We start from the raw sequence: 72,089 nt of genomic DNA, 5'->3' as shown, positions 1-72,089 counted from the left end.
TTAATGTGGAATGGGATGCAATGGAATGTGTAATGGAATGGAATGGAATGTGTAATATAATGGAAAGGCATGTGGAATGCAATGCTGAATGGTATGGAATGGAATGTAGAATGGAATGGAATGAAATGTGCAATGCAATGTGGAATGGAAAGGAATGTGGAGTGGAATGTGGAAGGAAATGGAATGGAACCTGGAATGCAATGGAAAATAATGGAATGTGGAATGGAATGGAATGGACGAAATTTAGAATAGAATGGAATGGATTGAAATGTGGAATGGAATGGAATGGAATGTGGATTGGAACGGAATGGAATGTGGAAAGGAATGGAATGCGGAATGGAATGTGGAATGAAACGCACTCTCAAATGGAATGGAATGGAATGTGGAGTTCAATGGCATGTGAAATGGAATGGAATGGAAAGTGAAATGGAATGGAATGAAATGAAATGTGGAATGGAATGGAATGGAATGTGGAAAGGAATGGGGAATTGAATGGAAAGGAATGTGGAATGCTATGGAATGGAATGTGGAATGAAATGGAATGGAATATGGAATGGAATGGAATGTAATGGAATGGAATAGAATGGGAAAATAAAGGAATGGAATGTGGAATGGAATGTGGAAAGCAATATGGAATGGAATGTGGAATGGAATGCAATCGAACAGAAAGGATTGTGGAATGCAATGGAATGGAATGTGGAATGGAATGGAATGGAATGGAATGTGAAATGCAATGGAAAAGAATGGAATGGAAGGTGGAAAATAATGGAATGGAATGCGGAGTGGAATGTGGAATGGAATGTGGAAAGCAATGTGGAATGGAATGTGGAATGGAATGCAATCAAACAGAAAAGATTCTGGAATGGAATGGAATGGAATTTGGAATGCAATGGAATTGAAAGGAATGTGAGATGGATTGGAAAGGAATGTGGAATGGAATGGAATGGAATGTGTAATGGAATGGAATGGAATGTGTAATGGAATTTATCGGAATGTGTAATGGAATGTCTAATTCCATTTGCAATGGAATGAGATGGAATGTGGAATGCAATAGAATGGAAGGTGGAATGGAATGGAATGGAATGGAATGGAATGTGAAAAGAAAAGGAATGGAATGGAATGGAATGTGGAATGGAATGGAATGTGGAATGCAAAGTGGAATAGTATGGAATTTAGTGTGGAATGGAATGGAATGGAAAGTGCAATGCAATTGTGGAATGGAAAGGAATGGGGAGTGGAAAGTGGAAGGGAAATGAATGGAATCTGAAATACAATACAATGGAATGGAATGTGGAATGGAATGGAACGGAATGGAGTGGAATGGAACGGAATAGTATGGAATGGAATGGAATGGAATGGAATGTGGAATGCAATGGAATGGAATGTGGAAAGAAATGGATTAGAATTTGGAACGCAATGTGGAACGGAATGTGGAATGGAATGCAATGTGGAATGGAATGGAATGGAATGGAACATAATGTGTAATGAAAAGGAATGGGATGGAATCTGAAATGGAAAAAGAATGGAATGTTTTATGGAATGGTATGGAATGTGGAATGAAATGAAATGGAATGTGGAATGGAATGTGGAATGGAATGGAATGGAAAGTGAAATGGAATGGAATGGAAAGTGGGATGCAATCTGAAATGGAATGTAACGGAATGGAGTTTAATGTGGAATCGAATGGAATGGAAAGGAATGTGAAATGGAAATAGAATCGAATGTTTAATGGAATGGAATGGAATGTGGAATTTAATTGAACGGAATGTGGAATGGAATGTAATGGAACGTGGAAAGGCATTTGCAATGGAAAGAGATGGAATGTGGAATGCAATAGAATGGAAGGTGGAATGGAATGGAATGGAATGGAATGTGAAAAGCAAAGGAATGGAATGGAATGGAATGTGGAATGGAATGGAATGTGGAATGGAAAGGAATATAATGGAAAGAAATGTGGAATTGAATGGAATGGAGTGGAATGTGTCATAGAATTTAATGGAACGGAATTGAATTTGGAATGCAATGGAATTGAATGGAATGGAATGAGGAATACAAAGGAATGGAATGTGGAATGGAATGAAATGGAATGTTGAATGTAATAGCATGGAATGTGGAATGGAACGTGGAATGGAATATAATGGAATGTGGAATGGATTGTGGAATGGAACGTGGAATGGACCGGAATGGAATGGAATGGAATGGAATGTGGAATAGAATGGAAAGTAATTGAATATGGAATAGAATGGAATGGAATGGAATGTGGAAGGAAATGTGGAATGGAATGGAACAGAATGTGGAATGGAATGGACTAGAACGTGGAATGGAATGGAATGGAATGGAATAGAATATAAAGTGGAATGGAAGGGAATGGAATGTGGAATGGAATGGAATGGAAGGTGGAATGGAATGGAATGTGGAATGAAATGGTATCTAATTTGGAACGGAAGGTGGAATATAATGGAATGGGATGTGGATTGGAATGTGCAATGGAATGGAACGGAAGGTGGAATATAATGGAATGGGATGTGGATTGGAATGTGCAATGGAAAGGAAAGGAATGTGGAATGGAATGGAATGGAATGTGGAATGGAATACAATGGAAATTGGAATGGAATGGAATGTGAAATGGAATGAAGTGGAATGTGAATGTGATTTGGAATGGAATGTGGAATGGAATGGAATGGAATAGAATATGGAATGGAATAGAATGGAATGTGGAATGGAATGGAATGGAAAAGAATGTGAAGTTTAATGGAATGGAATGTGGAATGGAATCTGTAATGGAAAGTGGAATGGAATGGAATGGAATGTGGATGGAATGGAATGGAATCTGGAATGGAATGGAAGGGAATGTGGAATGGAATGGAATGGAAAGTGGAATGGAATGGAATGGAATGTGGAATGGGATGTGGAATGGAGTGGAATAGACGGTGGAATGGAATGTAGAAGGCAAAGAATTGGAATTGAATGGAATGTGGAATTGAAAGGAATGGAATTTGGAATGGTATTTCATGGAATGGAATGGAATGTGGAATGGAATGTGGAAAGGAATGCGCAATGTAATTTGGAATGGAATGGAATGGAATGTGGAGTGGAATGAGGAATTTAACGTGGAATGGAATAGAATGAAAAGTGAAATGGAAAGTGGATTAGAATGTGGAATGGAACGTGGAATGGAAGTGAATACTACGCGGAGTTTAATGGAACGTGCAATGGAGTGGAAAGGAGCGTGGAATGGATTGTTTAATGGAATGGAATGGAATGTGGAATGGAATGGAAAGGAATGTGGAATACAATGTGGAATGGAACGTGGAATGGAATGAGGAATGGAATGGAATGAAATGTGGAATGGAAAGGAATGGAAGGTGGAAAGGAATGTGTAATCGAATGTGGAATTGAACGTGGAATGGAATGGAATGGCATGGAATATGGAATTAAATGTGGAATGGAATGGAATGGAAGCTGTACTGGAATGGAATGGAATGGAATGTGGAACGCAATGGAATGGAATGGTATATGGAAAGCAACGGAATGGAATGTGGAATGGAATGGAATGGAATGTGGAATAGAATGGAAAGTAATTGAATATGGAATAGAATGGAATGGAATGGAATGTGGAATGAAATGTGGAATGGAATGGAATAGAATGTGGAATGGAATGGAATAGAATGTGGAATGGAATGGAATGGAATAGAATAGAATGTGGAATTTAAGGGAATGGAATGTGGAATGGAATGGAATGGAAGGTGGAATGGAATGGAATGGAATGTGGAATGAAATGGTATCTTATGTGGAACGGAATGTGGAATAGAATGGAATGGGTTGTGGATTGGAATGTGCAATGGAAAGGAATGGAATGTGGAATGGAATGGAATGGAATGTGGAATGGAATAGAATGGAAATTGGAATGGAATGGAATGTGAAATGGAAAGAAGTGGAATGTGAATGTGATGTGGAATGGAATGTGGAATGGAATGGAATGGAACAGAATGTGGAATGGAATAGAATGGAAAGTGGAATGGAATGGAATGGAAAGGAATGCGAAGTTTAATGGAATGGAATGTGGAATGGAATCTGTAATGGAAAGTGGAATGGAATGGAATGGAATGCGGTTGGAATGGAATGGAATCTGGAATGGAATGGAAGGGAATGTGTAATTGAATGGAATGGAAAGTGGAATGGAATGGAATGGAATGTGGAATGGGATGTGGAATGGAATGGAATTGACTGTGGAATGGAATGTGGAAGGCAAAGAACTGGAATTGAATGGAATGTGGAATTGAAAGGAATGGAATTTGGAATGGTATTTAATGGAATGGAGTGGAATGTGGAATGGAATGTGGAATGGAATGTGGAAAGGAATGCGGAATGGAATTTGGAATGGAATGGAATGGAATGTGGAGTGGAATGAGGAATTTAACGTGGAATATAATGGAATGGAAAGTTGAATAGAATGTGGAATGGAACGTGGAATGGAATTGAATTCTACACGGAGTTTAATGGAAAGTGCAATGGAGTGGAAAGGAGCGTGGAATGGATTGTGGAATGGAACGGAATGGAATGTGGAATGGAATGGAAAGGAATGTGGAATACAATGTGGAATGGAAAGTGGAATGGAATGAGGAATGGAATGCAACGAAATGTGGAACGGAATGGAATAGAAGGTGGAAAGGAATGTGTAATCGAATGTGGAATTGAACGTGGAATGAAATGGAATGGCATGGAATATGGAAAGAAATGTAGAATGGAATGGAATGGAAGCAGTACTGGAATGGAATGGAATGCAATGTGGAATGCAATGGAATGGAATGGTATGTGGAAAGTAACGGAATGGAATGTGGAATGGAATGGAATGGAATGGAATGTGGAAAGGAATGTGGAATGGAAAGGAATGGAATGTGGAATGGAATGGAATGGAATGTGGAAAGGAATGGTATGCAATGGATTGGATTGTGGTATGGAAAGGAATGTGGAATGGAATGGAATGGAATGGAATGTAGACTGGAACGGAATTAGAATGGAATGGAATGGAATGTGGAATGGAATGGAATAAAATGTGGAAAGTAACGGAATGTGTAATGGAATGGAATGGAATGTGGAATGGAAAGGACTGGAATGTGGAATGGAATGGAATTAAATTTCGAATGGACCGGAATGTAATGTGGAATGGAAAGTGGAATGGAATGTGTAATGGAATCGAATGGAATGTGGAATGGAATGGAATGGAGGGTGGAATGGAATGTTAAATGGAATGCAATCAAATGTGGAATGGAATGGAATGGAAAGGAACAATGAATGGAATGGAAGGGGATGTGGAATATAATGGAATGGAATGGAGCAATGAATGGAATGGAAGGGGATGTGGAACATAATGGAATGGAATGTGGAATGGAATGTTGAATGGAATGGAAAGGCATGTGTAATGGAATGTGGATTGAAATGCAATGTGGATTGAAATTAAATGGAATTGAATGGAATGTGGAATATAATGGAATGCAATATGGAATAGAATGAAATGGAATCTGGAATGGAATAGAATGAAATGGAAAGGAATGTGGAATGCAATGCAATGGAATGTGGAATGGAATGGTATGGAATGTGGAATGGATTGTGGAATGGAATGGGATGAAATGTTGTATGAAATGGAATGGAATGGAATGTGAAATGGATTGTAATGCAATGTAGAATGGCATGGAATAGGATGTGGAATGGATTGGAATGTAATGGAAAGAAATGTGGAGTGGAAGTGAGTGTTGAATGGATTTGAATTTGGAATGGATTGGAATGGAATGTGGAGTGTAATGGAATGGAATGTGGAATGGAATGGAAAGTAATGTGGAAGGGATCGTGGAATGTAATGGATTGGAACGTGGAATGTAATGTGGAATGGAAAGTGGAATGTAATGTGGAGTGGAATGGAGTGTGGAATGGAAGCTGGAATGGAATGGAATGGAATGTGGAATGGAACGTGGAATGGAATGTAATGGAACGTTTAATGGAACGTAGAATGGAAAGTGGAATGGAACGTGGAGTAGAACTTGGAATGAACGAGTAATGGAACGTGGAATGGAAAGTGGAACGGAAAGTGGAATAGAAGGGAATGGAAAGTGGAATGGAATGGAATGGAATGCGGAATGGAATGGAATGTTGTATGGAAAGGAATGGAATGTGGTATGGTAGGGAATGAAATGTGGAATGGAATGGAATAGAAAGTGGAATTGAATGTAGAATAGACTGAGGAATGGAAAGTCGAATGGAAAGTTGAATGAAACGTGGAAAGGAACGTGGAATGGAATGTGGAATGGAACGTGGAATGGAACGTGGAATGCAATGGAATGGAATGCGGAATGGAATGGAATGGAATGGAATGGAATGGAATGGAATGCAATGGAAAGAGAAATGGAGTGGAAAGGAAGGTGGATTAGAATGGAATGGAATGTGGAAAGGAATGGAATGGAATGTGGAATGGAATGTGGAAAGGAAGGGAATGGAATGTGGAAAGGAAGGGAATGGAATGTGGAATGGAATGGAATGGAATGTGGAATGGAATGTGGAAAGGAAGGGAATGGAATGTGGAAAGGAAGGGAATGGAATGTGGAATGGAATGGAATGGAATGTGGAATGGAATGTTGTATGAATCGAATGGAATGTTAAATGGAAGGGAATGGAAAGTGTAATGGAATGGAATGGAATGTGGAATGGAATGGAATGGAATTTGGAATGGAATAGAATGCAGTGTGGGATGGAATGGAATGGAATTTGGAATGGAATGCAAAGGAATGTGGAATGGAATGGAATTGAATGTGGAATGGAATGCGGAATGGAATTGAATGGAATGTGGAATGGAATGGAAGGGAATGAAATGTGGAATGGAATGGAACGGAATATGTAATGGAAAGTGGAATGCAATGGAATGGAATGGAATGGAATGTGGAATGGAATGGAATGGAATGTGGAATGGCATGAAATGCAATGTGGAATGGAACGTGGAATGAAACGTGGAATGGAATGTGGAAAAGAATGAAATGAAATGTGTAATGGAAGGTAATGCAATGGAATTGAATGGTATGTGAAAAGGAATGGAATGGAATGTGGATTGGAATGGAATGGAATGTGTAATCGAATGCAATGAAATGTGGAATGGAATGTGGAACGGAATGTGGAATGGAATGGAATGAGGAATGGATTGGAATGGAAAGTGGAATTGAATGGAATCCAAAGGAATATGGAATGGAATGTGGAATGGAATATAATATGGAATGGAATACAATGTGGAATGGAAAGGAATGGAATCTGCAAAGGAATGGAATAGAATGTGGAATGGAATGGAATGGAATGTCGAATGGAATGGAATGGAATTTGGAATGGAATGGAATGGAATGTGGAATGGAACGTGGAATGGAACGCGGAATGTAACGTAGAATGGAATGTGGAACGTAATTTGGAATGCAAGGGTATGGAAAGTGAAATGGAATGGAAGGTAAAGTGTAATGGAATGTAATGGAATGGAATGGAATGTGGAATGGAACGGAATGAAATGAAATTGAATGGACTGGAATGTGGAATGTAATGAGGAATGGAACGTGGAATGGAATGGAATGGACTGTGGAATGGAAAGGAATGGAATGGAATGGAATGGAATGCGGAATGGTATGTGGAATGGAATGGAATGTGGAATGGAATGGAAGGAAATGAGGAATGGAACCTGGAATGGAATGTGGAATGGAAATGAATATGGAATGGAATTGAATGCAATGTGAAATGAAATGTTGAATGGAATGTGGAATGAAATGGAATGGAATGTGGAATGGAATGTGGAAAGCAAAGTGGAATGTAGTGTATTGTGGAATGGGAGGGAATGGAATGTGCAATGGAATCTAGAAAGGAATGTGGAATGGAATGGAATGGAAGGTGGAATGGAATCTGGAATGGAATGTGGAATGCAATGTGGAATGGAATGGAATGTGGAATGGAATCTGGAATGGGATGTGGAATGCAATGTGGAATGGAATGGAATGTGGAATGGAATTGAATGGAATGTGGAATGAAATCGGGAATGGAATGTGGAATGGAATGGAATGTGGAATCGAATGCAATGGAATGGAATCTGGAATGGACTGGAATCGAACGTGGAATGGTAAGTGGAATGGAACGTGGAATGGAATGGAAAGGAATGCAGAATGGAATGTGGAATGGAATGGAATGGAATGTTGAATGGTAAGAGGAATGGAACATGGAATGGAATACAACAGAATGTGGAATGGAATGGAATGGAAAGTTGAATGGAATGTGGAAAGGAATGGAATGGAATGCAAAGTGGAGGTGAATGGAATGCAAAGCGGAAAGGAGTGGAATGGAATGGAATGGAATGTGGAATTTATTGGAATGGAATGCGAAATGGAACGTGGAATGGAATGGAATGGAACATGGAGTGGAATGGAATGGAACGGGAAATGGAAGGGATTGCAACTTGGAATGGAATGGAACGGAACGTGGAATGCAATGGAATGGAATGTGGAATGTAATGGAATTGAAATTGGAATTCAATGGAATTGAATGTGGAATGGAATGGAATGGAATGTGGAATGGAATGGAATGGAATGTGAAATGGAATGGAATGGAATGTGAAATGGAATTTGGAATGTAAGAGAATGCAGAGTGGGATGGAATGGAATGGAATATGGAATGGAATGCAATGGAAGGTGGAATGGAATTTAATTGAATGTGGAATGGAATGGAATGTGGAATGGAATGAGGAATGAAATGTAATGGAAGGTGGAATGGAATGGAAGGTAACGGAATGTGGAGTGGAATGGAACGGAATCTGTAATGGAAAGTGGAATGCAATGGACTGGAATGGAATGAATTGTGGAATAGAATGCAACATGGAATGGAATGGAATGGAACGGAATGTGCAATGTCTTGAAATGCAATGTGGAATGGACTGGAATGGAATGTGTAAAGGAATGGAATGGAATGTGGTATGGAATGTTGAATGGAATGGAATGGTATGGGTAACGGTATTGAACGGAAAGTGGAATGGAAATTGGAATGGAATAGAATGGATGGTCTAATTGAATGGAATGGAATGTGGTATGGAATCTGGAATGGAATGGAATGGAATGTGGTATGGAAGGTGGAATGGAATGTGGAATGGACTGTGTAATGTAATTGAATGGTATGTGGGAAGGAATGTGGAACTGAACGTGGAATGGAATGTGGAATGGAATTGAATGGAATCTGGAATGGTATGAGAATGGAATGGAATGGTATGTAGAATGGAACATGGAATGCAATGTCGAATGGAATGTGGAATGGAATGGAATGGAACGTGGAATGGAATGGAAAGGAATGGAATGTGGAATGGAATGGAATGGAACGTGGAATGGAATTGAATAGTATGTGCAATGGAATGGAATATAATGTGGAATGGAATCTGGAATGGAAAGGTATGGAAAGTGGAATGGAATATGGAATGGAATAGAGTGGAATGGAATATAGAATGGAATAGAGTGGAATGGAATGGAATGTGAAATGGACTTTAGTGGAATGGAATGGAAAGTTGAATGGAATTTGGAATGGAAAGGAGTGGAATGGAAAGGAATGCGGAACGGAATGTGGAATGGAATGGAATGGAATGTGAATGGAATGTGGAATGGAATGTGGAATGGAACGTGGAATGCAATGTGGAATGGAATGGGGAATGGAATGTGGACAGGAATGGAATGGGATTAGGAATGGAACGCAATGGAATGTGGAATGAAAAGGAATGGAATGTGGAATGTAAATGAATTGAATGGAGTGGAATGTGGAATGTAATGTAACGGAATGAGTAATGAAACTTAGAATGGAATGAAATGGAATGCGGAATTGAATGGAATGGAGTGTGGAATAGAACGTGGATTGGAATGGAATGGAATGTGGAATTTAACGTGTAATGGAATGTGGAATGGAACGTTTAATGTGTTGGAATGTCAAAAGGAATGTGAAACGGAACGTGGAATGAAATGGAATGGAATGTGGAATGGAACATGCAATGGAAACACGAATGGACCATGGAATGGAATGGAATGTGGAATTCAAAGGAATGGTATATGCAATGGATTGTATTTCAATGTGGAATGGAATGGAATGGAATGGAATGTGGAACGAAATGTAGAATGCAATGGATTGGAATATGGAATGGAATGTGGAGTGGAAAGTGGAATGGAATGTTTAATGGAACATGTTATGGTATGTGGAATGGAATGTGGAATGAAATGTGGAAAGGAATGGAATGTGGAAAGGAATATGTAATGGAATTGAATGAAATGCTATGTGGAATGGAATGGAATTGAATGTGGAATGGAATGCAATGGAATCTGGAACGGAAAAAAGTGGAATGGAATGTGAAACAGAATGTAATGGAATGTGAAATGGAACGTGGAATGAAATGTAATGGAATGTAGAATGGAATGTGGAATGGAATGGAATGGAATGGAATGTGGAAAGGAAAGTGGAATGGAGTGGAATTGAATGTGGAATGCAGTGGAATGCAATGTGGAATGGAATGGAATGGAATGAAGAATGGAGTGCGGAATGGAATGGAAAGGAATGTGGAATTGAATGCGGAATGCAATGGAATGGAAAGTGGAATGGAATGAATGGAATGTGGAATGGAATGGGCAATGGAATGGAATGGAATTTGGAATGCAATGCGGAATGGAATGGAAAGGAAAGTGGAAAGGAATGTGGAATGGAATGGAATGGAAAGTATAATAGAATGTGGAATGAAATGGAAAGGAATGTGGAACGGAATGCGGAATGGAACGGAATGGAATGTGGAATGGAATGGGGAATGGAATGGAATGGAACTTGGAATAGAATGGAATGGAATGTGGAATGGAATGCGAAATGGAAAGGAATTGAATTCCTAATGAAATGTGGAATGAAATGGAATGGATTGTGGAATGGATTGGAATGGAATGTGGAATTCAACGTGGAATTGAATGGATTGGAATGTGAAATGGAACGTGGAATGGAATATGGAATAGAATATTCAATGGAACATGGAATGGAATGGAAAGTGGAATGGAATGGAATGGAATGGAATATAGAATGGAAAGTGCAGTGCAAAGTGGAATGAAACGTGGAATGGAGTGGAATGTGGAATGGATTGTGGAATGTAACTTGGAATGGAAAGTGGAATGGAATGGAATGGAAGGTGGAAAGGAAGGTGGAAAGGAAGGTGGAACGGGATTGAAAGGAATGTGGAATGGAATGGATAGCAATGTGGAATGGAACGTGGAATCGCATGGAGTGGAATGTGGAATGGAATGTAGAATGGAATGTGGAAGGGAAAGTGGAATGGAATGAAATGTGGAACGGAAAGTGCAATGGATTGTGGAATGGAATGGATTGTGGCATGGATTGTGGAATGGAATGTGGTATGGAATGTGGAATGGAATGCAATGGAATGCGGAATGGAATGTGGAAAGAAATAGAACGGAATGTGGAATGGAATGTGGAATGAAGTGGAATGGAATGTGGAATAAAGTGGAATGGAATGTGGAATGGAATGGAATGGAATCTTGAATTCAACTTTAAATGGAATGGAATGGAATGTGAAATGGAAGGTGGAATGGATTGTGGAATGGAACTTGTAATGGAACGGAAAGTGGAATGGAATGTGGAATGGAACATGGAATGGAATGTATTGTGGAATGGAATGGAATGGAATGTGGAATGGAACGTGCAATGGAATGTGGAATGGAACGTGTAATGGAGTGGAATGTGGAATGGATCGTGGAATGGAACTTGGAATGGAATTGAATGTGGAATGGATTGTGGAATGTAATTTGGATTGCAACGTGAAATGGAATGGAATGGAATGTGGAATGGAATGTGGAATGAGATGGAATGAAATGTGGAATGGAATGCACTGGAATGTGGAATGGAACGTGAAATCGAACGGAATGGAATGCAGTATACAACGTGGAATGCAATGTGGAAAGGAACGTGGAATGGAATGGAATGCAGAATGGAAAGTGGAATGGATCGTGGAATGAAATGGAATTTGGAAAGGATTGTGGAATGCAGAGTGATATGGAATGTGGAATGGAAAGGAAAGGAATGTGGGAAGGAATGTGGAATGGAACGTGGAGATGAATGGAATGGAATGGAATGTGGAATGGAAAGTGGAATGGAACGGAATGGAATGTGGAATGGAATGGAAAGGAATGTGGAATGGAATGTGGAATGGAATGTGGAATGTAATAGAGTGGAATGTGGAATGGGATGCAATGAATGGAATGGAATGGAAAGGGAAGTGAAATGGAATAGTATGGAAGCTGGAATGGAACGGAATGTAGTGGAAATTGGAATGGAATGGAATGGAATGTGAAATGGAATGTAGAATGGAATGTGGAGTGGAATCTGGAATGGAAAGTGGAATGGAATGTGGAACGTAATGTGCAATGGAATGTGGAATGCAATGGAATGAAACTGGAATGGAAAGTGGAATGGATGGTGGAATGGAACGTGGAATGGAAGATGGAATGGAACGTGTAATGGAGTGGAATAGAATGTTAAATGGAACATGGAATGGAATGGAATGGAACGTGAAGTGGAATGCAATGGAAATTGGAATGGAATCTAATGGAATGTGTAATGCAATGGAGTAGAAAGTAGTATGGAATGCAAAGGAAAGTGGAATGGAACGTGGAATGGAATGGAATTGAATGTGGAAAGGAATGGAATGGAATGCGGAATGGAATGGATTGGAATGTGGAATGGAATGTGGAATGGAAAGGAATGCAATGTGGAATGGAAAGGAATGGAGTGGAATGTGGAATGGAATGTAGAATGGAATGTGGAATGCAATGTGGAACGGAATGAGGAATGGAATGGAAAGGAATGTGGAATGTAGTGGAATAGAAAGTTAATTGGATTGGAATGGAAAGGAATGGAACGAGAAATGCAATGAAACGTGGAATGGAATTCAATTCAATTTTGGAATGGAATGGAAAGGAATGTGGAAAGGAATGGAAAGGAAACTGGAATGGAAAGTGGAATGGAAAGTGGAATGGAAAGGAATGGATTGTGGAATGGAATGGAATTGAATGGAATGTGGAATGGAATGGAATGGAAACGAATGGAATGGAATGTGGAATGGAATGTAATGGAAAGTGGAATGGAATGTAATAGAAAGTGCAATGGAATGGAAAGAAAAGTAGAATGTAACGCAATGGAAAGTGGAATGAAATGGAATGGAACGTGGAATGGGATGGAATGGAATGGAACAGGGAATGGAATGAAATGGAAAAGAATGAAATGTGGAATGGAATGTGGACTGGAATAAAATGGAATGTGGAATGGAATGGAATGTGCATTGGAATGTGGACTGCAAAGGAATGGAATGTGTAATGCAATGGAATGGAACGGAATGGAATGTGGAATGGAATGTTTAATGGAATGTGGAATGGAATGTTTAATGGAATGTGGCATGGAATGTGGAATGGGAAGTAATGCATTGTGGAATGGAATGGAGTGGAATATTGAATGGTACCAGGACTGGAAAGGAATGGAATGTCGAATGGTATGCAATGGGATGTGGAATGGAATTGAATGGAATTTATAATGGAAAGTGGAATGAAATGGAATGGAATGTGGCATGGAATGAGGAATGGAATGTGGATTGGGAAGGAATGGAATGTGGAATGGAGTGGAATGGAATGTGGAATGGAATGGAATGGAATGTGGAATTGAATGTGGAATGGAATGGAATGGATTCTGGATTGGAATGAAATGAAATGTTGAATGAAATGGGAAGTGGAAAGGAATGGAATTTAGAATGCAGTGGAATGGAATGTAGATTGCAGTGGAATGAAATGTAGAATGGAATGTCGAATGGAATGGAATGGAATAGAATGTGGAAAGGAATGGAATGGAATGGAATGCGGAATGGAAAGGAATAGAATGTGGATTGGAATGTGGAATGGAACGGAACGGAATGTGGAATGGAATATGGAATGGAATGGAACTGAATGTGGAATGGAATGGAACTGAATGTGGAATGGAATGGAACGGAATGTGGAATGGAATGGAATGGAATGTGGAATGGAATGGGTAATGGAATGGAATGCAATGTGGAATGGAATGGAAAGGAATGTACAATGGAATGTTGAATGGAATGGAATGGAATGTGGTTTGCAATGGAATGCAATGAAATGTGTAATGCAACGTGGAATGGAAAGTGGAATGGAAAGTCGAGTGGAATGTGTAATGGGACGTGGAATGGAATGGAATGTGGAATGGAATGGAATGGTATGTAGAATGGAATGCGACATGGAATGGACTGGAAAGTGGGGTGGATCGTAGAATGGAATCTGTGATATAACGTGGAACGTAATCAAATGTGGAATGGAATGGAATGGAATGTGGAATGGAATGGAAAGGAATATGGAATGGAATGGAATGGAATGGAATATGGAAAGGAATGGAATGGAATGTGGATTGGAATGGAATGGAATGTGGAATGGAATGGAACGGAAAGGAATGTGGAAAGGAATGTAATGGAATGTGGAATGAAAAGGAAGGCAATGTGTAATGTAATGGAAAGAAATGTAATGTGGCCGGGAATGGAAAGTGGAATAGAATGGAATGCAATGTGGAATGGAATGGAATGGAATGCGGAATGGAATGGAATGGAATGTGGAATGGAATGTGGACTGGAAAGGAAAGGAATATGGAATGGAATGGATTTAAATGGAAAGTGGAATGGAATGTGGAATGGAAAGTGGAGGGGGAAGGAATGGATTGTTTAATGGAATGGATTGGAATGTGGAACGGAATGCGGACTGGAAAGGAGTGGAATGTGGAATGGAATGGAAAGAAATGTAGAATGCAATGGAATGGAAAGAGGAAAGGAACTTGGAATGAAATGGAAATGAATGTGAAATGGAACGTGGAATGGAATGTGGAACAGGAAGGAATGGAATGTGGAGCAGAATGGAATGAAATGTGGAAAGGAATGGAATGGAAACTGGAATGGAATGGAATGGAATGTGGAAAGCATTGGAATGGAATGGAATGTGGAATGGAATGCAATGGAATTGAATGTGGAATGAAATGTGGAATGGAAAGAATGGAATGTGGAATGGAATGGAATGGAATTCGGAATAGAATGGAATGGAATGGAATGGACTGTGGAATGGAATGGAATGGAATTTGGAATGGCATGGAATGGAATGTGGAATGGATAGTCGAATTTAATGGAATGGAAAGGAATGTGGAATGGAATGGAATGGAATGGAATATGGAAGGGAATGGAACGTGGAATGGAATTGAAAGTAATGCGTAATGGAATGTTGAATGGAATGAAAGGGAAAGTGGAATGGTATGGAATGGAATGTGGAAAGGAATGTGGAAGGAAATGGCATGGAATGTTGAATGGAATTTGGAATGGAATGTGGAATGGAATGGAATGTGAAAAGAATTTGGAATGAAACGGAATGGAAAGTGGAATGGAGAGGAATGGAAAGTGGAATGGAATGGAATGGAGTGGAATGTGGAATGGAATGGAATGGAATGTGAAATGCATTGTAAAATGGAATGTGGAAGGGAACGTGGAATGGAATGGAATTGAATGTGGAATGCATTGTAAAATGGAATTTGGAATGGAACGTGGAATGGAATGTGGAATGGAATGGATAGAAATTTGGAATATAATAGATTGGAATGTGGACTGGAATTGAATGGAATGGAACGTGAAATGGAATGCAATGGAATTTGGAAAGGAATTCAATCTAGTTTGGAATGGAATGGAATGGAATGTGTTCTGGAATAGAAAGGAATGTGGAATGGAAAGTAGAATGGAATGGAATGAAATGTGGAATGGAATTGAATGGATTACAGAATGGAATGGAATGGAATGGGATTTGGAATTTGATGCAATGGAAATAAATGGAATGGAATGTGGAATGGAATGCAATGGAAAGTGGAATGGAATGGAATGGAATGGAATGTGGAACGGAATGGAATGGAATATGGAATGGAATGGAATGGAATGGAATGTAGAATGGAATGCAATGTGGAATGGAATGGAATGGAACGTGTAATGGAATGCGGAATGGAATGTGGAGTGGAATGGAATGGAATGTGGAATGAATGAGGAATGGACTGCGAAGGAATGTGAAATCAAATGTAGAATGGAATGGAATGGAAAGTGGAATAGAACGTGGAACGGAATCTGGATTGGAACGTGGAATGGAACGTTTAACGGAAAATGAAATGGAATGTGGGATGGAATATGGAATGGAATGGAATGGAACGTGGAATGGAATGTGGAATGGTATGTGGAATGGAATATTGAATGGAATGGAATGGATTGCAATGTGGAATGGAATGGAATGGAGTGGATTGTGGAATGTCATGAAATGGTATGAGGAACAGAATGTGGAATGGAAAATGGAATGGAATGTGGAATGGAATGAAGTGGATTGTGGATTGGAATGTGCAATGGAATGGAGTGGAATGTGGAATCGAATGTAACGGAATGTGGAATGTAATGTGGAAGGGAATGTAATGGAATGTGGAACGGAAAGGAATGCAAAGTGGAATGGAATTTGGCATGGAATGTGGAATGCAGCGTTTAAAGGAATGGAATGCAACGTGGAATGGAATGGAATGAAATATGGAATTGAATGCAACCGAATGTGGAATGGAATGGCATAGAATGAAATGGAAATTGAAATGGAATGGAATGGAATGTGGAATGGAATGGAAAGTAATGTGGAAAAGAAACGGGAATGGAATGGAACTGAATGGAATGTGGAATGGAATGGAATGGATTGCGGAATCGAATGGAATGGAATGGAATGTGGAATGCAATGGAATGTAAACGAAAGGAATGAAATGTGGAATGATATGCAACAGAATGTGGAATGGAATGGAATGGAATGTGGAATGGCATGGAATGGAATTGAACGTGGAATGGAAAGGAATGGAATGTAATGGAATGTGGAATGGGATAGAATGGAAAGTGGAGTGAAATAGAATGGAATATCGACAGGAATGGAAAGGAATGGAATGGATTGTGCAATGGAATGGAAGGTGGAATGGAATTTTAAAAAATGTGGAATCGAATGGAATGGAATGTAGAGCGGAAAGTCAAATGGAACGTAGAGTGGAATTGAAAGGAATGTGGAATGGAATGGACTGGAATGTGGAACGAAATGCGGAATGGAATGGAATGGAATGTGGAATGGAATGTGGTATGGATTGGAATGGAAAGTGGAATGAAACGCAATGGATTGTGTAATGGAATGGAATGGAATATGTAATGGAATGGAATGGAATAGAATGAATGTGGAATGGAATGGAATGGAATGGAATATGGATTCTAATGGAATGGATTCTTGACTGGAATTTAATGGAATGGAATGGAACGAGAAATGGAATGGAATGGAATGTGAACTGGAATTGAATGGAACTTGGAATGGAATGGAACAGAATGTGGAATGGAATGGAAAGCAATGTGTAATGGAAACAGGAATGGCATGGAATGGCATGGAAGGTGGAATGGAAAGGAATAAAGCGGATGGTGGAATGGATTGGAATGCAATGAGGACTGGAATATGTGAATGAATGAGGAATGGAATGCGTAATATAATGGAATGGAACGGAATGGAATGCGGAATGAAATGTGCAATGGAATGGAAAGGAATGTGAAAAGGAATGCAATGTAATGTGGAGTGGAATGGAATGATGCGGATAGTGGAATGGATTGGAATGGAATGTGGACTGGAATATGGAATGGAATGTGGAATGGAATGCGGAATGTAATGGAGTGGAATGTGGAATAGGATGGAATGCAATGGAATGGAATGTGGAATGGAATGGAATGGGAAGTGAAATGGAATACTATGGAAGTTGGCATGGAATGGAATGGAGTGGAAATTGGAATGGAATGGAATGGAATGTGGAATGGAATGTAGAATGGAACGTGGAATGACATGTGGAATGGAATGTGGAATGGAATGTGGAATGTAATGTGCAATGGAAGGTGGAATGCAATGGAATGAAACTGGAATGGAATGTGGACTGGATGGTGGAATGGAAAGTGGAATGGAAGATGGAATGGAATGTGGATGGAATGGAATGGAATGTGAAACAGAACACGGAATGGAATCTAATGGAACGTGGAATGTAGTGGAATGGAAAGTGGAATGGAATCTAATGGAATGTGGAATACAATGGAGTGGAATGTAGTATGGAATGGAATGGAAAGTGGAATGGAGTGGAATGGAATGTGGAAAGGAATGGAATGGAATGCAGAATGGAATGGAGTGGAATGTGGAATTGAATGTGGAATGGAATGGAATGGAATATGGAATACAATGGAAAGGAGTGGAATGTGGAATGGAATGGAATGGGATGTGGAATGGAATGTTGAATGGAATGTGGAATGGAATGCGGAATGGAATGTGGAATGGAATGCTATGTGGAATGTAGTGGAATAAAAAGTGAACTGGAATGGAATGGAATGGAATGGAATGGGACGTGAAATACAATGGAAGGTGGAATGGAATTCAATGCAATTTTGGAATGGAATGGAAAGGATTGTGGAATGGAATGGAAAGGAAAGTGAAATGGAATGGAATGGAATGTGGAGTGGAATGGAATGGATTGTGGTATGGGATGGAATTGAATGAAATGGAATGTGGAATGGAATGTAATGGAAATGAATGGAATGGAATGGAATGTGGAATGGAATGTAACGGAAAGAAGAATGGAATGAAATGGATTGTGCAATGCAATGGAAAGAAAAGTAGAATGTAATGCAATGGAAAGTGGAATGCAATGGAATGGAACTTGGATTGGGAAGGAATGGAATGGAATGTGGAATGGAATGAAATGGAAAGCAATCGAATGTGGAATGGAATGTTGAATGCAATGAAATGGAAAGCAATCGAATGTGGAATGGAATATGGAATGGAAATGAGTGGAAAGTGGAATGTAATGTGGAATGGAATGGAATGGAATGTGGAATGCAAGGGAATGGAATGTGAAATGGAATTTAATGGAATGTGCAATGAAATGGAATGGAATGGACTGTGGAAAGAATGCAATGGAAGGGAATGGATTGGAATGGAATGTGGAATGGAATGGAATGCAATGTATAATGGAAGAGGAATATGAATGGAATTTAGTGGAATGTGAAATGGAATTTAACGGAGTGAAATGTGCAATGGAATGGAATGGAATGGAATGTGGAATGGAATGGAATGGAATGTGGAATGGAACGTGAAATGCAACGTGGAATGGAATGGAATGGAACGCGGAGTGGAACGTGGAATGGAACGCGGAATGGAACGTGGAATGCAATGGAATGCAATGTGGAATGGTATCTAATGGAAGGTGGAATGGAGTGCAAAGGAAGGCGGAATGTAATGGTATAGAATGTGGAAATGAATTGTGTGGAATTTGGAATGGAATATGCAATGTAATGGAATGGAAAGTGGAATGAAACGTGGAATGGAATGGAATGGAATGTGGAATGGAATGTGGAATGGAAAGGAATGGAATGCAAAAAGGATTGGCATGGAATGTGGAATTGAATGGAATGGAATGTGGAATGGAATGTGGAATGGAATGGAATGGAATGTGGAATGCAATGGAATGGAATGTGGAATGGAATGTGGAATGGAATGGAATGGAACGTGGAACGGATCGTGAAATCCAACGTGGAATGGAGAGTGGAAAGGAAAGTGGAATGTAAAGTTTAATGGACCGTGGAATGGAATGTTTAATTAAATGGAATAGAATCAAATGGAATGTGGAATGGAATGGAAAGCAATTTGTAATGGAATATGGAAGGGAATGGAATGCAATGTGAAAGGGAATGGAATGCAATGTGAAAAGGAATGGAATGGAATGTGGAATGCATTGTGAAATGGAATGGAATGGAATGTGGAATGGAATGGAATGATATATGAAATGTAAAGTGGAATGGAATGGAATGTGAAATGGAATGGAATCGAATGGAATGGAATGTGGATTGGAATGGAATGGGATGTGAAATGTAATGGAATGGAAGGTGGAATGGGATGGAATGGAGTGGAAAGTGGAATTGAATGGAATGGAATGTGGAATGGAATGCAGAATAGAACGTGGAATGGAATGTGGAATGCAATGTGGAATGGAATGGAATGGAATGTGTATTCTAATGGAATGGATTCTGCGCAGGAATTTAATGGAATGGAATGGAATGTGAAATGGAATGGAATGGAATGTGGACAGGAATGGAACAGAATGTGGAATGGAATGTGGAATGGAAAGGAATGGAACATGGAATGAAATATGGAATGGAATGTGGAAAGTAAAGTGGATTGGAATTTGCAATGGGAAGGAAAGGAATGTGGAATAGAATGGAATGTAGTGTGCAATGGAAAGGAATGGAGTGCAATGTAAAATGGCATGGAAAGGAATGTTTATCGGAATGTGGAATACAATGTGGAATGGAATGAAGTGGAATGTGGCGTGGAAAGTGGGATGGAATGAGGAAAGGAATGGAGTGGAATGTGGAATGGAATCGAAATGAGTGGAAAATGGAATGGAGTGGAATGTGGAATGGAATGCAATGTAGAATGGAATGTGGAATGGAATGAAATTTAATGTGGAATGGAATGTGGAATGGAATGGAATGGAATATGGTATGGAAAGTGGAATTGAATGTGGAATGGAACGTGGAAAGGAATGCAATGGAACGTGGAATGGAATGTAAGGCAATGTGGAATGCAATACAACAGAATGTGAAATGGAATGGAATGGAATGAAATGGAAATTGAAATGGCATGGAATTGAATGGGGTATGGAATGAAATGGAATGGACTGTGGAAAGGAATGTAATGCAATGGAATGGATTGGAATGGAATGTGGAATGGAATGGAATGGAATGTGGAATGGAAGAAGAAATGGAATGGAATGGAGTGGAATGTGAAATGGAATTTAATGGAGTGAAATGTGAAATGCAATGGAATGGAATGGAATGTGGAATGGAATGGAATGTAAAGTGGAATGTAATGTGAAATGGAACGTGGAATGGAATGGAATGGAACGTTGAGTGAAAAGTGTAATGGAACGTGGAATGGAACGTGGAATGCAATGGAATGCAATGTGGAATGGAATGGAATGGAAGGTGGAATGGAGTGGAATGGAATGCGGAATGTAATGGAATGGAATGTGGAAATGAATGGTACAGAATTTGGAATGGAATGTGGAATGTAGTGGAATGGAAAGTGGAATGGAATGTGGAATGGAATGGAATGGAATGTGGAATGGAAAGGAATGGAATGTGAAAAGGAATGGAATGGAAAGTCAAATGGAATGGAATGTGGAAATGTATAGAATGGAATGTGGAAAAGAATGGAATGGAATGTGGAATGCAAGGGAATGGAATGTGGAATGGAATGTGGAATGGAATGGAATGGAACGTTGAATGGATCGTGGAATCTAACGTGGAATGGAGAGTGGAAAGGAACGTGGAACGTAACGCGGAATGGTCCATGGAGTGGAATGGAATATTTAATTCAATGGAATGGAATCGAACGGAATGTGGAATGGAACGAAATGGAATCTGGAATGGAATGAACTGCAATTTGTAATGGAATGTGGAAGGGAATGGAATGCAATGTGAAATGGAATGGAATGGAATGTGGAATGCATTGTGAAATAGAATGGAATGGAATGTGGAATGGAAAGGAATGTGAAATGGCATGGAAAGGAATGGAATGGAATGTGGAATGGAATGGAATGGGATGTTAAATGGAACACTATGGAAGGTGGAATGGAATGGAATGGAGTGGAAATTGGAATGAAAAGGAATGGAATGTGGAATGGAATGTAGAATGGAATGTGGAATGCAATGTAGAATGCAATGTGGAATGTAATGTAGAATTGAATGTGGAATGCAATGGAATGGATCTGGAATGGAACGTGGAATGGATGGTGGAATGGAAGGTGGAAAGGAATGGAATGGACTGTGGAATGGAATGGAATGGGATGTGAAATGGAACACAATGGAAGGTGGAATGGAATGGAATGGAGTAGAAATTGAAATAGAATGGAATGGAATGTGGAATGGAATGTAGAATGGAATGTGGAATGCAACGTAGAATGCAATGTGGAATGTAATGTAGAATTGAATGTGGAATGCAATGGAATGTATCTGGAATGGAACGTGGAATGGATGGTGGAATGGAAGGAGGAAAGGAATGGAATGGAATGTGGAATGGAATGTGGAATGGAATGGAATGGAACATGGATTGGAACGTGAAATACAACTTGGAAAGAAAAGTTGAATGGAACGTGGAATGGAACGTGGAAAGGAATGGAAAGCAATGTTGAATGGAATGGAATGGAAAGTGGAATGGAATGGAATGTGAAATGGAATGGAAAGGAATGGAATGGACTGTGGAATGGAATGGAATGGGATGTGAAATGGAACACTATGGAAGGTGGAATGGAATGGAATGGAGTAGAAATTGGAATAGAATGGAATGGAATGTGGAATGGAATGTAGAATGGAATGTGCAATGGAATGTAGAATGGTATGTGGAATGTAATGTAGAATGGAATGTGGAATGCAATGGAATCAATCTGGAATGGAACGTGGAATGGATGGTGGAATGGAAGGTGGAAAGCAATGGAATGGAATGTGGAATGGAATGTGGAATGGAATGGAATGGAACTTGGAATGCAACGTCAAATGCAACGTGGAAAGAAAAGTTGAATGGGACGTGGAATGCAACGTGGAGAGGAATGAAAAGCAATGTGGAATGGAATGGAAAGGAAGGTGGAATGGAATGGAATGTGAAATGGAATGGAATGTGGAATGCATTGTGAAATTAAATGGAATGGAAAGTGGAATGGAATGGAATAATACATGGAATGGAAGGTGGAATAGAATGGAATGGAATGTGAAATGGAATGGAATGGAAGGGAATGGAAGGGAATGTGGAATGGAATGGAATGGGATGTGAAATGGAATGGAAAGGAAGGTGGAATGGAATATAAGAGCGGAAAGTGGAGTGGAATGGAATGTGGAATGGAATGCGGAATGGAACGTGGAATGGAATGGAATGGAACCTGGAATGGATACTGGAATGGAATGTAATGGAACGTGTAATGGAATGTGGAATTGGTCATGGAATGGAACATAGAATGGAACGGAATGGAATGTGGAATTCAATGTGGAATGGAATGGAATGGAATGTTTAATCGATGTGCAATGGAATCGAATGGAATGTGGAATGGAATGTGGATTGGAATGGAGTGGAATGTGGAATGAAATGTAATGGAAAAATGGAATGGAATGTGGACAGGAATGCAAAGCAATTTTTAATAGAATGTGGAATGGAATGGAATGTGGAATGGAATGTGGAATCAAAAGTGGAATGGAATGGAAAGGAACGTGGAATGTAATGTGGAATGGAACGAAATGGTATGTGGAATGGAACGTAATGGTATGTGGAATGGAATGTGGAATTGAAGTGGAATTGAAACTGGAATGGAATGGAATGCTGAAAGCAATGAGGAAGGGAATGTGGAATGGAATGTGGAATGGAATGTTGAATGGAATGGAAGGGAATGTGGATTGGAATGTGGAATGGAATGTGGAATGGAAAGTGCAATGGAATGGAATGGAATGTGGAATTGAACATGGAATGTACCATGGAATGTAACGTGGAAAGAAACGTGGAATGGAAAGTGGAATGGAACCTGGAATGGAATGAGAAAAGGAATCTGTAATGCAATGGAATGAAATGGAAGATGGAATGGAACGTGGAATGGAATGGAGTGGAATGGAAACTGGAATACAACGCGGAATGGAATGTGGAATGGAACGTGGATTGGAATGGAATGGAACGTGGAATGGAATGGAACGGAACATTTAATGGAATGTGCAATGAAATATGGAATGGAATTTTAAATGGAATGTGCAATGGAATGTGGAATGGAAAGGAATGGAATGTGGAATGGAAAGGAATGGAATGTGGAATGGAATTGAATGGAATGTGGAATGCAATGGAATGGAATGGAATGGTATGGAAAGTGAAATGGAATGGAATGGAACGTGAAATGAAACGTGGAATGGAAAGTGCAATGAAATTTGGACAGGAACGTGGAATTGAATGTGGAGTGGAATGGAATGGAATGTGGAAAGAAATGGAATGCAATGTGGAATGGAAAGGAAAGGAATGTGGAATGGAATGGAATGGTATGGAATGTAGGTTAGAAATAAAATGAATTGAATGGAATGTGGAACGAAATTGAATGGATTGTGGAATGGAATGAAATGGAATGTGGAATGGAAAGGAATGAACTGTGGAATGGAATGAAATTGAATGTGAAATGGAAAGGAATGAACTGTGGAATGGAATGGAACTGAACGGAATTGGAATGGAATGGAATGAAATGGAGTGGAATGCAGAATGGAATGGAATGGAATGCTAAATGGAATGGAATGGAAGGGAATGGAATGTGGAATTCAATGGAATGGAATGTGGAATGGAATGGAATGGAATGCGGAATGCAATGGAGAGGAACGGAAAGGATTTGAATAATGAATGGAATGGAATTCAATGCAGAATGGAATGGAATGCAATGCGGAATGGAATGGAATGCGGAATGGAATGGAATGGAATTGAATGGAATGGAATGTGGAATGGAATGGAATGGAATGTGGAATGGAATGGAGTGGAATATGGAATGAAATGGAATGGAACGTGGAAAGGAAAGTGGAATGGAATTCGGAATGAAATGGAAAGGAATCGCATGTGGAATTGTATACAACAGAATGTGGAATTGAATGGAATGAAATGTAGAATGGAATGGAAAGGGAAGTGGAATGGAATGTGAAAAGGAATGTGGACTGGAATGTGGAATAGAATGGAATGGAAAGTGGAATGGAAAGGAATGCAATGTGGTATAGTATGGAATGGAATGCAATGTGGAATGGAATGTGAAAAGTAATGGAATGGAATATGAAATGTAAGGTGAAGTGGAATGGAATGGAATGTGGAATGGAATGTGCAATGGAATGGAATGGAATGTGGAATGAAATGGAATGGAACATGGAATGGAACGTGGAATGCAATGTGGAAGGGAAAGGAATGGAATGTGGAATGAAATGAAATGGAATGGAATGTGGAATGGAATGTGGAATGCAATGTGGAACGGAATGTGGAAAGGACTGTGGAATGGAATGTGGAATGGAATGTGCAATGGCAGGTGGAATTGAAAGTGGAATGGAATGTGGAATGAAACGTGGAATGGAATGTGCTATGGAATGTAATTGAATGTGGAATGGAATGTGGAATGCAATGTGGAATGGAATGGAAAGGAATGTGGAATGGAATGTGGAATGGAATGTGGAATAGTATGTGGAATGGAATGGAATGGAATGTGGAAGGAAATGTGGAATGTAATGTGGAATGGAAGGTAGAAGAGAACATTCAATTGAATGGAATGGAATGTGGAATGCACTGTGGAATAGAATCTGGAATGTAAAGTGGAATGGAACGGAATGGAATGTGGAAAGAAATGGAATGAGGAATGGAATGGACTGGAATGTGGAAAGGAATGTGGAATGGAATGTGGAACGAAACGGAATGTAATGTGGAATGGAATATGGAATGGAATGTGGAGGGCATCGGAATGCCAAGTGGAAAGGAATTTGTAATGGAATTGTGGAATGGAACGTGAAATGGAATGGAATGGAATGTAGAGAGGAACGTGGAATGGAATGGAATGGAACATGGAATGTAACGTGGAATGAAAAGTGGAATGGAGTGGAATGGAAAGTGGAATGGAATGTTGAATAGAATGGAATGGAATGGAATGGAATGTAGAATGGAACGGAATGGAATGTGTAATGGAAAGGAATGAAATGTGGAATGCCATGGAATGGTATGGAATGTTGAATGGAATGGAATGTAATTTAATGAAATGTGCAATGGAATGGAATGGAATGTGGAATGGAATAGAATGAAATGTGGAAAAGAATGGAATGGAATGTGTAGTGGAATGGAATGCAATGGAATGTGGAATGGAATGCAGTGGAATAGAATGAAATGTAATGGAATGTGGAATGTACCGTGGAAGGCAAGGTGGAATGGAATGGAATGAATTGTGGAATAGAATGGAATGGAACGTGCAATTTAAATGAAGTGAATGTGTAATGCAATGGAATTGTATGGAAAGTGAAATGAAATGGAATGCAATGGAATGGAATGTGCAATGGAATGGATTGGAATGTGGAATGGAATAGAATAGAATGTGGAAAGGAATATTTTGGAATGTGGAGAGGATTGTAATAGAATGGAATGTGGAATGGAATGCAATGGAATAGAATGAAATGGAAGGGAATGTGGAATGGAATGTGAAATGCAATGGAATGCAATGCAATGTGGAATGGAATGGAACGTGGAATGTAACGTGGAATGGAACGTGGAATGGAATGTGGAATGGAATGTGAATGGAATTTGGAATGGAACGTGGAATGGAACCTGCAATGAAATGGAATGGAATGTCAAATGGAACGTGGAATGGAAACACGAATGAAATGGAATGTATTGTGGAATGGAATGTGCAATGGAATGGAATGGAATGTGGAATGGAATGTGGAATAAAATGTGGAATACAATGGAATGGAATACGGAATGGAAAGTGGATTGGAATGGAAAGGAATGTGGAATAGAATGGAATGGAATGTGGAATCGAAAGTGGAATGAAATGCAATGGGATGTGGAATGGAATCTGGACTAAAATGGAATGGAATGTGGAATGGAATGTGGTATGGAATGTGGAAACTATTGTGGAATGAAATGGAATATAATGTGGAATGGAATCTGGAATGGAATGGAATGTGGAATGGAAAGTGGAATGGAATGTGGAATGGTATGTGGAATGTAACGTGGAATGGAATATAATGTAATGTGGAATGGAATCTGTAATGGAATCTGGCATGGAAAGTGGAATGGAATGAAACGGAGAGTGGAATGGAATGTGGAATACCTTGGAATGGAACGTGGAATGGAATGAGGAATGGAATGCAAAGGAATGTGGAAAGGAATGTGCAATGGAATGTCGAATAGAATGGAATGGAATGTGGAATGGTATGTGGAGTGGAATGGAATGGAAGGTGGAATGGAATTGAATGGTATCTAGAATGGAATGTTGAGTGGAATGTGGAATGGAATGTGGAATCCAATGGAATGGAATGTGGAATACAATATGGAATGGAATGTGGAATACAATATGGAAAAGAATGTGAAATGGAATGGAATGGAATGTGGAATGGAATGTGGAATGGAGTGTGGAATAGAATGTGGAATGGAAAGGAATAGAATGTGGAACTAAATGTGGAATGGAGAGTGGAATGGAATGTGGAATGGAACGGAATGGAATGTGGAACAGAAGGTGGAATGAAATATGGGATGGAAGGGAATGGATTGTGGAATGGAATGGAATGGAATGGTATGGAATATGGAATGGAATGGAATGGAATGTGGAATGGATCATGGAAACGATCATGGAATGGAACGTTTAATGGAACGTGGAATGTAAAGTGGAATGCAATTGAATGGAACGTGGAATGCAATGTGGAATAGAATGGAAAGGAACGTGGAATGGAATGTTGAATGGCATGGAATGGAAATTGTAATGCAATGTGGGATGGAATGGAATGGAATGTGGAATGGAATGTGGAATGGAACCTGGAATAGAATGTGGAATGGCATGTGGAATGGAACGTGGAATGTAATTGACTGGAATGTGGAATGGAATGGAACGGATTGTGGAATAGAATGGAATGGAATGGAATGTGGAATAGAATGGAATGCAATGGAATTTAATGCAGAATGTAATGGAATGGAATGTGAAATGCAATGTAATATAACGGAATGGGAAATTGAATGGAATGGAATTGAATGTGGAATGGAATGGAATGGAATGTCGAATGGAATGTAATGGGGAGTGGAATGCAAAGTGGAATGCAATGTGGAAAGGAATGTGGAATGGATTGGAATGGAATGTGGAATGGAATGTGGAATGAAATGGAATGGAATGTGGAAAGGAATGGAATGGAATGGAATGTGGAATAGGATGGAATGGAATGAAATGTGGAATGGAATGTGGAATGGAATGTCGAATGAAATGGAATGGAATGTGGAACGGAATGGAATGGAATGGAATGTGGAATAGGATGGAATGGAATGAAATGTGGAATGGAACGTGGAATATAATGGAATGGAATATGGAATGGAATGGAATGGAAAGTGAAATGGAATGGAATGGAATGTGGAACAGAATGAAACGTGGAATGGAATGGAATGCAACGTGGATTGGAATGGAATGGAAGGTGCAATGGAATGGAGTGGAATGGAGTGTAAAGTGAAATGGAATGCGGAATGAAATGAGAAATGGAAGTGGAAAGGAATGTGGAGTGGAAAGTGGAATGGAATGAAATGGATTGTGGAAAGAAATGGAATGGAAAGTAGAATGAAACGAGGAATGGAAATTGGAAAGGAATGTGGAATGGAATGGATTGGAATGTGGAATGGAATGTGAAATGAAATGTGGAATGACATGGATTGAAATGTGCAGGGGAATGTGGAATGGAATACAATGGAACGTGGAATGGACCATGGAACGGATCGTGGAAAGGAACGTGGAATGGAACGTGGAATGAAATGTGGAATGGAATGGAATGGAATGTGGAATGCAATGTTGAAAGGAAAGCAATGAAATGAGGAATGGAATGTGGAATGGAATGGAAAGGAATGTTGAATGGAATGGAGTGGAACGTGGAAAAGAATGTTGAATGGAATGTGGAAGGGAATGTGGAATGGAATGGAATGGAATGTGGAGTGAATGGAATGGAATGTGGAATAGAAAGGAATGGAATGGAATGGGATGCGGAATTGAATGGAATGGAATGTGGAATGGAATGGAATGGAATGGAATGTAGAATTGAATGGAATGGAATGTAGAAAGTAACGGAATAGAATGTGGAATAGTAAGGAAAACAATGTGGAATAGAATGTGGAATGAAATGCGGAATGGAATGTGGAAAGTAATTGAATGGAATGTGGAATATAATAGAATGGAACGTGGAATAGAATGGAATGGAATGGAATGTGGAATAGAAGGGAAGGCAATGGAATGGAAAGCGGAATGGAATGGAAAGGAATGTGGAATGAAACGGAATGGAACGAAATGTGGAATTAAATGGAATGGAATGTCGAATGGAATGGAACAGAATGTGCAATGGAAAGGAATGGAACGTTGATAAGAATGTGGAATGGCATGTGGAATGGAATGTGGAATGTAATTGAATGGAATGTGGAATATAATGGAATGGAATGTGGAATGGAATGTAATGGAATGGAATGTGGAATAGAATGGAATGCAATGGAATGGAAGGTGGAATGGAATGGACTAGAATGTGGAATGCAATCTTGATTGGAATGTGGAATGGAATGTGGAATGAAATGTGGAATGGAAAGGAATGTAGTGTGGAATGCAATGTGGAATGGAATGTGGAATGGAAAGTGGTATGGAATGGAATAGAAAGTGGAATGGAACATGGAATGGAATGAAATGGAACGTGGAGTGGAACGTGGAATGGAACGTGAAAGGGAACATGGAATGGAATGAAATGTGGAATAGAATGGAATGGAATGTGAAATCGAATGTGAAATGGAATGTGGAAAGTACAGTTGAATGGAAGGTTGAATGCAATGGAAAGGAATGTGGAATGAAATGTGGAATGGAATCTGGAATGGAATGTGGAATGGATTGTCGAACATGAAATGGAATGAATTGGAATGTGGAATGGAATGTGGAATAGAATGTGGAATGGAAAGTGGAATGGAATGGAATGGAATGTGGAATAGAGTTTGGAAAGTAATGTGGAATGGAATGGAATGTGGAATGGAATGGATTTGAATGTGGAAAGGAATGTGGAATGGAATGAAAAGGAATGTGGAATGGTATATAGAAAGAAAAATGGAATGGAATGGAATGGAATGGAATGTGAAAAGGAATGTGGAATGGAATGTGAAATGGAACACGGAATGGAATGTGGAATGGAATGAAATGGAACTTGGAATGGAACGTGGAAGGGAATGTGAAATCGAATGGAATGGAATGTAGAATGGAATGTAGAATGTAATGCAATGGAATGTGGAATGGAATGTGCAATGGAATGGAATGGAATGTTCAAAGGAATGTAGAATGGAATGTATAAGGGAATGCAATAGTGTGTCAAATGGAATGTGGAATTGAATGTGAACTGGAATATGGAAAGAAATGTCGAATTGAATGGAATGAAACTTGGAATGGAATGGAATGGAACGTGGAATAGAACGTGCAATGGAACGTGGAAAGGAAATTGGAATGTAATGGAATGAAATGTGGAAAGGAATGTAGAATGGAATGTGGAATGGAATGGAATGGAATGGAAAGGAATGTGGAAAGGAATGTGGAATGGAATGTTCAATGGAACGTGGAATGGAATGTAATGGAACATGGAATGGTACGTGGAATGGAACATGGAATGGAATGAGAAATGGAATGCAAAGCATTCTGGAATGGAATGTGAAATGCAATGTGGAATTGAATGGAATGGAAAGTGGAAGGGAACATGGAATTGAATGGAATGGAACGTGGAATGGAACATGGAATGAAATGGAATGAAACGTGGAATGGAACGTGGGAAGGAACGTGGAATGGAATGTGGAATGGAATGGGAAATGGAATGGAATGGAATGTTGAATGGAATGTGGAAGGGAATGTGGAATAGAATGGAATGGAATGTGGAATGGATTGTGGAATGGAATGTGGAATGCAATGAGGAATGGAATCTGAAATTGAATGGAATGGAATGTGGAATGGAATGTGGAAAGGAATGTGGAATAGAATGGAATGGAATGTGGAATGGAATGTAGTGGGTTGTGGAATGCAATGTGGAACGGAATTTGATGGAATGTGGAATGGAATGAGGAATGGAATGTGGAAAGGAATGTGGAATGGAACGGAAAGGAATGTGCAATGGAATCTGGAATGGAGTGTGGATTGGAATGTGAAATGGAACGGAATAGAAAGTGGAATGGAATGTGGAATGGAATGTGGAATGGAGAGAATGGAACGTGGATTGGAATGTGGAGTGGAATGGAATGGAAAGTTCAATGGAATGTGGAATGGAATGGAATGGAATGTGGAATAGAATGTTGAGCGGCATGTGGAATTGACTGTGGAATGGAAAGAAAAGGAATGTGGAATGGAATGTGGAATGGAATGTGGAATGGAAAGGAATGTAATGTGAAATGTAATGTGGAATGGAATGTGGAATGGAAAATGGAATGGAATGGAGTGCAATGTGGAATGGAACGTGGTGTGGAATGGAATGGAACTTGGAATGCATCATGGAATGGAAAGCGGAATGGAATGAAATATGGAATTGACGTAATGGAATGTGGAATGGAATGTGAAACGGAACGTGGAATTGAAGGTTGAATGGAATGGAAAGGAATGTGGAATAGAAAGTGGAATGGAATATGGAAGGGAACATGGATTGCAATGTAATGGAATGTGGAATGAAATGTGGAATAGAATGAGGAATGGAATGTAGAATGGAATGCAAAGGAATGTGAAATGGAATGTGGAATAGAATGTGAAATGGAATGTGCAGTGGAATGGAATGTGGAATGGAAGAGATTGGAAAGTGGAAAGGAATGTTGAATGGAATGCAATGGAATGTGGCATGGAACTAAGTGGAATGTGGAATGCAATGTGGAATGTAATGTGGAATGAAACGGAATGGAATGTGGATTGCAATGTGGAATGGAGTGTGGAATGGAATGTTGAATGGAAAGAATTGAATGTTGAATGGAAAGGAATGGAATGTGGAATGGAATGTGGAATGGAACAAGCATTGGAATGGAATGCACTGTGGAATGGAAAGGAATGGATTAGTATGGAATATGGAATGGAGTGGAATGGACCACGGAAAGGAACGTGGAATGGAAAGTGGAATGGAACATGGAATGGAAGGTGGAATGGAATGAAAGGGAACGAGGAATGGAATGTGGAATGCAATGGAATGGTATGTGCAATGGATTGCAATGTGGAATGGAATGGAATGGAATGGAATGTGGAATTGAATTTGGAATGGAATGGAATGGCATGTCGAAAGGAATGTGGGACGGACTGGAGTGGAATGTGGAATGGAAGGTGGAATGGAATAGAATGTGGAATGGAAAGGAGTGAAACGTGGAATGGAACGTGGAATGCAATGTGAAATGGAAAGTGGAATAGAATGGAATGGAATGTGGAATGTAACGTGGTATGCAATGGAATGGAACGCGGAACTGAAAGAGGAACGGAGTGTGTAATGGAATGTATTTAATCATGGAATGGAACGTGGAAAGGAAAGGAAAGGAACATGGAATGGAATGTGGAATGGAATGTGCAATAGAATGGAATGTAATGGGGAATGAAATGTGAAATTGAATGGAATGGAATGCGGCATCGAATGGAATGGAATGTTGAATGGGATGTGGAATGGAATGGAATGTGGAATGGATTGTGGAATGGAATGTGGAATAGAACGGAATCGAATGTGGAATTGAAGGAGGAATGCAATGTGGAATGGAACGTGGAATTGAACATGGATTGGAATGGAATGGAACGTGGAATAGAATGTGGAATGGAATGGAATGGAATGTGGAATGGAACGTGGAGTGGAATGGAATGGAGTGTGGAATGGAATGAAATGGAATGTGGAATGCAATGTGGAACAGAATGGAATGGAATGTGGAATGGAATGGAATGGAACATGAAATGGAATGTGAGATGGAATGGAATGCAATGTTGAATGCAATGGAATGGAATGTGGAATGGAATGTGGAATGGAATGGAATGGAATGTGGAATGCAATGTGAAATGGAATGTGCAAAGGAATGTGGAATGGAATGGAATGAAACGTAAAATGGAAGGTGCAATGGAATGGAATGGAATGTGGAATGGAATATGAAATGGAATGTGGAATGGAATATGAAATGGAATGTTGAATGGAATGTGGAATGGAATATGGAATGGTGTGGAATGGAATATGGAATTGTATGGAATGGAATCTGGAGTGGAATGTGGAATGAAATGGAATTGATTGTCGAATTGAATGGAATGGATTGAGGAATGGAATGTGAAATGGAATATGAAACGCAATGTGGAATGTAATGGAATGGAAAGTGGAATGGAATGGAAAGGAATGTGGAATGGAATGGGAATGTAATGTGAAATGGACCGTGGAACGGAAAGGAAAGGAATGTGGAATGGAACGTGGAATGGAACGTTGAATGGAAAGTGGAATGGAACGTGGAATGTAATGTGGAATGGAAGGTACAATGGAATGTGCAATGGAAAGTGTAATGGAAGGAGGAATTGAAAGAAACGGATCCTGGAATGCAACATGGAACGGTATGAAATGCTACGTAGAATGGAATGTGGAACGGAATGCGGAATGGAACGTGGAATGGAAAGTGGAATGGAATGTAATGGAATGTGGAATGGAATGTCGAATGGAATTGAATGGAATATGGAACGGAATGTGGAATGGAATGTGGAATGGCATGGAATGAAATGTGGAATCCAATGTGGATTGGAATTGAATGGAATGAGGAATGGATTGGAATGGAATGTGGAATGGAATGCAGACTGGAATGCATTGGAATGTGGAAAGGATTGTGGAAAGGAATGGAATGGAATGGAATATGGAATGGAACATGGGATGGAATGTCGAACGGAATGTGGAATGGAATGTCGACAGGAAGGCAATGGAATGTGGAATGCAATGTGGAATGGAGTAGAATGGAATGTGCAATGGAAAGTGGATCTGAATGTGGACAGGAAAGCAATGGAATGTGGAACGGAATGTGGAATCGAGTGCAATGGAATAGAATGAAATGTAAGGTAATGTGAAATGGACTGTGGAATGGAAGATGGAATGGATTGGAATGGAAGGTGGAATGGATTTGAATGGAATGTGGAATGGAAGGTGGAATGGATTGGAATGGAATGTGGAATGGAATGGAATGGAAGGTGGAATGGAAAGGAATGGAATGTGTAATGGAAAGGAATGTAATGTGGAATGCAATGGAATGGTATGGAAAGTGGAATAGAATGGAATGGAATGGAATGGAATGTGCAATGGAATGGATTGGAATGTGGAATGGAAAAGAATAGAATGTGGAATGGAATGGAATGGAATGGAATGTGGAGAGGATTGGAATGGTTTGGAATGTTGGATGGAATGCAGTGCAATAGAATGAAATGGAATGCAATGTGGAATGGAATGTGGAATGGAATGGAATGCAATGGAATGTGGAACGGAATGGAACGTGGAATGGAATATGGAATGGAATGTGGAATGGATCCTGCAATGGAAACCGGAATGGAATGGTATGGAATGTGGAAAACAATGTGGAATTGAACGTGGAATAGAACGAGGAATGGAATGGAATGGATTGTGGAATGGAATGTGTAATGGAATGGAATGGAATGTGGAAAAGAATGTGGAATGGAACGTGGAATAGAACGAGGAATGGAATGGAATGGATTGTGCAATGGAATGTGTAATGGAATGGAAAGGAATGTGGAACAGAATGTGGAATAGAATATGGAATAGAATGGAATGGAATGTCGAATGGGAATTGGATTGAAATGAAATGGTATTTGGAATGGAATGGAGTGGAATGTGAAATCGAAAGTGGACTGGAATTCAATGGGATGTGGAATGGAATGTGGAATGGAATGTGGAATGGTTTGTGGAATGGGATGTGGAATGGAACATAATGTAACGTAAAATGGAACGTGGAATAGAATGGAATGGAACGTGGAATGGAACGTGGAATGAAATGGAATGGTATGCGGAATTGAATGTGGAATGGAACGTGCAATGGAATAGAAAGTGGAATGGAATGGAAAGGAACGTGGGAAGGAATGTGGAATGAAATGTGGAATGCAACGTGGAATTGAATGAGGAACGGAATGTGGAATGCAAAGTTATGGAATAGGGAATGGTATGGAATGGAATGTGGAAAGGAATTTAATGGAATGCAGAATGGAATGTGGAATGGAATGGAATGGAAGGTGGAATGGTATGGAACGTGGAATGGAATGGCAGTTAATGGTATGGAATATGGAATGGAATTGAGTGTAATGTGCAGTGGAATCTGGAATGGAATGGAATGGAACATGGAATGGAACGTGGAATTGAACGAGTAATGGAACACGGAATGGAACGTGGAATGGAAAGTGGAATGAAATGTGGAATGGAATGTAATGGAATATGGAATAGAAGGGAATGTAATGTGCAATGGAATGTGGAATGGAATGGAATGAAATGGAATGGAATGTGGAATGGAATTCAATCGAATGTGTAAAGGAAAGGAATGGAATATGGAATGGAAGGGAATGTTATGAAATGTGGAATGGAATTGAATGGTATGTAATGGAACGTGGAATGGAATGGAATGTAACGTGGAATAGAATGGAATGAAACGTGCAATGGAAAGTGAAATGGAATGTAGAATGGGACGTGGAATTGAATACTGAATGGAATGTGGAATGGAAAGTTATGGGATGTGGAATGGAAAGTTATGGGATGTGGAATGGAATGGAATGGAATGTGGAATGGAATGAAATGGAATGTTGAATGGAATGAAATGGAATGTTGAATGGAATATGGAATGGAATGGAACTGAAAGTGGAATGGAATGGAATGGAATGTGGAAAGGAATGGAATGGAATGTGAAATGCAATATCGAATGCAATGTGGAATGAAATGGAATGGAATGTGGAATGGAATGGAATGGAATGTGGAATGGCAGAGAATAGTAGGGAATGCGGAATGGAATGGAATGGAACGGGGAATGGAATGTGGAATGGAATGTGGAATGGAAAGTGGAATGGAATGGATTGTAATGCAATGTGGAAAGGAATGTGGAATGCAATGAAATGTAATGTGGGATGGAATGTAATGGAGTGTGGAACGGAATGGAACGTGGAATGGAAAGGAATGCGACGTGGATTGGAATGGAATGGATTCTGGAATGGAATGCAAAATGGAATGTATAATGGAATGTGGAATGGAATGATATGGATCATGGAATGGAATGAAATGGAAAATGGAATGGAAAGGAAGGGAATGTGGAATGGAATGGAATGGAACGTGTAATGGAATGTGAAATGGATTGTGGAATGGAACATGGAATGGAACATGGAATGTAACGTGGAATGGAATGGAATGCAACGTGGATTGGAACTTGGAAAGGAACGTGGAAAGGAAAGTGGAATGTAAGGTGGAATGGAAAGGAATGGAATGTGGAATGAAATGAAATGGAATGGAATGTGGAATGGAATGAGGAACGGAATGTGGAATGGAATGTGGAATGGAATGTGGAAAGGAATGCGGAATGGAGCGGAATGGAATTGTGAAATGGAACGGATTGGAATGTGGAATGGAATGTGGATTGGAATGTGTAATGGTCGGTGGAATGGTATGTGGAAACGAATGTGGAATGGAACGGAATGGAATGTGAAATGGATTGGATTGGAATGTTGAACCGAATGGAATGGAATGTGGAATGGAATGTGGAAAGAATTGGAATGGAGTGTGAAATGGAATGGAATGGAATGTAGAACTGAATGTCGGACAGAATGTGAAATGGAATGTGGAATGGAATGTGGAACAGAATGTGGAATTGAATGGAATGGAATCTGAAATGGAATGGAATGGAAAGTGTAATGGGATGTGGAATGAAACGGAATGGAATCTGGAATGAAATGTGGAATTGAATGTGGAATGGAAAGGAATGGAATGTGGAATTGAATGTGGAATGGAGTGTGGAATGGAATGTGGAATGGAAAGTGAAATGGAATGTGGAATGGAAAGGAATGGAATGTGGAATGGAATGTGAAATGTAATGGAATGGAAAGTGGAATGGAATGGAATGGAACGTGGAAAGGAATGGAATGGAATGAAGTCTGGAACGTGGAATGAAACGTGGACAAGAACATGGAATGTAGCGTGGAATGGAAAGGAATGGAATGTGGAATGGAATGGAATGGAATGTGGAAAAGAAAGTGGAATTGAATGGAATGTAATGTGGAATGGAATGAAATGGAATGTGGAATGGAATGGGGAATGGAATCTGGAAAGGTATGTGGAATGGGAAGGAATGAAATGGAATGTGGAATGGAATGTGGAATGGAGTGTGCAACTGAATGTGGAATGGATTGTGAAACGGAATGTGAAATGGAATCTGGAATGGAATGGAATGGAATGTGTAATGGAATGGAATGGAATGTGGAATGGAATGTGGAATGTAATCTGGAAAGGAATGTGGAATGGAACGGAATGGAATCTGCAAAGGAATGTGGAATGGAGTGTGGAATGGAATGGAATAGAATGTGGAAAGGAATTTGGAATGGAGTGTGGAATGGAATATGGAATTGACAGAAAGGAACTTGGAATAGAATTTGGAATGGAATGTAGCAAGGAACGTGAAATGGAATGGAATTGACTGTGGAATTCAACGTGGAATGAAAAGAAATGGGACGTGGAATGGAATGTGGAATGGAACGTGGAATGGAGAGGAATGGAACATTAAATGGAATGTGGAATGGGATGTGGAAAGGAATGGAATGGAATGTGGAATGGAATGTGAAAACGAATGTGGAATGGAATGGAATGGAATGTGTAATGGAATGGAATGGAATGTGGAATGGTATGTGGAATGGAATGTGGAATGAATGTGGAATGGAACGGAGTGGAATATGAAATGGAATGTAGAATGGAATGGAATGGAATGTGGAATGAATGTGGAGTGGAACGGAATGGAATGTGAAATGCAACGTGGAATGGAATGGAATGGAACTTGGAAAGGAATGGATTGGAACGTGGAATGGAATGGATTGGAATGTGAAATGGAATGAGGAATGGAATGAAATAGAATGGAATTGCATGTGTAATTTAATGGAAAGGAACTTCGAATGGAATCTAATGTAATGTGAAATGGAATGAGGAATGGAATGGAATAGAATGGAATGGAATATGGCTTGTAATGGAATGGAATGGAATGGAACGTGGAATGGAATGTGGAATGCAGTTGAATGGAATGAGGAATGGAATGGAATGGAATGTAGAATGGAATGTGCAGTGGAATGTGAAATGGAATGGAATGGAACGTGGAATGGAATGAGGAATGGAACATTGAATGTAATGTAATGAAACATGGAATGGAATGTGGAATGAAACGTGGAGTGGAACGAGTAAAGCAAAGTGGAATGGAATGTGGAATGGAAAGTGGAGAGGAATGGAGTGGAGTGGAATGTGGAATGGAATGGAATGGATTCTGGAATGGAATGGAATGGAATGTAGAAACAAATGAAATGGAATGTGGAATGGAATGGTTTGGAATGGAATGGAGTGGAATGTGGAATGGAATGGAGAGCAATGTGGAATGGAATGTGGAAAGGAATTTGGAATGGAATTGAATGGACTGTGGAAAGGAATGGAAAGGAATCGAATGTGTAATGGAATGGAATGGATTGTGGAATGGAAACGTATGGAATGGAATGTGGAATGGAATGGAATGTGGAATGGAATATGGAATGGAATGGAATGGAAAGTGGAAAGGAAATGTATGAAATGTGGAATGGAATGGAATGGAATGTGGAATGGAACGTAGAACGGAATGGAATGTAATGTGAAATGGAATCAGGAATGGAATGGAATGTAATGTGAAATGGAATCAGTAATGGAATGGAAAAGAATGGAATGGAATGCGGACTTTAATAGAATGGAACGTGGAATGGAATGTGGAATGGAATGGATTGGAACGTGGAATGCAATGGAATGGAACGGAATGGAATGGAGCATGGAATGGAATCGAATGGAATGGGGAATGGAATTTGTAATGGAATGGTGTGTACTGGGATGTGTAATGGAAAGGAGTGGAATGCAATGGAATGTGGATTTGAATGTAATTTAATGTGGAATGGAATTGAATTGAATGTGGAATGGAAAGGAATGGAATGCGAATGGAATAGAAAGGAAAGGAATGCGAATGGAAAGGAAAGTGGAATGGAATGGAGTGGAATGTGGAATGGAATGGAATGGAATGTTGAATGGAATGGAATGGAACATGGAATGCAGTGGAATGGAATGGAAAGGAATGTCTAATGGAACGGTATTGAATTTGGAATGGAATGGAATGTGAAATGCAATGGAATGGAATGTGGAACGCAATGGAATGCAATAGAACGTGAAATGGAATGGAATGGAATGTGGAATGGAAGGGAATGGAATGTGGAATGGAAGGGAATGGAATCGAATGCAATGTGGAATGGAATGGAATGGAATATGGAATGGAATATGGAATGGAATGGAATGGAATGTCGAATGCAACGTTAAATGGAATGGAATGGAACGTGGAGTAGAATGGTATGGAATGTGAAATGGAATGAGGAATGGAATGAAATGGAATGGAATGGAATGTGGAATGGAATGGAATCGAACGTGAAAAGGAATGGAATGGAATGTGAAATCGAATAAGGAATGGAATGGAATGTGGATTGTACTGTAATGGAATGTGGTTTCTAATGGAATGGAAAGCAGAGTGGAATGTGGAATGGATTGGAATGGAACATGGAATAGAATGTGGAACGGAATGGAATGGAATGAGGAATAGAACGTGGAATAGAATGTGGAATGGAATGGAATGGAATGTGAATGGAATGAGGAATGGAACGGGGAATGAAATGGAATGTAACATGGAATGGAATGTCGAACGGAACGTGGAGTGGAACGTGGAATGGAAAGTGGAAAGGAACGTGAAATGAAACGTGGAGTGGAACGTGGAATGGAAAGTGGAATGGAATGGAAAATTGAATGGAATGGAAGGTGGATTTGAATGGAATGGAAACAGAAAGGAATGGAATGGATGGTGGAATGGAATGGAAAGGAAAGAGGAATGGAATGGAATGTGGAATAGAATGTGGATTGGAATGGAATGGAAAGTTGAATTGAACGGAATAGAAAGTGGAATGGAATGGAATGCAATGAGGAATGGAATGTGGAATGCAATGGAATGAAACGCCGAATGGAATGAGGAATGGAACGTGGAATGTAATGGAATGGAAAGTTTAATGGAACATGGAATGGAATGCGGAATGGAAAGTGGAATGTAATGGAATGGAAAGTGGAATGGAACGGAATGGAACGTGGAATGGTATGGAAAGGAAGGTGGAATGGAATGGAACGTGTAATGGAGTGAAATGGAAAATGAAATGGAAAGTGGAATAGAATGGTATGGAATGTGGAAAAGAATGTGGAATGGAATGTGGAATGGAATGTGGAATGGAATGGAATGTGGATTGGAAGGAGGAATGGAATGTGGAAGGGAACATAGAATGGAATGGAATGGAACGTGGAATGGAATGGAAAGTGGAATGGAACGGAATGGAAAGTGAAATGGAATGGAATGGAAAGTGGAATGGAATGGATCGTTGAATGGAGAGGAATGGAACGTTAAATGGAAATTGGAATGGAATGGAATGGAATGTGAAAAGGAATAGAGTGGAATGTGGAATGGAAAGCGGAATGGTATGTGGAATGGAACGTGGAATGGAATGGAAAGGAAAGTGGAATTGAATGTGGAATGGAATGGAATGGAGTGTGGAATGGAATGGAGTGGAAAGTTGAATGAAATGGAATGGAATGGAATGAGGAATGTAATGGAATGGAATATTGAAAGGAATGTAATTGAATTAAAAGTGTAATGGAAAGAAATGGAATATGGAATAGAATGGAATGGAATGTGGAATGGAATGGAATGGAATGTGGAAAGGAATGTGATGGAATGTGGAATGGAATGAGGAATGCAATGGAATGGAATGTGGAATGGAACGTGGAAAGTAATGGAATGGAATGTGGAATGGAATGTGGAATGCAATGGAGTCGAAACTGTAATGGAAAGGAATGGAATGGAATGTGGAGTTGAATGGAATTGAATGGAACGGAATGTGGAATGGAATGGAATTGAATGCGGAATGGAACGTGGAATGTAATGGAATGGAATGTAAAATAGAATGTGGAGTGGAATGGAATGTGGTATGGAATGGATTTGAATGGAATGTGGAAAGGAATGGAAAGGAATGGAATGTGACAAGGAATGGAATGGAATGAAATTGAATGTGGAATGAAACGGAATGAAATTGAATGTGGAATGAAACGGAATGAAATTGAATGTGGAGCGGAAAGGAATGGAAACGAATGGAATGTCGAACGGAATGGAAGGGAATGTGGAATGGACAGTGGAATGGAATGGAATTTAATGTGGAAAGGAATGGAATGGTTTGGAATTGACTGGAATGGAGTGTGGAATTGAATGGAATGGAATGTGGAATGGAATGGAACGGAATGTGGAATGGAATGGAAAGGAATGTGGAATGGAATGGAACGGAATATGGAATGGAATAGAATGGAATGTGCAATGGATTGTGGAATGGAATGTACAATGACATGGAATGAAATGTGGAATGGAACGTTTAATGGAATGTGGAATGGAATGTGGATTGGAAAGGAATGGAATGAAATGTGGAAAGGAATGGAATGGAAAGCGGAATGAATTGGAATGAAATTTGGAAAGGGAAGCTGAATGGAAGCGGGAAAGGAATGTGGAATGGAATGTGGAACGGAACATGGAAAGGAATGTGGAATGGAACGTGGAAAGGAAGGTGGAAAGGAAAGTGGAATGGAACGTGGAATGGATCATGGAATGGACTGAAATGGAACATGGATTGGAACGTGGAATTCAACGTGGAATGGAAAGTGGAAAGGAATGGAATGCAATGTGGAATGGAATGGAATGTGGAATGGAATGGAAAGGAATGTGGAATGGAATGGAATGGAATATGCAATGGAATGTGGAATGGAATGGAATGGAATTTGGAACGGAATGTCGAATGTAATTGAATGGAATTTGCAATGCAATGCGGAATGGAATGGAATAGAATTTGTAATGGAATGTGGAATGGAATGGAATGGAATGTGGAAAGGAATGGAAAAGAATGTGGAAAGGAATGGATTGGAATGTAGAATGAAGGAATGGAATAGAATGGAATGTCTAATTGAATGAATGGGAAAGGAAAATGGAATGGAATGTTCAATGGAATGGTAGGCAATATGGAATTGAATGTGGAAAGGAATGGAATGCAATGTGGAATGGACGGGAATGGAATGGAATAGAATCAAATTGAATGTGAGATGGAAACTGGAAAGGAATGGAATGGTATGAAATGTGGAATGGAATGGAAAGGAATGTGGAATGGAATGTGGAATGGAATGGAATGGAGAGTGGAATGCAATGGAATATGGAAAGGAATGGAATGGAATTGAAAGTGGAATGCAATGGAATGGAACAGAATGGAATGTGAAATGGAATGAAATGGAACATGGAATGGAATGGAAACGAATGGAAAGTGGAATGGAATGGAAAGGAATACTGAATGGACTGTGGAATTGAATGGATCGGAATGTGGAATGGAACGTGGAATGGATTGGAATGGAACGTGGAATGGAATGGAATGGAATGTGAAATGGAATGTGGAATGAAATGAAATAGAATGGAATTGCATGTGTAGTTTAAAGGAATGGAACTTCGAATGGAATCTAACGTAATGTGAATTGGAATGAGGAACGGAATGGAATAGAATGGAATGGAATGTGGTTTGTAATGGAATGGAATGGAATGGAACGTGGAATGGAATGTGGAACGCAATGGAATGGAATGTGGAATGGAATGGAATGGAATGAGGAATAGAATGTACAGTGGAATGTGAAATTGAATGGAATGGAACGTGGAATGGAATGAGGAAAGGAACATGGAATGCAATGAAATGGAACATGGAGTGGAATGTGGAATGAAACGTGGAGTGGAACTAGTAAAGGAAAGTGGAATGGAAAGTGGAATGGAATGTGGAATGGAACGTGGAGAGGAATGGAGTTGAATGGATTGTGCAATGGAATCGAATGGATTCTGGATTGGAATGGAATGGAATGTAGAATCAAATGAAATGGAATGTGGAATGGAATTGTTTGGAACGGAATGGAATGGAATGTGGAATGGAATGGAGAGCAACGTGGAATGGAATGAGGAAAGGAATTTGGAATGTAATGGAATGGACTGTGAAATGGAATGGAAAGGAATGGAATGTGTAATGGAATGGATTGGATTGTGGAATGGAAATGGATGGAAGGGAATGTGGAATGGAATGGAATGGAATGGAATGTGGAATGGAATGGGATGTGGAATGGAATGTGGAATGGAATGGAATGGAAAGTGGAATGGAATGGTATGGAAAGTGGAATGGAATGGAATGGAATGTGGAATGAAATGGAATAGAATGTGGAATGGAATGTGGAATGGAACGTGGAATGGAATGGAATGGAACGTGGAAAGGAATGGAATGTAATGTTAAATGGAATCTGTAATGGAATGGAATAGAATGGAATGGAATGCAGACTTTAACAGAATGGAATGTGGAATGGAATCTGGAATGGAATGGAATGGAATGGAGTGGAACGTGAAATGGAACGTGGAACGGAATGGAATGGAATGTGGAATGGAATGGAATAGAACACGGAATGGAATGTGCAATGGAATGTGGAATGGAATGGAATGGAAATTGGAATGGAATAACGAATGGAACATGGAATGGAAAGGAACGGAACATGGAATGGAACGTGGAATGAAACCTGGAGCGGAAAATGTAATGGAAAGTGGAATTGAACGTGGAAAGGATTATGGAATGGAACGTAGAGTGGAATGCAATGGAATGGAAGGTGGAATGCAATGGAATTGATTGTGGAATGGAGTGGAATGGAATGTAGAATCGAATGAAATGGCATGTGGAATAGAAAGGATTGGAAAGGAACGGATTGGAATGTGGAATGCAATGGAGTGGAACGTGGAATGGAATGTGGAAAGGAATAGAATGGACTGTGGAGTGGAATGGAAAGGAATCGGATGTGAAATGGAATGGAATGGATTGTGGAATGGAATTGTAAGCATCGGAATGTGGAATGGAATGGAATGGAATGTGGAATGGAATGGAATGGAATGGAATGTGGAATGAAATAAAATGAAATGTGAAATGGAACGTGGAACGGACTGGAAAGGAAAGTGCAATGGAATGGAATGGAATGTGAAATGGAATCAGGAATGGAATGGAAAAGAAAGGAATGGAATGTGCAATGTAATGGGATGCAATATGGAATGGAATGAAGAGTGTATTGGAATGGAATGTGGAATGGAATGTGGAACTGAATGTAATGGAATGTGGAATGGAAAGGAATGGAACGTGGAATAGAATGTTTAATGCAATGTGGAATGAAAGTAATGGAAGGTGGAATGGAATGGGGAATGGAAAACGGAATAGAATGGAATGGAACGTGGAAAGGAATGTGGAATGGAATGTGGAATGGAATGGAATGAAATGGAGTGGAATGGAGTGGACTGGACTGAAATACAGTGGAATGGAGTGGAAATACAGTGGAATGGAATGGAATGGGGTTGAAGGGAGTGGAGTGGAATGGAGTGGAATGGATTGGATTGGTGTGGAATGAAGTGGAACAGAATGAAATGGAATGGAGCGCAGTGGAGTGGAATGGGTTAGAGTGGAATGAAATGGAGTGGAGTGGAATGAAGTGGAGTGGAATGGAGTGGAATGGAGTGGAATGGAGTGGAATGGAGTGGAGTGGAATGCAGTGCAGTGGGATGTAATCGAATGGAATGGGATGGAGTGTAATGGAATGGAGTGGAGTGGAGTGGAGTGGAATTCAGCGGAGAGGAATGGAATGGAATGAAATGGAGTGGAGTAGAGTGGAGTTGAGTGGAGTGGAATGGATTCGAATGAATTCGGATGGAGTGGAATGGAATGGAATGGAGTGAAACACTATGGCATGGAAGTTGATGGAATGGAATGCAATGGAAAGGTGAAAAGAAACGTAAGCTGACATTGTGCCACTGCACTCCAGCCTTTGTGACAGAGTGAGATACTATGGAAAGAAAGGAATTGAATGGAATGGAATAGAGTGGAACGGAATGGAGTATAGTGGAGTGGATTCGAGTAGACTGGAGTAGAATGGAGTGGATTTGAATGGAACGGAATGCAGTGGATTGGAGTGGAGTGGAGTGGAATAGAGTGGAATGGAATGGAGTAGAATCTAATGGAATGGAATGGAATGGAATGGAATGGAATGGAATGGAGTGGAGTGGAGTTGAATGGAGTGGAGTAGAGGGGAATGTAATGGAATTGAATTGAATGGAGTGGCTCGGAATGGAGTGGAGTAGAGTAGGGTGGAGTGGAGAGGAATCATATGGAATGGAATGGATTGCAGTGGAGTAGAATGGAGTGGAGTGGAGTGGAAGGGAGTGGAATGGAAAGGAGTGGAATGGAGAGGAGTGGAGTGGAATTCAGTGGAGTGGAGTGGACAGGAATGGATTGGAAAGGAATGAAATGGAGTGGAATGGAATGGAATGGACTGGAGTGGATTGGGGTGGAATGGAGTGGATTGGAGTGGAATGCAGTGGAGTGGAATGGAATGCAATGGAATGTAATGGAGTGCAGTGGAATGGAGTGGAGTGGAATGGAATGGAATGGAATGGAATGGAATGGAATGGAATGGAATGGGTTGGAGTGGAGTGGAGTGGAGTGGAGTGGATTGGAGTGGAAGGGAATGGATAGGAATGAATGGAGAAGAGGGGAGTGGAATGGAACGCAGTGTAGTAGAGTGGAGTGGGGTGGAATGCAATGGAATGGAATAGAATGAAGTGGAATGGAATGGAGTGGAATGGAATGAAACGGTATGGAGAGAAGTGGAGTAGAATTGAGTGGATTGGAGTGGAATGGAATGGTGTGGAATGGAGTGGCAGAAAATGTAGTGGAATTTAATGGAATGGAGTGGAGTGGAATGGAATAGACTGAATTGGAGTGGAGGGGTGTTGCGTGGAGAGGAATGGAATTGAATGGAATGGAATGGAATGGAATGGAACGTAGTGGAGTGGAGTGGAGTGGAATGGAATGGAGTGGAGTGTTTTGGAATGGAGTGGAGTGGAGTGGAGTGGATTAAACTAGAATGGAGTTGAATGGAATGGAATGGGGTGGAATGGATTGGAATGGAGTAGAGTAGAGTGGAATGGAGGGGAGTGGAGTGGAATAGAATGGAATGGAATGGAGTCGAGAGGAATAGAGTGGAGTGGAGTGGACAGTAATGGAGTGGAGTGGATTGGAGTCGATTGGAGTGGAGTGGAATGGAATGGAATGGAATGGAACACAATGGAGTGCAATGGATTGGAGTGGACTGGGATACAATGGAGTGGAATGGAACGGAGCAGAATGTAATGGAGTGGAGTACAGTGGAAAGAAGTGGAGTTGAGTGGCATGGCATGGAATTACATGGAACGGCATGGAGTGGAAGTAGTGGAGTGGTATTGGCTGGAGTTTGATGGAGTGTAGGGCAGTGAAATGGGGTTGAGGGGAGTGGAATGGAATGGAATGGAATGGAGTGGAGTGGTATGGGGTGGAGTGGATTGGGGTGGAGTGGAGTGGAATGGAGTGGACTGGATTGGAGTGGAGTGCAATGGAGTGGAATGGAATGGAGTGGAATGGATTTTACTGGAGTGGAGTGGAGTAGAGTGGAGTGGAAAGGAATGGAATTGAATGGAATGGAATGAATTAGAATGTTGAGGAGTGGAGTGGAGTGGAGTGGAGTGGAGTGGAATGAAGTTGACTGGAGAGGAATGGAGCGGAGTGGAGGGGAATGGAATGCAGTGAAATGTAATGGAAACGTATGGACAGAAGTGGAGTAGAATTCAGTGCAGTGGAGTGGAAAGGAGTGGAGTGGAATAGAGTGACAAAGAATGGAGTGCAATGGATTGGAATGGAGTGGAGTGGAATGGATTGGAGTGGAGTTGAGTGGAATGAAATGAAGTGGAATGGAGTGGAAAGGAATGGAATGGAATGGAATGGAATGGAATGGAATGGAATGGAATGGAGAGGAATGGAATGGAATGGAATGGAATGGAGAGGAATGGAATGGAATGGAGTGGAATGAAATGGAATGGAATGGAATGGAATGGAGCGGAATAGAGTGGAGTGGAGTGGAGTGGAGTGGAGTGGAATGTAGTGGAATGTAATGGGGTGTAGTGGGGTGGAATAGTATGGGATCATGGAATGGAGTGGAGTGGAATGGATTGGAATGGAATGGAGTGGAGTGGAGTAGACTGGAATGGAATGTAATGGAGTTGTGTGAAATGTAGTGGAATAGAATGGGGTGGAATGGAGTGTAATGGAGTAGGGTGGAGTGCAGTGGAGTGGACTGGAGTCGAATGGAACGGAATGGAATGGAACCTGAGATTGTGCCACTGCCCTCCAGGATGATTAACTGAGTGAGATACTGTCAAAAGAAAGGAATGGAATGGAATTCACTGGAATGGAATGACATGGAATGGATTGGAGTGGAGTGGACTGCAGTGGAGTGGAGTGGAGTGGAGTGGAGTGGAATGGAGAGGAATGGAAGGGGATGGAATGGAATGGAATGAAGTGGAGTGGAGTGGAGTGCAGTGGAATGGATCAGAAAGGAATGTGATGGAGTGGAATGGAGTAGATTGGAGTGCAGTGGAGTGGAGAGGAGTGGAATTCAGTGGAATGGATTCAGATGGCATGGAATGTAGTGCACTAGAGTTACATGGAGTGGAAAGGAGTGTAATGGAATTCAATGGAATGGAATGGTATTGAATGGAAAGCCATGGAATGCAGTGGAATAGATTTCAATGCAATGGAAAGTGACATGTAATGTGAGCTGAGATTGTTCCACTGCACTCCAGCCTGGATGACAGTGATATCATGTCAAAAGAAAGGAATGGAATGCAATGGAGTGAAATGGAATGGAATGGAGTGGAGTGGAGTACAGTGGAGTGGATTGGAATGGAGCCAAAAGGAATGGGATGGAGCGGAATGAATGGAGTGGAGTGCAGTGGAGGGGAGTGAAATGGCATTGAATGGAATGGGATGGAATGGAATGCAATGGAACAGTGAAAAGAAATGTGAGCTGAGATTGTGCCACTTCACTCCATCTTTTGTGACAGAGTGAGATCCTGCGGAAAAAAAAGGAATGGAATGGAATGAAATGAAGTGGAATGGAATGGAGTAGAGTGGAGAAGAGTAGAGTGGTGTGGAATGAAGTGGTGTCGAAGGGAATGTATTAGAATTGAAACGAATAGAGTGGAATGGATTGTAGAGGAGTGAAGAGGAGGGGAGTGAAGTGGAGTGGAGTGGAATATAATGGAATACAGAGGAATGGAGTGGAATGCAATTGAATGGAGTGGAGTGGAGTGGAATGAAGTAGGGTGGAGTGCAATGGAGTCTAATGGAGTGGAATGGAATGGAGTGGAGTGGAATGGAGTGGAGTGGAATGGAGTAGAGTGGAATGGAATGGAATGGGGTGGAATGGAACGGAATGAAGTGGAGAGGAGAGAAGTGCAATGGAGTGGGGTGGAGTGTAATGGAGTGCACTCGAGTGGAATGAAATGGAATGGAATGGAGTGGAATGGAGTCGAGTGCAATGCAGTGGAGTGGAGTGGAATGGAATGGAGTGGAATGGAGTGGAGCGGAAACGAGTGGAATGGAATGAAGTGGATTGGAGAGGATTGTGGTGGTGTAGAGTGGAATGGAATGGATTAGAGTGGAATGGAATAGAATGAAGTGGAATGGAGTGGGGTGGAGTGGATTGCTGTGGAATTGATTGGAATAGAATGGGATGGAGTGGAATGGAGTGGATTGGAGTGCAGTGGAGTGGAGAGGAGTGGAATTCAGTGGAATGGAATAGGATGGCATGGAACGTAGTGGACTGGAGTTACGTGGATTGGAAAGAAGTGTTTTGGAAACGAAAGGAATTCAGTGGAATGGAATGGATTGGAATGGAAAGCAATGGAACGCAATGGAATGGAATTCAATGCATTGGAAAGTGACATGTAATGTGAGCTGTGATTGTGCCACTGCACTCCAGCCTGGATGACACAGTGATATCCTGTAGAAAGAAAGGAATGGAATGCAAGAGAGTGAAATGGAATGGAATGGAATACAGTAGAGTGGAGTGGAGTGGAGTGGAGTGGAGTGGAGTGGATTGGAATGGAGCCGAATGGAAGGGGATGGAGTGGAATAAAATGGGGTGGAGTGTAGTCGACCGGAGTGAAATAGTATTGAATGGAATAGGATGGAATGGAATGAAATGCAACGGTGAAAAGAAATGTGAGCTGAGATTGTGCCACTGCACTCCATCTTTTGTGACAGAGTGAGATCCTCTCGAAAAAAAAGAATGGAATGGAATGGAGTGGAATTCAAAGGAGAGGAGTGGAGCGGAGTGGAGTACAGAGGTGTGGAATGGAGTGTTGTGTAAGGGCATGTATTGGAGTTGAAACGAATGGAATGGAATGGATTGGTGAGGAGTGAAGGGAGAGGAGTGAAGTGGAGTGTAATGGAGTGGAGTGGAGTGGAATGGAATGGAATGGATAGGAATGGAGTGGAATGCAATTGAATTGAGTGGAGTGGAGTGGAATGGAGTAGGGCGGAGTGGAATGGAGTCAAATGGAGTGGAAGGGAATGGAGTTGACTGGAATGGATTGGAGTTGAATGGAGTAGAGTGGAACGGAATGGAATGAAGTGGAATGGAATGGAATAGAGTGGAGAGGAGAGCAGTGCAATGGAGTGGAGTCGAGTGGAATGGAATGGAACGGAATGAAATGGAGTGGAGTGGAAAGGAGTGGAGTGGAATGGAGTGGATTGGAGTGGAGTGAAGTGCAATGGAAAGGAGTGGAGTGGAGTGGAATATAGTGGAATGGAATGAAGAGGACTGGATAGGATAGGAGTAGAGTGGAGTGGAATGGAATGGATTAGAGTGGCAAGTAGTGGAATGGAAAGGAATGGAGTGGAATGGATTGGAATGGAATGGAGTAGTATGGAGGGGAATGGAGTTGAATAGAGAGGAGTGGAGTGGAATGGAGTGGAATAGACTTGAATGGAGTGGAATGGAATGCAGTGGAATGGAATGGTATGCAATGGAATGGAATGGAATGGAATGAAATGGAATGGAATGGAATGGAATGGAATGGAGTGGAGTGGAGAGGAGTGGAGTGGAATTGACTGGAATGGAGAAGAACGGAATGGAATTGAGTGGAATGGAATGGCATGGAATGGAGTGGAGTGGAATGGAATGGAGTGGAGTGGTGTGGAAGGGAGTGGAATGGAATGGATTAGAGTGGATTGGAGAGGAATGGAGTGGAAAGGATTAGAATGGAGTGGAGTGGAGTGGAATGAAATGGAATGGAGTTGAGTGGACTGGAATGGAGTTGAGTGGAATGGAGTCAAGTGGAGTGGAATGCAATGGAATGGAGTGGAATGGAGTGGAGTGAAGTGTAGTGGAATGGAGTGGAATGGAATAGATGAGAAAGAAATGGAGTGGAGAGGAGTGGACTTGAATGGAATGCAATGTAGTGGAGTGGATAGGAGTGGAGTGGAATAGAATGGAATGGAGTGGAGTGGAATGGATTGGATTGGAATGGAGGGGAATGGAATGGAGGTGACTGGATTTGACTGGAGTGGAGTGGAGTGGAATGGAATGGAGTCGAGTGGAATGGAATGAAATGGAATGTGTTGGAGTGAAGTGGAGTGGAATAGAATGGAATGTAATCCAGTGGAAATGAGTAGACAGGAATGGAGTGGAATGGAGTGTAATGGTGTGTCATGGGAAGGAGTGGAATGGAACGGAACGGAATGGAATGGAGTGTAGGAGAATGGAATGGAGTGGAAAGTAATGGAATGGAAGAGAGTGGAATGCAGTGGAATGAAACGAAATGGAAAGGAATGTACTGCAGTGGATTGTAGTGGAGTGGAGTGGAGTGGAATGGAGTGAAATGGAGTGGAATGGAATGGAGTGGAGTGGAGTGGAATGGAATGGAATGAAGTGGAATGGAGTAGAATGGAATGGAATGGAATGGATTGGATTGGAATGAAAATCAACGCAGTGGAGTGGATTGGAGGGGGTAGAATGGAATGGAGTGGAGTGGAATGGAGTGAAATGGAATGGAGTGGAATGGAGTTGAATGGAGTGGTGTGAAGTGGAGTGGAGTGGAGTGGAAATGAGTGGAATGGAATGGAGTGGAATGGAGCGGAATGGAGTGGTTTGGAGGGGAGTGGAGTGGAATGGACTGGAATGTAATGGACTGGAGTGGATTGGAGTGGACTGCAGTGGAGTGGAATGCAATGGAATGGAATGGAAGCTGAGAATGTGCCACTGGGCTTCATTCTGAGTGACAGAGTGAGCTAATGTCGAAAGAGAGGAATGGAATGGAATGCATTGAAATGGAATGGAAAGGAAAAGAGTGCAGTGGACTAGAGTGGAGTGGAATGAAGTGGCATAGAGTGGAATGGAGAGGAATGGAATGGGATGGAATGGAATGGAATGGAATGCGCTGGAGTGGGATAAAGTGTAGAGGAGTGGAATGAAGTAGAGTTGAATCAGATGTAATGGAACGTAGTGGACTGGAGTGGAGTGGAAAGGAGTGGAATGGAATTGAATGGAATGGAGTGGAATGAAATGGAATGGAATGCAATAGAATGCATAGGAATAGAATGCAATGCAATGGAAAGTGACATGTAAAGCGTGCTGAGATTGTGCTACTGCACTGCAGCCAGGGTGACAGAAATATCCTGTTGAAAGAAAGGAATGGAATTCAACGGAGGGAAAAGGAATGGAACGTAACGGAATGGAGTGGAGTGGAGTGCAGTGGAGTGGATTGCAATGGAGGCAAATGTAAAGTGCTGGAGTGGAATGGGATGGAGTGGAGTGCAGCAGAGTGGAGTGAAAAAATATGGAATGGAAAGGGATGGAAAGGAATGCAAAGGGATGATGAAAAGAAATGTGAGCTGAGATTGTGCCACTGCACTCCAGCATTTGTCACAGAGTGAGATCCTGTGGAAAAAAAGTAATAGAATGGAATGGAGTGGAAAGGAATGGAATGGGGTGGAGTGGAGTGGAGAGGAGTGGAGTGCTATGGAATGGACTGGCGTGTAATGGAATGGATTGGAGTTGATAGCAGTGGAATGTAATGGAATGGAATGTATTGGAGTGGAGTGCAGTTGAGTTAAGTAGAGAGGAGTGGAAAGGAATGGAATGGAATGGAATGGAGTTGAAAGGAATGGAATGGAGTGGAGTGGAGTACAATGGAGTGGGGTAGAGTGGAATGGATTTGAATGGAATGGAGGGGAGTGGAGAGGAGTGCAGTGGAATGCATTGAAATGGAATTGAGTGGAGTGTAATGGAATGGAGTGGAGTGGAATGGAATGTAGATGAGTCTAGTGGAGTGCAGTGGAGAAGAACGTAGTGGAGTGGACTGGAATGGAGTGGAATGGAATGGAATGGAGTGGAATGGAAAGGAATGGAATGCAGTGAAGTGGAATTGAGTAGAGTGGAATGGAATGGAATGGAGTGAAATGGAATGGACTTGGAAGAATGGAGTGGAGTGGAGTGGAATAGAGTGAATGTATTGGAATAGAGAGGACTGGAGTGGAATGGAATGAAATGGAGCAGAGTGGAATAAAATGCAGTTGAGAGGATTGGAGTGGAGTGGAATGGAGTGGAGTTGACTAGAATGGACTGGAGTGGAAAGGAATGGTGTTGAATGGAAAGGAATGCAATGGAGTGGAGTGGAATTGAGTGGACTGCAATGGAGTAGAGTAGAATGGAATGAAATGGAGTGGACTGGAATGCAATGGAAAGCATGGAGTGGACTGGAGAGGAATAGAGAGGAATAGATTGGAATGGAGTGGAGTGGGGTGGAATGGAATGGAATGGATCAGAGTGGATTGGAATGGAGTCGAGAGGAAAGGAATGCCATGGAGTGGATTGGAATGCAATGGAAAGAATTGAGTGGTGTGGAGTGGAATGGAGCGGAGTGGATTGGAATGGAGTGGAGTGGGATGGAATGGAATGGAATGGAGTGGATTGCAATGGAATGGAATGGAATGCAATGGAGCGGACTGGAATGGCATAAAGGAGAGTGGAATGGAATAGAATAGAATGAAATAGAACGGAATGCAATGGAATGGAGCAGAGTAGAGTGGAAAGAAGTGCAGTGGAATGCAGTGGATTGGAGTGGAATAGAATGGAATGGAATGGAGTGGAATGGAGTGGAATGGAATGGAGTGGAATGGAGGGGAGTGGAGTGGAGGGAAGTGGAATGGAGTGCAATGGAGTGGAATGGAATGGAGTACAGTGGAATGGAATGGAAAGGAATGAAGCCGAGCAGACTCGAATGGATTAGAGTGTAATGGAGTTGAATGGAGTGGACTGCAATGGAATGGGGTGGATTGGAATGAAGTGGAATGGAATGGAGGGTAATGGAGTGGAGTGGAGTGGAATGGACAGGAGTGGACTGGAAAGCAGTCGAGTGGAAGGAGTGGTGTGGAATGGAATGGATTGGAATGGAATGGAGTGGAGTGGAGTGGAATGGAGTGGAATGATGTGCAATGGAGTGGCGTGAAATGGAATGGAATGGAACGGAGTGGAGTGGAGTGGAATGGAATGGAATGTAATGGAATGAGATGGAGTGGAATGGAGTGGGTTGGAAGAAATGGAGTGGAATGGAATGGAGTTGGGTGGAATCGAGTGGAGTGGTGTTGAATGGAGTGAAATGGAAAGGACTGGTAATAAATGCAGTGGATTGGAGTATAGCGGAGTGGAGTGGAGTGCAATAGAATGGAGTGGATTGGAATGAATTGGAATGGAATAGCATGGAGTGCAGTGGAATGAAATGTAATGGATTGGAGTGGATTGGAGTGGACTGGAATGCAGTGGAATGGTGTGGAATGGAATGGAAGGGAGAGGAGTGGATTGGAGTGGAGTGGTGTGGAATGGAGTGGAGTGGAATGGAATGGAGTGGAATGGAGTGGAGTGCCGTGGATTGGAGCGAAGTGGAATTAAATGGAGTGGAGTGAAGTGGAGTGGAGTTTCGTGAAGTGGCATGGAGTGGTTTGGAATAGAATAGAGTGGTGTAGAATGGAGTGGAGTGGAATGGAGTGGACAGGAATGGAGTGGAATGGAATGGCATGGAATGGAGTAAAGAGGAATGGAATGAAATGGATTGGATTAGATTGCAGTGGATTGGAGTAGAGTGGGCTGGAATTGAGTGGAATGGAATGGAATCGAATCGAATGGAATTAATTAGAATGGAATGGACTGGAGTGGAGTGGAATGTGATGGAAAGGAAATGAATGGAATGGAGTCTAATGGAATGGAATAGAATGGAATGGAGAGGAGTGGAGTGGTATGTAATGGAAAGGAATGGAAAGGAATGGAGTCGAAAGGAATGGAACAGATTGGAATGGACTGGATTGGAGTGGAATGTAATGGAAAGGAATGGAATGGAATGGATTGGAATGGAATAGAGTGGATTGCAGTGGAGTGGAATTGAATGGAAAGCAGTGGATTTTAATGGAGTGGAATGGAATGGAGTGGATTGGAATTGAATGGAATGGAGTAGAATGGAGTCGATTGGAATGGTGTTGAATGGAGTGGTGTTGGGTGAAGTGGGATGGAGTAGAATGGAATGGAATGGACTGGTGTGGGGTGAAGTGGAGTGGAGTAGAATAGAGTGGAGTGGAGTGGAGTGGAGTGGAATGGAATGGAATGGAAGCTGAGATTGTGTCACTGAACTCCAGGCTGAGTGACAGAGTGAGATGCTCTCAAAAGAAATAAATGGAAAGTAATACAGTGGAATGGAATGGAATGGAATTGAAGGTACTGGAGTGGAATGGAATGGATTGGAGTGAAGTGGTGTGGAGTGGAATGGAGAAGAATGGAATGGGATGGAATGGAATGGAATGAACTAGAGTGGAGTGGGATGGAGTGTAGTGCAGTGGAATAGAGAGGAATGGAATGGGATGGACTGGAATGTATTGGAGTGGAGAGCAGTGGAGTGGAGTGGAATGGAGTGGAATGGAATCAGATGTAATGGAATGTAGTGGAGTGGAGTGGAGTGGATTGGAAAGGAGTGTAATGGAATGTAATGGAATGCAATGGAATGGAATGGAATGGAAAGCAATTTAATGCAATGCAATAGAATACAATGCAATGGAAAGTGACATGTAATGTGAACTGAGATTGTGCCACTGCACTCTAGCCTGTGTGACACAGTGATATTCTGAAGAAATAAAGAAATGGAATGCAACGGAGTCAAAAGGAATGGAATGGAATGGAATTGAGTGGAGTGGAGTGAAGTGGAGTGGAGTGGATTGCAATGGAGTTCAGTGGAACGGCATGGAGTAGAATGGAATGGATTGGAGTGCAGTTGATTGGAGTGAAATAGTATAGAATGGAATGGGATGGAATGGAATGAAATGGAATGGTGAAAAGAAATGTGAGCTGAGATTGTGCCACTGCAATCCAGCTTTTGTGACAGAGTGAGATCCTGTGGGAAGAAAGGAATTGAATGGAATGGAGTGGAATGGAATGGAAAGGAGTGGAGTGGAGTGGTGTGGAATGGAATAGATTGGGGTGGAAAGGAAAAGAATGCAATGAAATGGATGGGAGTAGAGTGGAGTGGAGTGAATTGGAGGGAAATGGAATGGACTGGAGTGGAATGGAATGGAATGGAGTGAAATGTAGTGGAATGAAATGGAATGGAGGGGAGTGGAGTGGAATGGAATGCTGTGGAGTGGAATGGAGTTGAATGGAATGAAATGGAATGGAGGGGATTGGAAAGTAGTCGAATGAAATGGAGCAGCATGGAATGCAATGGAATAGAGTGGAATGGAATGGAGTAGAGAGGACTAGAATGGATTGGAGTGGAGTGCAGTGGAGTGGAGGGGAGTGGAAAGAAATGGAATGGAATGGACTGGAGTGGACTGGAATGGAGTGGAGTGGAATGGAATGCAGTGGAATGCAGAAGAGTCGAGTGGAATGGAATGGAATGGAATGGAGTGGAGTGGAATGAAATGGAATGGAGTGGAATGGAGTCGAGTGGAAGGGAGTGAACTGTAGAGGAATGGAGTGGAATAGAATGGATAGGAATGGAATGGAGTGGAATAGAATGAACAAGAATGGAATGAAGTGGAGTAGAGTGGAGTGGAATGGAAGGGAATAGAGTGGAATGGAGTGGAATGGAATGGAGTGTAGTGGAATGGAGGGGAAAGCAATGCAGTGTACTGGAAGGGAATTGAGTGGAATGGAGTGGAGTGGAGTGCAATAGAGTGTAATGGACGGGAATAGAGTGGAATGGAATGGAATGGAGTGGAATGGAATGAATGGAATGGAATGGAGTGGAATGGAATGAATGGAATGGAATAGAATGGAGTGAAGTGATATGGACTGGAAAGGAGAGAATTGAATGGAATGGAGTGGAACGGATTGGAATGGAATGGAATTGAATGGAATGGAATGCCATTGAATGGAGTTGAGTGGAGTGGAATTGAGTGGAGTGGAGTGGAAAGAAGTGGAATGGAATAGAATGGAATGGAATGGAGAGGTGTGGAGGGGAATGGAGTGGAATGCATTGGAATGGAGTGGAGTGCAGTGGAATGGAAAGGAATTGAATGGAGTGGAGTGGAGGGGACTGGAGTGGAGGGAAGGGGAATGGAATGGAATGGAATGGAATGGAGTGGAATGGAGTGGAGAGGAATAGAGTGGAGTGGAAAGGAATGGAGTGGAATTGAGTAGTGTGGAGTGGAGTGGAGAGCAGTGGAGTGGAATGGAATGGAATAGAATGGAATGCAGTGGAATGGAATGGAATGTAGTGGAGTGGAATGGAATGGCATGGAATGGAGTGGATATGGAGTGGAGTGGAGAGGAATGGAGTGTATTGGACAGGAAGGTAGTGGAATGGAAAGGAATGGAGTGGAATCAAATGAAATGGAGTGGAATGCAATGGAGTGGAATGCAGTGGAGTGGAATGGAGTGGAATGTACTGGAGTGAAGTGGGGTGGAATGGAATGGAATGAATGGAACGGAATGGAATGGAGGGGAGGCGAAAGGAGTGGAGTGGAGTAGAATTGACTGGAATGGAGTGGTGTGAAATGGAATGGAGTGGAGTGGAGTTGATTGGAATGGAATGGAAAGGAGTGTAGTGGAATTGAGTCGAATGGAATGGAGTGGGATGGAGTGACGTGGAGTGCAATACAGTGGAATGGACTGGAATGCAGTGGAATGGAATGGAATGGAATGGAGGGGAATGGAATTGACTGGAGTGGAGTGGAATGGCATGGAGAGGAGTGGAATGGAGTGGAATGGAGCGAAGTAGAATGAAATGGAGTGGAGTGCAGTAGAGTTTCATGGAATGGCATGGAGTGGTTTGGAATAAAATAGATTGGAGTGGAATGCGGTGGAGTGGAATGTAGTGGAATGGAATGGCATGGAATGGAGTGGAATGCAATGGGATGGACTGGAGATGTATGGAGTGGAATGGTGTGTAGTGGAAAAGAAAGGAATGGATTGGAATGGAGTAGAGTGGAATTGAGGGAAGTGGAGACGAGTGGATAGGAATGCAAAGGAATGGAGTGGAGTAGAGTGGAATGGAGTGGATTCGAGTGGAGTGGAGGGGAATGGAATGGAATGGAATGGAATGGAATGGAATGGAATGGAATGGAATGGAGTGGAATAGAGTGGAGTGGAGTGGAATGAAATGGAATGGAGTGGAGTGGAATGTAATGGAGTGGAGTGGAAAGGAGTGGAATCGAATGGAGTGGTAATATATGGAATGGAGTGGAGTTAAGTGGAGTGGAATGGAATGTAGTGCAGTGCAATGCAGTGGAGTGGAGTGGAAAGGATAGGAATGGAATGGAGTGGAGTGGAATGTAGTGGAGTGAAGTGCAATGGAGTGGAGTGAAGTGGAAAGGATTGGAATGGAATGCAATGGAGTGGAGTGGAATGGATTGGAATCGAATGGAGTGGAGTGCTGTGGAATGGCATGGAATGGAGTGGAGTGGAGTGCACTGGACAGCAGTAGAGTGGAATTGACTGTGATGGAGTGGAATCAAGTGGAGTGTAATGAAGTGGAACGTAATTTAACGGAAAGGAATGGAGTGGAGTGAAGTGGAATAGAGTGGAATAGATGGGAAAGGAGTGGAGTCAAGTGGAGTATAGTGGAGTGCAGAGAAACAGAGGGGAATGGAATGGAATGGAGTGGAATGAAGTGGAGTAGAGTGAAGCTGAATCTGGTGGAGTGCAGTGGAGTGGAGAGGAGTGGAATGGAGTGGAGTGAAATGCAGTGGAATGGAGTGGAAGGAATAAAGTGGAATGGAATTTAATGGAATGGAATGGAATGGAATGGAATAGAATACAGTGGAGTGGAATGCAGTGGACTTCAGTGGAACAGAGTGAAGTGAAATGGAATGGAATCCTGTGAAGTGGAGTGGAATGCCATGCAGTGGAGTGGAATAGAGTTGAATGGAATGGAATGGAATGGAGTGTAATGGAATAGAATGGAGGGGAGTGGAGTGGAATGGAGTGGAGTGGAGTGGAATGAAGAGGAGTGGAATGGAATTGAATGGAGTGGAGTTTGATTGAGCGGAGTGGAATGGAGTGGAGAGAGTGCAGCGGAGTGGAATGAAATGGAATGGAGTGGAGTGGAATGGAGTTTAATGGATTGGAATGGAATGAAATGGATTTGAATGGAATGGGATGGAGTGGAATAGAGTGAAGTGGAGTGGAATAGAATGGAGTGGAATGAAATAGAGAGGAACGTAACGGAGTTGATTGGAATGGGGTGGAGAGGAGTGCAGTGGAGTGGAGTGGAATGGAATGGAATGGAATGGAGTGGAGTGGACTGGAGTAGAATAGAATTGAATGGAATGGAATGCATTGGAGTGGAGTGGAATGGAGTGAAGTAGAATGGAGTGTCATGGAAAGGAGTGGTACTAAATGGAAAGGAATGGAGTGGAGTTGAGTGGAGTGGAATGGAATGGAATGGAATGGAATGCACTGGAGTGGAATGTATTGGATTCGAATGAAGTGGATTGCAGTGGAATGGAATGGAGTGGTGTGGAGTGGAGTCGAATGGAATGGGATGGAGTGGAGTGGAATGGAGTGGAGTGGAGTGGAATGGAATGGAATGGCGTGGAATGGAATGGAGAGGAACGGAATGGCATGGAGTGGACTGCAGTGGAATGGCATGGAGTGGACTGAAATGGATTGCGATGGAATGGAGTAGAATGGAATTGAGTTGACTGGAGTGGAGTGGAGTAGACTGGAGTTGAATGGGTGGAATGGAAAGGAATGTAGTGGAGTCAATTGGAATGTAATGGAACAGAATGTAGCAGAGCGGACTGGAATGCAGTGGAGTGGAATGGAATGGAGTGGAGTGAAATGGAATGGAATGGAGTGGATTGGAATGGAGTAGAATGGAATGGTATGGAATAGAGTGGAGTGGAGTGGATGGATTGGAATGCAACGGAATGGAATGGAATGGAGAGGAGTGGAATGGAATGGAATAGAGTGGAATGGAATGTAGTGGAGTGGAGTGGAGTTGAGTAGAATGGAGTGCAGTGTACTGGAATGGAGTGGAGTGGAATGGAATGGAGTGGAATGGAATGGAATGTAAAGAAATGGAGTGGAGTTTAGTGGAATGGAGTGGAGAGGAGTGGTATGGAATTGAGCGAAGTGGAATGGAATTAAGTGGAATGGAATGGAGTGAAGTGGACTGGAATGGAGTGGAGTGGAATGGAAGGGAGTTTAATGGAATTGAAAGGAATGGAATGGAGTAGAGTGGAGTGGAATAGCGTGCAGTGGAATGGAATGCAATGGAATGGAGAGGAGTGGTATGGAATGGAGAGGAGTAGAGGTGGATTGGAGTTCAATGGAATGGAACAGACTGGGGTGGGCTGATATGAAGTGCAGTGAAATGCAATAGAGTGGAATGGAATGGAATGGAGTGGAATGGAGTGTAGTCGAGTGGAATAGAGTAGACTGGAGTAGAATGGAGTGGAGTGGAGTGGAAAGGAATGTAAGGGAATGGAATGGAGTGGAGTGGAATGGAGTGCAGCAGAATGGAGTAGAGTGTAGTGGAGTGGAGTGGAATGGAATGGTGAGGAGTGGTAAGGAATGGAGTGCAGTTGAATGGAGTGCAGTGGAGTGGAGTGGAGTGTACTAGAGTGGAATGGAATGGAATGAAATGGAGTGGATTGGAGTGGAGTGGAATGGAGAGGAATGTAATCTGGTGGAATGGAATGGGGTGGAGTGGCCTGGAATGCAGTGGAATGGAAAGGAATTGAAAGAAATGGAATGGAATGGAGTGGAATGGAATGGAATGGAGGTTAGTGGAATGCACTGGTGTGGAATGGAGGAGAGTGGGATGCAATGGAGTGGAATGGAAAGGAGTGGAGTGGAGTGGAGTGAAATGGAATGGAATGGAGTGGAGTGGAATGGAATGGAATGGAATGGAATGGGGTGGAAATGACTGGAGTGGAGTGGAGTGCAGTGGAATGGAATGGAATGGAATGCAGTGGAATGGAATGAAGTGGAATGGAACGGAGTGGAGAGGAGCAAAATTGAGTGGAGTGTACTGGAATAGAAATAAGTGGAGTGGAATTCAATGGAATGGAATGGAATGGAGTGGAGTTGACTGGAGTGGAGTGGACTGGAGTGGAGTGGAAAGAAATGGAATGGAAGGCAGTGGAATGGAATGGAATGGAGTGAAGTGGAATGGAGTGGGGTGTAGTGGAATGGAATGGAGTGGAGTTGAATGGAGTTGAGTGGCGTTGAATGGAGTGGAAAGGAGTGGAGTGGAGTGGAGTGGATTGGAATGGAATTGAATGGAATGGAGTGGAGTGTAAGGGAGTGGAGTGGCGTGGAATAGAATGGAGTGGAGTGGAGTTGAATAGTATGTAATGGCATGGAATGGAATGGAGAGGAATGGGATGGAATGGAGTGGAGAGCAGTGAAATGGAGTGAAGTGGACTGGAATGGATTAAAATGGAACGTATTGGAATGGAATTGAGTGGACTGGGGTGGAGTGGAGTAGAGTGGAATGTGTGGAATGGATTGGAAAGGAGTGGAGAGGATTGGAATGGAATGGAATGGAATGGAGCAGAGTGGAGTGGAATGGAGTGGATTGGAATGCAGTGGAGTGGAGTGGACGGGAATGGAATGGAGGGGATTGGAGTGCAATGGAATGGAATTGAGTGAAATGCAGTGGATTGAAGTGGATGGAGTGGAGTGCAGTGTAATGGAAGGGAATGGAATGGAGTGGAGTGAAATGTAATGGAGTGGACTGGAAAGGAGAGTGTGGAATGGAATGGAGTGGAGTGAAATGGAATGTAATGGAATGGAGTGTAGTAGAGTGGAATGGAGTGGAGTGAAGTGGAATGGCGTGGAGTGGAATGGAATTGAATGGAGTGGAGTGGAGGGGAATGGAGTGGATTGGAGTGGAATGCAGTTGAATGGAATGGAATAGAATGGAGTGAAATGGAATGGAATGGAATGGAGTGGAGTGGAATGGAGTGGATTGGAATGGAATGGAATGGAAAAGAATGGAATGGAAAGGAGTGTAGTGGAGTGGAATGGAATGGAGTGGAGTGGAACGGAATGGAGTGGAGTAGAACACAATAGAATCGAATTGAATGGAGTGGAGTGTAGTGGAATAGAGTGGAGTGGAGTGGAATGGAATTGAATGGCATGGAATGTAGAGGAGTGGAGTGGAATGGAGTGGAGTGGAGTGGAATGTAGTGGAGTGGAGGGAATGGAGTGGAGTGGTGTGAAAAGTATTGCAATGGCAAAGAATGGAGTGGAAAGGAGTGCAGAGGAATGGAATGGAGTAGACTGGAATGGAAACGAGTGGAGTGGAATGGAGTGGAATGGAATGCAGTGGATTGGAGAGGAATGGAGTGGAGTGGGGTGGAAAGGTGTGGAATGGACTGGAGTGGAGTGGAAAAGAGTAGAACAGAATGGAATGGAATGGAGTGGAGTGGAGTGGAAATCAGTGGAATGCACTGGACTGGAGTGGAGTGGAGTGGAATGCAGTGGAAAGGAATAGAGTGGAGTGGAGTGGAGTACAATGGAATGGAGTGGAATGGAGAGGAGTGGACTGGAGTGAAGTGGAGTGAAATGGAATGGAATGGAGTGGGCTGGAAAGGAATCGAATGTAGTGGAGTGGAATGGAATGGAATGGAATGGAGTTGAGTGAAGTGGAGTGGAGTGGAGTGGAATGGAGAAGAATGTACTGGAATAGAGTGGAATGGACAGGAATGGAGTGGAATGGAATGGAATGGAGTGGAATGTAATGGCATTGAATGGAGTGTATTGGAATGTCTTGGAATAGAATGGAGTGGATAGGAGTGGATTGGACTGGAATGGATTGGAATGCAGTAGGGTGGAGTGGAATGGCATGGAATGGAATGGAGTGGATAGGAGTGCATTGGAGCGGTATGTATTGGAATGCAGTAGAGTGGAGTGGAATGGAGTTGAATAGAGTGGAGTGGAGTGGAATGGAGTGGAGTGGAGTGGATTGGAGTGGGATGGAATGGAGTGTAATGGAAAGGAGAGGGGTGAAGTGGAGTATAGTGGAGTGGAATGGAATGGAATGGATTGGGGTGGATTGGAGAAGAGTGGAGTGGAATGGAATGTAGTGGAAAGGAATGGAATAGAATGGAGTGGAGTGGAATGGATTGGAATGGAGTGCAATGGAAGGGAAAGGAAATGAGTGTAATGGAATGGAGTGGAATGGAATGGAGTGCAACTGAATGGAGTGGAGTAGAGTGAAAGGGAGTAGAGAACAATGGGGTGGAATGGGTTGTAGTGGAGTAGAGTGAAGTGGAATGAAGTGGAATGAAGTGGAATGGAATGAAATAGAATTGAATGGAGTTGAAGGGAGTGGAGTAGTGTGGATAGTAGTTGAGTGGAATGGAGTAGAATACAGTGGAAAGGAATGGAATGAAATGGAAAACCATGGAATGGAATAAAACGGAATGGAATGAAATGGAATGCAATGGAGTGCAATGGAATTTTGAAATAAACTTTGAGCTGAGATGTTGCGTCTGCACTCAAGCCTGGGTGACAGAGTGTGATCCAGTCGAAAGAAACGAATGGAATGGAATAGAGTGCAATGGAATGGAATGAAGTGCAGTGGAGTGGAATGGAATGGAATGGAATGGAATGGAATGGAATGGAATGGAATGGAATGGAGAGGAGTGGAATAGATTGGAATGGAATGGTGTGAAATTGAGTAGTGTGGTGTGGAGTGGAAAGGAATGGAATAGAATGGAGAAGAGTGGAATGGATTCGAATGGAATGGAGTGGAATTGAGTTGAGTTGGGTGGAGTGGAATGGAATGCAATGGAATGCAGTGGAATGGATTGCAATGGAGTGGAGTCGAATGCAACGGAATGGAATGGAGTGGAGTGGAATGGAATGGAGTGTAGTGTACTGGAATGAATTGCAGTTGAATGGAATGGAGTCGTATGGAATGGAATGGAATGGAATGGAATGGAATGGAATGGAATGCAATGGAATGTAGTGGAGTTGAATGGAGTGGAGTGGAGTGGTATGGAATAGAGTGAAGTGGAATGGAATTAAATGGAATGGAATGGTGAAATGAAATGCGAGCTAAGATGGTGACACTGCACTCCAGCCTGTGTCACAGAGTGAGACCTTGCCAAAGAAAGCAATGGAATGGAATGGAGCAGTATGGAATGGAATGCAATGGAATTTAAAGGAGTGAAGTGGAGTAGAGTGGAGGTGAATGGAGTGGAATAGAACAGGATGGAGTGGAGTCGAATGGAGTGGAATGGAATGGAATGGAATGGAATGGAATGGAATGGAATGAACTGGAGTGGAGTGCCATTGAGTGGAGTCGAGTGGAATATAGTGGAGTGAGATTGAGTGGAATGGAATTGGATGCATTGAAATGGAGTGGAGTGGAGTGGTTTGGAGAGGAGTGGAATGGAGTGGAGTGGAATGGATTTGAGTGGAGTGGAATGAAATGGAATGGAATGGATTGCAATGGAATGGAATGCAATGCAGCAGAATGGAATGGGGAAAAGAAATGTGTGCTGAGATTGTGGTGCTGCTCTCCAGCCTGGCTGACAGCCTGACACCCTGTCGAAAGAAATTAATAAATGGTATGGTGTGGAATTGAATGGAATGCAATGGAATTGAATGAAATGTAAAGGAGTGGAATTGAGTGGAATGGAGTGTTGTGGAGTGGACTGGGGTGTAATGGAGTTTAAAGGAAAGGGATGGAATAAAATGGAATGGAAGGGTGTGGGGTGGAGTGGAGTGGAGTGGAAGGGAGTAGAAACCAATGGGGTGGATTAGGATGGAGTGGAGTAGAGTGGAGAGGAATGGAGTGGAATGAAGTGGAATGGAATGAAATAGAATGTAATGGAGTTGAAGGGAGTGGGGTGGAGTAGAGCTGAGTGGAATGGAGCGGAATAGAGTGGAAAGGAATGTAATGAAATGGAATGCCATGGAATACAATGGAACGGAATGGAATGAGATGGAATGCTATGGAATGCAATGGAATTTTGAAATAAACTTTGAGCTGAGATGGTGGCACTGCTCTCCAGCCTGGGTGACAGAGTGTGATCCAGTCGAAAGGAAGGAATGGAATGGAATAGAATGCAATGGAATGGAGTGGAGTGGAGTGGAGTGGAATTGAACGGAGATGAATGGAATGGGATGGAATGGAACGGAAAGGAGTGGGGTGGAGTGGAGTAATGTGGATCTGAATGGAGTGGAATGGAATAGGATGGAATGGAGTGGAGTGGAGTGGAGGGGAGTGGAATGGAATGGAATGGAGTGGATTGGAATGGAATGGAATGGAATGGAATGGAATGGAATGGAATGGAATGGAACGGAATGGAATGAACTGGAGTGGAGTGCAGTGGAGTGGAGTGGGGTGGAGTGGTGTAGAGTGGAGTAAAGTGAATTGGAATGCAATTGGAATGAATGCAATGAAGTGGACTGGAGTACAGTGGAGTGGAATGGTGTGGAGTGGAGTGGAGTGGAGTGGACTGGAATTGGAATGAATGGAATGGAGTGGACTGGATTGCAGTGGAGTGGAATGGAGTGGAGTGGAGTTGAATGGAGTGGAATGGAATGGAATGGAATTCAATGGAATGGAAAGGAATGGAACGGAATGCAATGTAATGGAATGGTGAAATGAAATGTGAGCTGAGATTCTGCCTCTGTATTCAAGCTTGGGTGACATCGTGAGATCCTGTCGAAAGAAAGGAATGGAATTGTATGATATGGAACAGAGTGGAGTGGAGTGGAGTGGAGTTGAACGGAATGGAATTTAGAGGAATCTGATGCAATGGAATGGAATGGAGTGGAGTGGAATGGAGTGGAATGGAATGCGATGGAATGTGAATGAACTGGAGTGGAGTGCAGTGGAGTGGAGTGGGGTGGAGTGGTGTAGAGTGGAGTAAAGTGGATTGGAATGCAATTGGAATGAATGCAATGAAGTGGAATGGAGTACAGTGGAGTGGAATGGTGTGGAGTGGAGTGGAGTGGAGTGGACTGGAATTGGAATGAATGGAATGGAGTGGACTGGATTGCAGTGGAGTGGAATGGAGTGGAGTGGAGTTGAATGGAGTGGAATGGAATGGAATGGAATTCAATGGAATGGAAAGGAATGGAACGGAATGCAATGTAATGGAATGGTGAAATGAAATGAGTGCAATGGAATGAAGTGGAATGGAATGTAGTGGAATGGAATGGAATGGAATGGACGGGAGCAGAGTGGAATGGAGTGGAATCGAGTGGTGTGGAGTGTAGTGGAATAGACTGCAATATAATCGGATGGAATGGAATTGATTAGAGTAGATTGGAGTAGAGTGGAGTGGAATGGAATGGAGTGGAATGGAGTTGATTGGAGAGGAATGCAATGGAATGGGATGGAAAGGAATGGAAAGAAACGGAATGGAATGGTGTAATGAAATGTGAGTTGAGATTGTGTCACTGCACTCCAGCCTGCGTGACAGCGTGAGATCCTGTGGAAAGAAAGGAATGGAATGGTGTGGTGTACAATTTAATGGAATGGAATGGAATGGAGTGGAGTGGAGTGGAGGTGAAAAGAATAGTGTGGAATGGGAAGGGGTGGAGTAGAATGCAGTAGAATGGAGTGGATTGGAGTAGAATGGAATGAAATAGAATGGAATGGAGTTGAAAGAATTGGACTGGAGTGGAGTGGAGTGGAGTGGTGTGGATTAGAGTGGAGTGTAATAGAGTGTAATGGAGTGGAATGGAGTGGAATGGAGTGGAAAGTAGTGGAATGCAATGAAATGGAATGGAATGGAATGGAATGGAATGGTGAAATGAAATGTCAGCTCAGATTGTGCCACTGCACTCCAGCCTGGGTGACCGATGGAGATCCTGTTGAAAGAAAGGAATGGAATGAAATGCAATAGAATGAAATGAAATGGATTGAAATGGAGTGGATTGGAGTAGACGGTATAGGAGTTGAGTGTACTAGAATGGATTGGAATGGAAGGGAATGGAATGTAATGGAAAGGAGTGGAGTGGAGTGGATTAGAGTGGAATAGATTCGAGTGGAAAGGAATGGCATGGAATCGGATGGAATGGAGTGTAGTGAAGTGGAGTGCAGTTGATTGAAGTGGATTGGTGTGTAATGGGGTGTAGTGTAGTGGAGTTCACTGAAGTGGAGTGGAGTGGAGTGGAGTGGCTTGGAGTGGACTGGACTGGAATGGAATGGAATGGAAGGGAAAGGAACAGAATGGAACAGAATGGAATGGAACAGAATGGAATGGAATGGAATAGTGAAATGAAAAGTTAGCTGACATAGTGCCACTGAACTGCAGAATGGGTGACAAAGTGATATCCTGTCGAAAAAAAGTGGTGGAATAGAATGGAGTGGAATGGAATGGAACGGAGTGCAGTGGTGTGGAGTAGAGTGGAATGGAGTGGAATGGAGTGGAATGGAATTGGATGGAACGGCATGGAGTGGAGTGGAGTGGATTGGAGTGGACTGGAATGGACAGCAGTGGACTGGAATGAAATGGAATGGAACTGATTGGAATGGACTGGAATGGTATGGAGTGGAGTGGAGAGGAGTGGAATGGAATGCAATAGAATGGAATCGAGTGGAATGGAATGCAATATAATGGAATCGAATGGAATGCAATGCAATGGAATGCAATGCAATGGAATGGAATGGAAGGCAATGCAATGGAATGCAATGCAATGGAAGGGAATGGAATGGATTGCCATGGATGGAATTGTGAAATATAATGAGAGCTGAGATTCTGCCACTGCATTCCAGCCCGGGTGACACAGTGAGATCCTGCTGAAGGAAAGTAATGGAATGGAATGGAATGGAGTGGAATTGAAAGGAATGGAATGGAATGGAGTGGATTGGAGTGGAGTGGTTTCGAATGGAGAGGAATGGAATGGGATAGAATGGAATGGAGTGAGTGTTGAGGAGTAGAGTGGAGTGAAGTGTAATGGAGTGGAATGGAATGGGATGGAATGCCGTGGAGTGGAGTGGAGTAGAGTGGAGTGAAGTGTAATGGAGTGGAATGGAATGGGATGGAATGCCGTGGAGTGGAGTGGAGTAGAGTGGACTGGAATGGACAGCAGTGGAATGGAATGAAATGGAATGGAATTGATTGGAATGGACTGGAATGGTATGCAGTGGAGGGGAGTGGATTGGAATGGAATGCAATGGAATGGAATGGAATGGAATGCATTGGAATGGAATGCTATGGAATGGAATGGAATGGAATGGATTGCCAGGGAATGGAATGGTGAAATAAAAATGAGAGCTGAGATTCTGCCACTGCATTCCAGCCTGGGTGACAGAGTGAGATCCTGTGGAAAGAAAGGAATGGAATGGAATGGGGTGTAATTGAAAGGAATGGAATGGAATGGAGTGGATTGGAGTGGAATGGAGTTGAATGAAATGGGATAGAATGGGATTCAGTGGAGTGGAGTGGAGTGGATAAGTGTGTAGTGGAATGGGATTGAATGGAACGCAACGGGTGGAGTGGATTAGATTGGATTAGAGTGGACTGGAGTGGAGTGGAGTGGAATGGAATGGAGTGGAAAAAATGGAATGAAATGCAATGGAATGGCGAAATGAAATGTGAGCTGAGATTGTGCCACTGCACTCCAGCCTCGGTGACCGAAAGAGATGCTGTCGAAAGAAAGGAATGGAGTTAAATGCAGTGGAATGGAATGGGATGGAATGGAATGGAATGGAAGGGATTGGAGTGTAGTGGAGTGGAGGGGAGGGGAGTGGAGTGGAGTGGAATGGAATAGAATTAAATGGAATTTAATGGGGTGGAGCTGAGTGGAAGGGAATGGTGTGGAATGGAATGGAATGGATAGGAGTGGGGTGGAATGGAATGGAAAGGATTGTTGAAATGAAATGAGAGCTGAGATTGTGCCACTGTACTCCAGCATGCGTGACATTGTGAGATCCTCTCCAAAGAAATGAATAGAATAGAATGGAGTTGAGTGGAGTCCCATGGAGTGGATTGGAATAGAGTGGAATGGAGTGGAATGGAATCGGATGGAAAGGACTGAAGTGGAGCCAAGCGGAGTGGAGTGGAGCGGAATGGAATGGGATGGAATGGAGTGTGGTGGATTGGAGTGGAGTGGAGTGGAATGGAATGGAATGGAGTGGAATGGAATGGAATGGAGTGGAGTATAGTGGAGTGGAATGCACAAGATTGGAGTGGATTACAGTGGAATGTATTGGAATGTGATAAGACTTAATGGAATGGAGTGGAGTAGAGTGGACTGGAGTGGAATTTCGTGGAGTGGACTGGAGTGGAATGCAGTGGAATGGAATGGGATGGAATGTAATGGAATGTAATGTAATGGAATGCAATGAAATGAAATGGTGAAATGAAATATGAGCTGAGACTGTGCCACTACACTCCAGCCAGGGTGACAGAGTGAGATCCTTTCAAAAGAAAGGAGTGGGATGGAATGGAGTGGAATGGAATGGAATGGCATTGAATGGAGTGGATTAGAGTGTAGTGGAGTGGAGTCGAGTGGTGTGGAGTGGAGTGGAGAAAAATGGAGTGGAATGGAGTGGAATGGAATGGGATGGAATGGAATGGAATGTAGTGAAGTGGAGTGGAATGGAATGAGATGGAAAGGAATGGAAGGGACTGGAGTAGAGTGGAGAGGAATGGAATGGAATGGAGTGGAGTGGACTGGATTTGAGTCAAGTGGGGTGGACTGGAGTGGAGTGCAACGGAGAGGAATGGAATGGGATGGAATGGAATGGAGTGGACTGGAGTGGAGTGGAGAGGAATAAAGTGGAAAGTGAAGGAATGGAATGCAATGCAATCGATTGGAGAGCAGTTGAATAGAGAGGAATGGAATGTGATGTAGTGGAGTGCAATGTAGTGGAGTGGAGTGGTGTAGAGAGGAGTGGAGTGGAATGGAATGTATTGGAATGAAATGCGATGGAGTGGAGTGGAGAGGTGTGGAATGGAATGGAATGGAATGGAGTGGAGGGGAGTGGCATGGAGTGTAAAGGAGTGGAATGGAATGGGATGGAGGGAAGTGGAGTAATCTGGACTGGAGTGGAGTGAAATGGAATGTAAAGGATTGGAGTGGAATGGAATGGACTGGAATGAAATGGAATGGCATGGAATGCAATGGACTGGAATGGAATAGAATGTGATGGAATGCAATGCTGAAATGAAAAGTGAGTTGAGAGTGTGTCACTGCACTGCAACCTGGGTGACAGAGTGGGATCCTGTCGAAAGAAAGGAATGGAAATGAATGGAGTGAAATGGAAATGAATGGAATGAAATGGAGTGGAGTGAAGTGGAGGGAATTGGAGTTGAATGGAGTGGAGTGGAATAGAAATTAATGGAATGGAGTGGTATGGAATGGAATATAATAAAATGGTGAAATGAAATGTTAGCTGAGGTTGTGCCATGGCACTCCAGTCTGGGTGACAAATTGAGATCCTGTTGAAAGAAATGAATGGAATAGAATTGAGTGGAAAGGAATGGAAGGGAATGGAGTGGAATGGATTGGAGAGGATAGAAGAGGTGTATATTTGATTGGAGTCGACTGGAGTGCAGTAGAGTGGAATAGAGTGGAATGGATTAGAATGGAGTAGAGTGGATAGGAGGGGAGTGAAGGGGAGTGAAAGGGAGTGGAATGGAGTGCAGTGGAGTGAAGTGGAATGGACTGTAATGGAATGTAATGGTGAAATGAAATGTGAGCTTAGATTTTGCCACTGCACTATAGCCTGGGAGACAGAGTGAAATCCTGTCGAAATAAAGGAATGGAATATAATGGAATGGAATGGAATGGAAAGGAATGGAATGGAATGGAATGGAATGAAATGGCATGGGGAGGAGTGGATTGGAGTGAAATGGAGTGGAATGGAATGGGATGGAACGGAACGGAGTGGCGTGGAGTGGAGTAGAGTGTAAAGTAATGGAATGGAATGGAATGGAATGGAATGGAAAGGAATGAAATCGAATGGAATGGAATGGAATGGAATGGAGTGGAATGGAAAGGTGAAATCAAATGTGAACTTGGATGGGGTCACTGTTCTCCAGCCTGGGTGACAGAGTGAGATCCTTTTGAAAGAAAGGAACGGAATGGAATTAAGTGGAATGGAATGGAAGGCAATGGACTGGAGTGGAGTGGAGTACAGTGGAGTGGAGTGGAACGAAAGGGGATGGGAAGGAAAGGAGTGGAGTTGAGTGGAGTGGACTGCAATGGAATAGAATCGAGTGGAGAGGAGTGGAATGGAATGGAATGGAATGGAGTGGAATGGAGTGCAATGCAGTGAAATGGAATGGAGGGGAGTGGAGTGGAGTCGAATGGAGTGGAGTGGAATGGAATGGAATGGAGTGGAGTGGAATGGAATGGAATTGAATGGAATGGAATGGAAAGGTGAAATAAAATGTGACCCGAGATTGTATCAATCCCCTTCAGCCTGGGTGACCGAGTGATATCCCATCGAAAGAAAGGAATGGAATGGAATGGAATGGAATGGAATGGAATGGAATGGAATGGAGTGGAACGGAATGGAATGGAATGGAAGGGAGTGCAACGGAATGGAATGGAATGGAATGGAGTGCAACGGAATGGAATGGAGTGGAAAGTAATGGAATGGAATGTAGTGGAAAGTAAAGGAATGGAATAGAATAGAGTGTAGTGGAGTGGTGTGGAGTGCAATGGAATGGAAAGGAATTGGATGGAGTAGAATGGAATGGAGTGGAGTGGGGTGGAGTTAAAGGAGTGGAATGGAACAGGATGGAATGGAATGGGGTGGAGTCTAATTGGATGGAGTGGACTGGAATGGAGTGTAGTGGAGTGGGGTGCAGTGGAATGGTGTGGAATGGAGTGGACTGGAGTAAAGTTGAGAGGATTGAAGGGGAATTGAATGGAATGGAATGGAAAGGAATGCAATGGAGCACAATGAAAATGAATAGAATGGAATTGAATGGAATGGTGAAATAAAATGCGAGCTGAGATTGTGCCACTACACTCCAGTCTGAGTGACACAGTGAGATCCTGTCGAAAGAAAGGAATGGAATGTTGTGAATTGGAATGGAATGGAACACAATAGATGGATTGGAGTAGAGTGGAGTGGACTGGAATGCAGAGGAGTGGAGTGGAAAGGAGTGGAATGGAATGTGTTGGAATGTGATGTAATGCAGTGCAGTGGAATGGAGTGTGGTGAAGAAGAGTGGAGTGAAGTGGAGTGGACAGAAGTGCAGTGGACAGTAATGAAGTTGAATGGAATGGGATACAATGGATTGTAAAGGAGTTGATTGGAGTGGAGCAAAGTGGAGTCGAGTGTAAAGGAGTGGGAAGGAATGGGATGGAGTGGAGTGGAGGGGTTGTCATGAAGTAGAATGGAGTGGAATTGAATGAAATATAATGGAATGCGTTGGAGGGGAGTGCTGTGGACTTGAGTAGATTGGAG

The sequence above is a fragment of the Pongo abelii genome, chromosome 22 (assembly GCF_028885655.2).
Source record: "Pongo abelii isolate AG06213 chromosome 22, NHGRI_mPonAbe1-v2.0_pri, whole genome shotgun sequence".
NCBI lineage: Eukaryota > Metazoa > Chordata > Mammalia > Primates > Hominidae > Pongo > Pongo abelii.
This window is presented reverse-complemented; position numbering follows the sequence as displayed.